Source organism: Ursus maritimus, unplaced genomic scaffold (assembly GCF_017311325.1).
Source record: "Ursus maritimus isolate PB19 unplaced genomic scaffold, ASM1731132v1 scaffold_11, whole genome shotgun sequence".
Classification (NCBI taxonomy): Eukaryota; Metazoa; Chordata; class Mammalia; order Carnivora; family Ursidae; genus Ursus; species Ursus maritimus.
Genome location: NW_024423453.1, coordinates 12,894,417 through 12,955,364, shown reverse-complemented (window position 1 = coordinate 12,955,364; position 60,948 = coordinate 12,894,417). Strand labels below are relative to the sequence as shown.

Sequence of the window (60,948 nt, the reverse complement as noted above, 5' to 3'; positions counted from 1 at the left end):
TTTTGCTTTCCATGGTTTCAGTTACTTGAGGTCAGTCATGGTCCAGAAGCAGATGATCCTCCCCTGACGTACTGTCGGGCCAATAGTAGCCTAACATTACATTACAACGCCTATGTCACTCACCCACTTCATCTCATCACATAGGCATTTTAACATCTCACGTCATCATGAGAAGGGTGAGCGTAGTACAATAAGATATTTTGAGAAAGACCACATTCACTTTTATTAGAGTATACTGTCATAATTGTTCTATTATTATTGTTCATCTCTTAGCATACATAATTTGTAAACTGAACTGTATTCACAGGTATGTATGTATAGGAAAAAACTTAGTATATACAGCATTTGGTACTCTCCCTGGTTTCGGGCATCCACTGAGGTCTTGGGACATATCCCCCATGGATAAGGGGGTACTACTATATGCTTAATGTTTTGTTTTTTTTTTTTCCAGTAAGACACAACAGTAGAAAAGTAAGCTATAATCTCGAGCTCCTATTTACCAGGCATTTAAGCCTAGCTTTTTGGACAAGGCCAAATAATCCATCCACCTCTGTAGTTTATATGAATTATGACCAATATTATTACATTAAAAACCTCTCCTTTACTAAATATTAAAGTATGTATCTACCCAGAAGTTGTCTTGAGAAGCATAAGCCTATAAAATGACAGCAAATTCCGTAAGACATTTAGGCAACTGCCTTAGTAACTCAACCAGTATAAACTACTAATCTGGCTATCTCTGAACAAAACTGATTTTTTGGTCCTCTGCTTTAAGAAGACAAAACAAAACAGAACAGTGTAGTTACTCTTTTATGATACTAACAACTGTAACTGTAAATTAAAAACTCGTATAGGTATGGGATTCTATAAAAGGTGTGTTTTGTGACAACACAGGCCTAGATCTCTACACTTTCTCCCAGTGGACAAATGTTTGCAGTCACGTCACTGTTTGCCACTTTAAAACATTAGTCCACATCTGCGATTTTCTATGAATGTTCCCAAGTACATCAACTGCATCACACGCTTCCAAAGCTGTTGGTTTCCTGTTCCAATTGAGTAACCTTTTCTCCTCCTCTTTTAATAAATTTGGTCACTGGTGGTTACAGACCAAAATAGATATGCAGGCAGGATTTATTTAGCTAGCCAAACTAATTTTAGCAAAAGGAAATGATGTAGCAGAGGACACAAATTTAATTGCCAACATCTGAAAATCAGGGAGATTTCACATGGATAGCTCAAACTTACCGTTCCCTGAGGGGTGATGAGGTAGAGCTGAGTAGTGACGTCCACCTTACCCAGGGTACGAGCTCTCCTGTCCCCCCACCTTTCTCTCTAGTCTCCATGGGCCTGAGATCAAGTCAGTGGCTATTTATTAAAGTGCTCTGTGCTGCCCTGCTTTTCTGAGACAGGACTTGAAAGAACCCATCAAACTGGGAAAACAGATGAGATAAATGAAAGGAAATATTCCCGGGTTTAATATGCAAACAAAATATGTCAAAAAGTAATTATTCCACTATAAAACAAACTCATAGCTTGCTTCACCAATTTGTATTATATGCTTGGTTCCTGTATGCATTTTATATTGTTGACCTCTAGAGTCTCCATTATTGAGAATTATTTTTGGAAAAAACCTACCTTATCCAATTTCACTGTTTATTAGCACCTCCAGTCATAGAAACAGTAAGTGTAACACATATACAAACCGATCATTTTAACATTTTGTCTAATATTGGAAAGAGGGTTTGCTGGAAAAGAATTATCTAGATTAAATGAGGTCGTTTTCTCTGTGCACTATAGCTAGCAGTGTTTGCATCTGAGTAAATGATAGAGGCCTGTGAGCAGGAACAATGTGGCTTTTCCAGAAACGGAGTCTTCCACGGCTGGGAAGTCCTAGATTTATAGCTTTAGAACTGACTGACTACATATACTTGAGACCCAAGCTAAAGTTCAGGCCCTATCACCAAATATCAAAGACAGGATAATGCTAAAAATCCTACGTGGACCCCAAGATTATAGAATTGTTCTAAGAAAGGCCCTTCTTATAAGCAAAAGTTTGTTTTTAATAGCCCACAAAAATTATAAGACACTTTTAGATCAAAAACTACTATTTAGAATGAGTCCCACTGGGCCATAATTCTGTCAAGGCAATAAAGATTAAACAAATCAGAAAAAATCTGGAACTGCACTTCAAAGACCAAATCCTATGTAGTTAAATTCAGGATGAAAGCAGTGCAGGTTTTAAAATAAGCTGCTGAAACTAATCAGAAAGTTGTAATTTAGCAATTACAATGAGTAGGAAGTATTCTGGAAGACATAAAAAGGAATCATTCCTAGTAACAGCCATGACACAGGACCCCAGCTACGGATAACATGCTAACATGCAGGCATCTCGCCATTAAAACTCCATCAACTTAAAATCAAACAATGGCATGACACTTATTTACTCAGATTTAGAACAGAGACAGGCACGTAGTTTAAGTTTCCAGATTTATGGGCTACGGACACACAGGTGGCTCTTTGACTTACCTGAGCATCAGAACAGTATAGTGCTGCTGCAGCGCTGATCCAGTCCGACTTCCGACATGTGACCTGGCTGCCATAACCAGACTCTCCTCCACGCTTGATCCCCACTTCCCAGTTTGCACCTCTCACACTGTGCTGTGTCAGGTGACCATTCTACTCTTGGACTGACACCTCCATAATTCCTTGGTCTAATCTGGTTCAGTAGTGTTTGGGTAGGATATTCCCCGCCACAACATCTGTTCTAGATGACATCAACTCCTCCACAAAGAACTGTAGTACTTTAGGCCTCCTAACCTCCAGCCTTTGAAGGGAAATAGGTACCAGGGAGAGAACTGTTACCAATGAAAATAAACATCAACATCTGGACTGGAATACTTAGGATTGTAATTATGTATAATAGGTATGCTGATCTTAGAACTTTTAAACTGGAAGATGTAAGGTTATTGCACAATTATTAGTTTCTGTCCCCAATAAGGAATCCGTAAGTGAAACAACTATAAATTAACTTATTTTGGGTAATTCCTAGATAATTTTTTGAAAATGTAAGACATGTAAATAAATATAAAGATGATCAAAAGTCAGAAGAGGTCAAATTAGTGAGTTTTCATTGGAAACTCTTCCTCAATGAATAAAGATTCTGTCATAAAAATGATACCTCAACCTTTATTGAAAGTGAAGGGTAGAAAACTAGTGAGTCAATGCCATCCTGTGCTATAAAAATTCCACATTACTTTGTCAGAGAGATAATTCTAGGCCTTGCATTTTCCCCACTACCTCCTCCTTTCTTATTTGCTGTATTCTAAATATGGTGGGCATAATTACCATTCAACCGACAAAGAAGCCATTCCCAACTCTCTGTAAGATGACATTATGATATACATCTCACAGGCACTAAGAATGTTGCCTTCCCTTGGCTAGGCCCAGGGTGTGGACCACATTAGAGAGTCTCATTTATAAGACGGGGTCACTTCCTAGCTGATATTTCTAAAGACCCACACCGGGCAATTAGACCATCTTCTTTATTCTCTTGTCAACTTTGACAACTACAGTTCTATCTCTAGATACTTTATAATTACTGAAGTTGAAAATATGGGATCATTTCAGTAAAAATTCTAGCCAACTGTGATTCATATCTACATAGCTACATCAAGGAAGGCATTAGTCAAATGCTATTTGTACTACAAAGTACCAAAATGTTGAACAAGTTAAATTCATCAGGCTTTTAAGGATCTCAACCCCATTTCTGTAATTCAGCCCTTATCTTTACACTGAATCTTTAGTGCGTGTGATATGACCTTACTTTAGGTACAACACGAGCCTGTGAAGAACTGAAAATGGCTGCTAACATGCATCACAGACCAAAACAAAAGTCTGATCTTAAATCAGTCCTTTTTCATTTGGTAACAAAGGCAATTCCACTTACAGAAAACAGACTCCCACATTTCAAAGGTTTAAAGTTTCATTAGAAAAATCATACACAAAATAAAAAATATATTTTTCAAGAACAACAATGGTATTTCGTTCATCGAATTCATTTAAAACATGAGTTACAGTATAGAAAGAGAAATGACAGCAGAAAGTTTTATACAGCCAACTGATCTGCAAAACCAGGCTCTTCAAAACCACACACCATATGGTTTTAATAAAAGGCAACTGCAGTTCCATTTTCTAAGCTGTCTTACGTTGAGGGTTTCCCATCATTGATTTTTATACTGTTTTCTCCATTACAAGTTTGAAGATGTCATTTCCTCATCACCAAATACTATAGTCTCCCAAACACCTGATAACCAGGGCTCTGTTGTTGCCTCATTTCTTTTACTTTGCTAAGGAATATGAAGCTACTTTGAAGGTCAATCCAAGTTCAAGTCTACACCAAAGTTCTAACACTTGGATATTTGTCCTCCTTTGCTTCGTAAGAGGTGTGATTAACAGTCATCTGTAGCTATGCAACTGAAATGATGATGAGCTTTTTCTCTCTTTTTAAGTCTGCCTACTAAATTCTACCTCTTCCCCTGCCCACCGCTGGGAGCGCCAACCTCCCCTATCAGATTTAGATTTGGGAGGAGGTGATTTTGTTCAAATTCTCTCAATTTCTCTGTAGTAGTCAAATTATATCTGAGTATAAGACTTTTTTGAAAAGAAAAAAAAGTCTCTTTTTATTGTTTCATCAAGAAAATGCTAAAACTTTGAGAGAATTGAACCATCTGTCCCAACTCCATTCTATCAAGGCTCCCCAACAGCTTTCCGTTTGCTATGACAGCAGTGGCAGGATGCCTATTATCAACTGCTCTTGGCACGAGTATGACACTACAGATTGGGTCTTTTTTACCGTTCACTTAAATTATTTCTAAAAAGCAAAAGCCTTTGTAATTAGTTGGAATCTATCAGAACAAATTAGTCTCTGAAAGGAAGGTATTTGTTTCATTGTTAAGTTACATGCACATGCCCAGAGGCAGGATGATCTGTTTTTCCTGGATTAAAACTACACAATATGTGTAACAACTTCGAGGGAGATTGGCTAAGATATTCCTGCAGTTTAGAGAAGTTAAAGCAAAGTGCAAGCCGGAACTGAGTACTAAACAAAGTCTCCCAACTGGAATTCAAACTGCAGTGAAGAAGGTATCGGGGCATTAACAAATCGGTGTCTTAAAAAGTTACCGAGGTGGAAAGCCACCTCTGTGTGCTCCTCCACGGCCCCCCCTAAAACCACCTCTTTCGCCTCGGAAGTTAGATCGATTCCTTTCTCGTCCACGGCCGGCAGAAGTTCCACCTCTTCCTCCACCCCTGGGAGCTCCACCTCCCCGATCAGACTTAGATTTGGGAGGAGGTGATTTTGGTCGAAGTCTCTCAATTTCTTCTGTACATCCAGTCAAGTAGGAATTAGGAGCACTAAAGTAGGATGCGTATGTTTCTGCATTATAGTTGCTATTTGTAAGAGTTGGTCCAACTGTAAGCCAGCCTGAAATAGAGGAAAAGAAAGATTATCTTTTTTTCCCCCCATTTCTCTTACTGATCCTTTAGGAGCTACTGCAAATCTCTAATGCATTTTTAAAGATGCCCCTATCAAAAAAAATAAAAAAATAAAAAATAAAGATGCCCCTATCACTCACCCAATATTTATCTTTTTTACAGAACGCATGGCATTTAATCATGGTTATATAGATTTCATATGTATGTATCTTATTTCACCTGCATGATGTTAACTTTTGTAAATTATCTTCCTCATTGTCTCCATCCATGTTTCACATTCTGTGAGAGTAGCACTTACAAAAAAATTACACACTACATTGAGTTTGGGCTCAGTGAAAATTTAATAAATTTTATTAACCTTCCTACTTGTGGAAATGATACCATTGTTATCTGATTAAAATCCTAGAATCAACTTTTGCCTCTACTCTTCTCAACACTACATTAACCCAGCTGATAGATGCTAGAAATTCAATTACCACGTTGCTCCTATTCATTTCCATTTTTCCACATCTACTGTCACCCTCAAACGTGAGCCTTTATTTTTCTGCTAGGCCAGCCCCCAACACATGTCACAGACACACACATATATACTGTAATGCTCTCCCAGACTCTCCTTCCTCTGAAAGTGGAAAGCCTAAAACAAACTTTAAAATATGTTACTTCTCTGCCTAACCTTCTAGGGCTCTCCACAAAGCACAGATTCGTATATATAGTATCTAATGTCTTTTAAGATGAAACTTGAACTAACTTTCCAATCACATTTTTCATTAATGCTTTTCATGACAACTTCATTTGAATAAAAAAAAATGAATCACTATAATTGTCTGCATACAAATCTCCACCTCTGAAAATAAAAAAAATAAAAACAAATCATAATGTAAAAAAACAAAAATAAAAAACAAACAAAAAAAACCAAACACAAAACTCCACCTCTGTGCCCATTCTATCCTTTCAACTTGTTGAAAATTACAGCCTTCAACATCCAATTCAGATCTATATCTTAAGTGAAATAAAAATAATTTCTCAGGATTTCTATTACATGTTGTGCCTCTATCGGTACAAAGGTAATTTTGTCAGCTACATTGCTAGACAACTTAGCTTATAGTAAGGATGATTTCTGTTTAAATTGTATCTGGAATGGGAAAAACTACAGATTAACTGTAAATCCTAATGAAGACTGATTTTTCAATTATTTACTTTTCTCTTTATTATCTTATATAATTTCATGAAATTTGAGACCCTGAGTTTCTACAACTGAAATATTTTCAAGTTTCTGTGCTCGTCAAAGCACACAGAAACAGCTGATGGGCAGGGAGAGAGATGAGGGATGGATTATGTCATACAGACAAATTAAGGCAACTTTAAGGATTACTTTTTTTAGAATGAAAATCAGAGTTTCTTCTAAATTCTTAGGTACTCTAATGGCCAATTATTCTACTATAAATTCTTTAACTTTTCTTACTTTTTATAAAATCTAGGCTGTTGAAAACAAGATTCTGGCTCTTTTCACTTTTAAACTGGATTTCTAACATGCTAAGGCAAAGAGACTGATTTTATGTATCATGAATAAAGCAATGCTACTTTTACATTTTCTGAGAAAGCAATAAAAGAAACAGAATATACTTATATTTCAATGACACTCTGTACATAAAAGCTGTGCCCTCTAAGAAAAAATCTTTGTCCAAACAGTCTAATTATTTTCTACTCATTTTTTTTCAAAGTATAAATTCACATTGTATTGATTTCATAAAAAGTTAAAATTTTGAAAAGACACCACCACTATAAATGTAAGCAAACAAGCTAGGTATTTTAGTTTCTAATACAGCCAAGAATTGTATTTCACAAATGTATGGTTATTGTCTGCAGGATTATTTAACCATTCACTTCTGCATTTCTTTAACACGTTATTTACTGAATGATCCGAATGCTGGGTAGAAAGAAGTGAATAAGACAACCTCTGCCTTTCATGAGACTCCACGCTGGAGAAACTGACTAGAACGTATGCCCAAATGAACCTGCAATTCATCTAATGATAAGTGTTATGAAGAAAAAGAAAACAGAGTAAGGGGAAAGAGAGTGCTGGAAGGAGGAAGGAGGGCAATGGAATGGGAAGGTGGCCAGTTTAGACAGAGTTGTGAGAAAAGATCTGGCAGGTATTCGAATGAAAGGAGAGGACCATGAAGAGAAAAGAATGAGCTTGGCATATCTGAAGTACAGCAAGAGAAATCAAACATGTCATAAGAATTTTATTTTACACAGCCGTGTATACTATTTCTTGACACCTATATCCCCAGGGGCCATCAAGTTTTTTAAAGATTTCCTGAGGTCCTACCTGGTCGAATTGTACTATCTCTTCCAAACAGATGAAGGCGTCTTCTACCAAGGCAAAAATGTTCAATTATATGAAAAATTTCTACAGGCTTTTCTATATTGCCAATTTCAGGTTCTTCCGTGATAATCAAGTCAATGTCAACATTAGCATGAATGAAGTCCCCATCTGTGCTACGCTTAACAGTTCCTTTGATCCCCATAAGGCAATGTTCCTAAATAACAATAAGAGCAGAGCAATTAGTCTCTTCATCAGTAGTCATATTTCCTAATGTTTTACATTCTGATGTCCCCAATTCCAAAACAAACTCATTTCTCCAAATCTTTGGGAAATAGTTCTATGGGCAAAAATACAATAGGAAAACCTAGATCTCTGGATGTGGGAAGACTGCCAGGGAAGCTAGACAGGACAGTATTAAATCTGGGGCCATGATGTTTTAGAACTGTGTCAATGACCACAGAGTCTTTTCCTCTGCAACACTAGATAATAACTTGTTTTCACCAGTTATGGAAGCATGGCACTTGACCTTGGAATCTTAAAATAATGTTATACTGGGCCTCATATATGATCTAAGATCAAAACGATATACAAGATATAAGCCTCTTTATATGGAGAGAGGACTTTATTCATGTATACAGACTTCTAATTACTCAACATGAGAAAATCAAAGAATTTTCTAGTTTGTTTTTTTGACCTTCTCTATTTAATCCAAATGGCAGGAGTATGGGTTGAATAAATTTAATCTCTCACTTGACTCCATGAACCATGGCAAGGGTAACTTAGGTTCCCTTCAAAAGAATTTTCCAGTCAAAAAACCCTTAAAAAGAAAGACTCTCCCACCAGTTTCTCCCTAAAGAGTGAGAGACTGGAGGACAAACTTTTAAAGCCTGATAGTACCAGGGCAGTTGTATGGAGCAGAGGTTCTCAGGGGTTCTTGTGTAGGTTCTTAGGATTCTTATGTAGGAAAAAGAGAAGGAAATAATATGCCTCTAAGCCAGCCAGCCGTGAGAGTCTTGACGCCATCTCTTTTTTCTGGGCCCAGAGAAAGGGAAAAAATCTGGAGGGGTCAGAGGTACCAAAAGTCCATACTGACTTAGAATTACAGCAGTTTAGGACACACAAGAATACATATTACCTTCTCCAACACAGTGAAGGTTGATCTAAAATGGTGATTAAAATATTTTAAAATTAAACTGGATGTACTACTATAATGTTCAATGCCATTTGTAAGAAAGAACATTTCTACCAAAATTAAACAGTATACAGTCATTTGGAAAAGCTTGAGGGAAAATAATGAAAATAAAACAAAACAGTAAAGGCAACCTTTGTTCTCTGGAACACAGCCTTTGGATCTAAAGTCTTAGTCTTTCCAGGATTGTTTTTATTGGTTTTAATCCAACAAATATCTTCACATCTTCTGTAACCCCACTTGCGTAAACACTAGAAATGAAAGAATTAAAAAAATCCTTAGCTAAAAGAAGTAAACAATACTTAAAATAACAAAGCAGCATTAAAAAATTTCCTAGAGGTTTGAGACACTAAATTCCAAGATCTCATAGTAATTTTTAGTTCAGAAATAGAAAAAAAGAAATACCAGTCTTTAAATATACAGCCATTATACAGAATGCATAGATACATTTTGGATATTAACATCACCTATAATGTTAAATATCGAAACACAGAATTACAGTTATACTCCAATTCTTTAATACTACCTTCCACTGTCATCAACAGAAAGTGGGTTTTAAATCATAAAATACTCAGTTTCTCTTTAATCATAAAATTCAACAGATAATTTGATTCCTAGCACCTCAATTTCCTATTCTCTGACAAAGCTAAAGACTACTGACAGTATTCTAATCGATAGCTTCTTTTCAACTGAGAGTCTTATGTTATTTTTATATATTTAATATTAACAACTTCAAAAAATTCAAAGCCTTAAAATTGTTATGTATATCTCATTACTGGATAAAACTGTACTTTCATCTTTATACAATCTAGAAAATAGAGATCTTACCCTTCGTGTCCCAGAATCTGTTATATAAGAACATGTAATAAATACTTGCTAATATATTGCTTAGAGTGGCATATTGAGGGCCTACTACCCAATGGAGCTGCTGACTAGCTGGTGGGAATAAAAACGTAAGATATGTCCTTCCCCCCAGTACAATATTGTTGGTACTATTCATTTCAGGAATGCTTTTACTGTGTAGAGTGAGAAACACCTCAAAATGAACTTGGATTTTTATTTTAAAATCTCAAAAATCAAGATAAGTATCTGTCCCTGTCACCAGTTATCTGTTTTGCACTGGATATTCATTATACTTCACAAGGGTCTAATATGGAGAGACCCTTGTGCCCCAATCAATTTAACGAAAGCCCATGTGGGAAGACTGCCAGGGAAGCTAGACAGGACAGTATTAAATTTGGGGCCAAAGTTTCACTGCTAGACAGCAGAACTGAGACCAAAACTGAATGAAGCCCTCTAATAGCCACATGCTCCCGTGATTCTTGGCTAAAAAAGCATTTGTTACTCTGTTTCCATTTAGAAATCCAAAATATTGCAATAAAAAATAAAGTTCTGAAATACAGGAAACTTTACAAGATGCTCAAATACAGGTGTTACGTAACTTCTTTCTCACTCTCATTCAATCATTCAAACCATGTGTTCCAGGTGCTGTGTTATTTTTCCAATTTGTTTTGGTTTCTATTTGGAATTCAGCAGTTATTATTCAGAAGAGTACTTTTTATGTCTAAACTGTTCTCCTCCTGAAGTTGCAACATATCATATTTTGACCTATTGAACCCTAGTGCTAGTTAACTAAAGAGTACTGCCTTTCACGCATTCTTTTCTGAACATATTTTTTTCCCTCTATTTTAGCAACTGTTCAGGAAACAAAGGACAAAATAACATCTCTCTTCAAACTTTTTATATTTTTTCTTATGAATTTAAAAATCCAATTTAAAAAAACCATCTTACCACTCTTCCAAGGTCCAATCCCTCCCCGGAACCACACCAGAGAAAGATAAATGATCGAGGTGCTGCAATCTCATCAATTTCTAACTTCATAATCTGTAGGAAAACAAAACAATACTCCATAAAAGTATTTTGTTTCCCAATCATCCTAAATCCAAAAGAACAACCACTGAGATTTATCAGTACTTTCAGTAGATGTGTTCTTTAAATGTACTAATTTTCATTAGAAAATAAATTTTATCCTTACAACTTATTCTGTTTACTTATTCTATATTAAGAAAACAAACACATATGCACACACATACACAGAGACTTGATTTTACACAGAAAAAGGTTATGGGGACCATATTCATAGAATAATGGAATTTTATAAGATGTGGCTGAAAGCAACCCTTTATGATTTACAGAAAAAGAAACTGAAATAGGAAGAGGTTAAATTACCCCAAAATTAGGGGCAAAATTAAAATGAAATATAACAAATGTTTGGGGAAGATTTGGTTTCCAGTATCTACAGAAGTTCTATAGGAAATAAGTCAATATGCACATTTCATTATAATGACCACTTTTAAGTCTGAAATGCCAAAAAAAAAATACAGTCTACTTTTTCCAAGGGACATACAGATGGCCAACAGCCACATGAAGAGATCTCAACATCACTCATCATCAAGGAAATACAAATCAAAACTACAATGAGGTTATCACCTCATACCAGTCAGAATAGCTAAAATTAACAACACAAGAAAAAACAGGAGAGGATGCGGACAAAGGGGAACCTTCATTCACTGTTGGTGGGAATGCAAACTGGTGCAGCCACTCTGGAAAACAGCATGGAGATTCCTCAAAAAGTTAAAAGTAGAACTACCCTACGATCCAGCAATTGCACTACTGAGTATTTACCCAAAGGATACAAAAATGCTGATTTGAAGGGGCACATGCACTCCAATGTTTACAGCAGCATTATCAGCAACAGCCGAACTATGGAAAGAGCCCAAATGTCCACCAACTGATGAATAAAGATGTGATATATATTTAAATCAAATATTAGCCATAAAGAAGAGTGAAATCTTGCCATTTGCAATGATATGGATGGAGCTAGAGAGTATTATGCTAAGCAAAGTAAGTCAGAGAAAGACAACATATGGTTTTACTCATGTGGAATTTAGGAAACAAAACAGATGAAAGAACAAACAGGGCTGATGGCGGGATGTGGGTGGGGGATGAGCTAAAAGGTGATGGGTATTAAGGAGAGCACTTGTGATGAGCACTGGGTGTTGTATGTAAGTGATGAATCACTAAATTCTACACCCGAAACTAATTTTACACTATATGTTAACTAACTGGAATTTAAATAAAAACTTGAAACTAAAAAAAAAAAGTAATCTATAATTTTGTTTCTCTTGAATGTGTTGTTCCCTTGCATGTGTTCCCTTGTATGTGTATGTTTCCCTTGTGTATCACATAAAAAAAAAAAGTTCAATAATTAAATCTGTAAATTTCCAGTTACATAAAAAACTGTAAAACCAACCATTTTATATAATATTTTTTCTTCTAGTTTTCTGCCACAGTTGTTTCAGAGACCATAATTTAAGCAAATATCTATGTTTCATTTATTTAAAAAATATTAACTTTAGTAACCATTTAGTAACTTACTCTAAATAGTAACAATCGAAATAAAAAAACATTTGACAGTAATAATGGAAATAAGTTACAATATCTATAAACCTACTGAGTTTTATACTCTGCCTTTTTTTAAATCTTGAAATCGCTCATTTAATATTCTCATGGGAATATGAATAAGTATATATGTAACACACATTTTCCCACGTTTATACATGAAATCGCTAAAAATAAGTGATGACACGTATTAGTGAAGAACATTAAGCATATTGCTCTCTTGACACTGCAATTCTAAATGCTAACTGTTGGTATTTTAAATAAGTGCTTATGTCCTTTACCAAAATGTATGGACCACTAATGACTCTTTAATGTGAAAAGAGAATACCTGTGAAATCCAAGTACTTTTCTTATTTACATCTTATGTAATGACTACTGGCACTTTCTTGAGGATATCATCACTATAGGTTAAGAACTTAGGGCTCTAGGGTCAGATAAAACATTTCAATATGCCAGCCAGAGCTGTTCAGTGAAATTAAACTGAAATCAAGAATATGCATATAAAATGGAGTTTCTTTATTTCAAAAACTCTGTTAGTCTCACATATAATTGAAGCTCTTGTGCCTTCACTGACCAAACCTTAGAGACTGGCCAGAGAAGAAAGAAGTTCAGCCTAATTACAGTTGATTCATGAACAATGCAGGGGCTAATGGTACCAACCCATACCCCCCAGAGAAAATGTGAGTTTAACTTCTGACTCCCCAAAACTTAACTACTTATACCTACTGTTGACTGGAAGCCTTACTGATAACATAAACAGTCAATTAACACATATTTTGTGTGTTATATGTATTTTATACTCTATACTTAAAGTAAGCTAAAGAAAATGTTACTAAGAAAATCATAAGGAAGAGAAAATACATTTACACTACTGTTCTGTAAAAAATACACATAGAAGTGAAATCGTGCAGTTCAAATCCACATTGTTCAAGGATAAACTATACTAATCAAAGACATGAGATTTATTTTTTCAATATTCTTTTTGTTTTCTACTAAAGTCACAAAGATTGTTTTTATATTATTAATCAATTTTGATGAAGATATGGCTAAACAGATATTTCTTAAACACTACTAGAAGGAACATAAATTTGTGCAACCTATCCAGAAAACTTCCCAGCAATAAATATCAAGAGTATTATACCTTTTGTCTTTAGAATACTATATACTGTTAGCTTTCTGAATTTCAACAATAAGCACAAATTATATTTATCATCAGAGGATGGGAAAACCTTTTTCAAAGTGATAAGATCCATAAAAATGTAAATAAAAAATGTCAGAGGGATTGAAGACAAAAGGAAAAGCTCCAAGGAGGAAAAACTGGAGGTGTATCTTAAAGATTAAATAATATTAATTACAGTAACTATCATTAACTCAGAAGAGGACATGCAAGGATTCAGCACAGTATCCTGTGAAACACCAGTCTTACAGTGTCAGTCCTTTTCTTTCCTGACCTCCCTTCTGTGCTCAACACTCCTGCCTACTCTCTTCTTGACACACCCTATTCCCTTGGCCCCTATGACATTTATATTCTTGGTTTTCCTTATTCATCTCTGACCCATTCTCTTGACCTCTCTTTTATATGTGCCTCTTAAATGTATAAGTTTCCTGAGGCTTTACTGTCAATCCACATGTTACCATAATTAAGACACTATCTCAGGACAAATACAACTATTCTCATAGGCTTGATGTGCTAATCTTCTAAATCTGTATTTTGAAACACAGATCTGTCCTTTGAATGATATATTCCTATTACAACCTCCACATGGATGTCTCACATGCACCTCAAAATCAACATGTTCAATACGATCTAATCCCTCCAATCCAGCTCTTCTTAAGTTCACTCTTCCTCAACTGGTGAAAACTCAACACACTTATGCCAAGACTCACACCTGTGAGTCATCCTTAACTCTCCCTCTCATTCTAATCACTAGATCTCACCACAGTATCTACTAAACATTACTGAATTTATCACCTTTCTGTTCTTACTAACATCACTGCAATACAAGGTCCCTTCATCTCCCAACTAGGCTACTGCAAGTCTTCTAACTGCTCTCCCTTTTCCAGACTTTTCCTCTGGAAAAATTCCTCCGTCCTCCACACACTAATCTGAACATTTAACTAAACTGGTTAAAGCTCTTCAAAGACTCCTTAATGTCTTCAGGATAAAAATGTAAGTTTCTATGAAGACATCATCTCAAAAAAGGCCCAAACTGTGTTCTAACATCAACGTACAAACCAGATATTCTTTGCCTCCAGCCCTTCTGCTCTTACTGTTCTTTCCATTTGGAATCACCATCCCTTTCTTTATCTGCCAATTCCAACTAGTCTGTTTATACTGTTAATGTGTCACCCCCTCTTTGTTCATGTACCCCATCCTCCAAGGCTTGGTCAGTTTTTCTCAGATCATCTTATACAGTCAGTCCTCTATTACAGAACAAAATAATAATGCAATTATCTGTTTAGGTTAATATTTATCCCATTAAACTACGTGCTCCTTAAGTTCAAGTACGAGGTCTTAGTCATCTTTGAATCTTCAGTACCTACCACATTGCCTAGCACAGAGTGGTACTCAGTAAGTATTTGTTATCTTTGTTACTGATCGGTAAAAACAGGTAACTTTATGTAACTAACTGAAGTTATCAGCTTGCCTACCTTTATTTAGGAAAATGTAATTTTATCACAATTATACTGAAATTATGTATTTTTATCCATTTTACTGTAAGTTCCTTGAAAAGAAGAAATCATGTATATATATCTATATCTATATCTATAAATGTATTATACTCTAATGTTTACTAAAACTAAGCAAATGCAGAAAGAGTTATCAATCATTCTGGCTTTAGACTTTTCTAGCTATATATCCAAGGACTCTAAGACTGAAACTATGAGGCTTCTACGGACTATTTATTCACTACCTGCTCAACTTCTGCCCCAAAAAGAAGAATCAGACCAAAGATAGGGTAATATCTGTCAATGTACCCGGGATCTTCCACCACATTATATACTACATATTTATGATTCCTAAAAAGATAGGAATATTTATAATCTTCTCATCAAATATTCATTTGAAAAATAAATAATTACAATGTAGAAAGTTTCATCATACATCATCCCAAGTCCAGCATTTTTCATTAGCAGTGATGCCAGTTTCTCTGTAATATTCTTCTAAAGGGGGTTCCAGAAGAATCACATCAAATTTAGGTGTCAGTTCTCTGATGTCAAAGGCTTCTATATCTGCTTGTAAGTACCTATTTGATTAAGGCATAAAAAATGACTAAGAGATTTTCAAATACCTTACAGATGATAATGAAAGGAATTTCTTAAATATTACTAAATACTGTTTACAAAGTAATCATAAACTAATTACTGAATACTTTTTTATGCAGGAGTATCTTTCTTCAGTATAGACAGTAAACCATCTTCCAACACTCTTCTCTAGAAGATGGATATAATCACGCTACAAACTAAAATCATATTTTCCCCATGTATGTCAAGAATGTACTTCTCTCATTTTAAAATTGAAAATCCATACTAGTACGTAAGTCTCTGAGCCCCATTTCATCATCATCTGAATTTCCTAAAGACTACCACATTATTTTTTTTCTTAATTGTTAAGTTAGAAAAACTATTTGTTAGCTTTAAAATCCTCCCTCTAAAAAACTGTTTCTAAAGATGGATATAATTTTCTTTTATTGATTTGTTAATAAAATTGTTTATATTAGTAGCCTTTTCTGGCTACCTAGTATAAATTACGACTAGCCTTTACTGAAAGGTTTTTTACACATAGTATGAAAGTAATTTAAGTATAAAATACTTCAAGAGTTTTTTTTTAATTGGAATAATACTAGAATCTGATAATATTTTTCTCCACACACTTGGACTTCTTTGTGGTGGTTCTAATGACTAACAGTATACATTTTAGCAAACTGTTAAATGTATAAAATGTTCTAAGTAAGCTAAATGTGAATTAAGTAGATTTTCCAATTTCAAAGACTTTTTACACATTTTTGAGGAAAACATTATTCTGTTTAGCAAAGGTTAATGAATTTTCATAATCCAATATGTTAAGAATAGTATCCCTGAATGTTGAGTTATAATTAATTTTTATTTTCTTCTTTTCCTTCATCTAAGTTTTCTAAACTTCCTTCAATAAATTGCTTTTTGAGAGGAAAAGTCATTTAAAAACATTTTAAGAAACTCAAGAATACAAAAACATGAATGATTTTTCTAAGAAAAAACATTTAAAGACACTTTAAGGAAATTATCTAGAAACTGAAAAAAATATATCTAGAAAACTGAAAAAAATAAAATAAAATGAGAACCTACTAGTGCACTCAGCACTGGAATGTCAAACGAATCTATTTTACCATATAGAAGAAAACAGTCTGTTAACATTGTATAGGTGCTGAATTTTTTTTTCAAACAGAAAGGCAATAGGATAAAAGACTGCTATTTTAAGCCTGAGTTGGAATAAAAAGTGACTGAAAAAACAGACTTACATAGGAGGAGTGTTAGACTTAGCTATTAACTCATCCTTCAGCCTGATGAGCTCCCTCAGTTTAGGGTATTCTTCAAATCTGTCAGCCAAACCTGAGGACAAAAAATACTAAGTTTCAATACAGCTGAAGTTAATACCAGTGCATTCAAAGGTTATGAGCCCTCTCAGGAAAACAAAACAATACACAATCACTACTTTATTCTCATGTCCTTTTAAAAAAGTTAATTTTGAGTATTTTTTAAATATTTCATATATATATTTCACATCTAATGACCTTAATCCCATATGCAGGCAAAAACCCAGATGTTCTAAAGCCCAAATCAATAAACCATTTAATCTCTCATACTTAAGTTAAATCTGCTCACAGCATTAAGTGAAGCCATTCTGTTCATTCAGGGAAGGAAAAGAACAACTGCCTTCTTCTACCATGTTCTTCCCCCTTTCTATTAGCTAAAAGAATTCTTTCTCCTTAAGAATCTAGTGATTATTGAGGTCTGTACTTAACTTCTTAAATAGTTATCAAAAGCAGAGAAAATGAGTATTTCTTTTCTTTCTTATGATTACATATAGAAAGAAACAATACTTAAAGGTGAGAGAAACACTGCTGATGATCTTTAATTAATTAGCTATGGCTCATGAACACAATCCTGGAACAAATCTAGTAAAGAAGATAATGAGTCCCTAATAGTAGACTACCTCTCACCTCCAAGACAAGTTGTTTTCTCCACAAGTATTTCTTATATATCAATATCTATAATTTTAAAGATTTCACATCTCCACATCATTATCAACCAAGTCCTCACATATATTTTCAGGCTTAAGATCTTAAAAAACATGGGGCGCCTGGGTGGCACAGCGGTTAAGCGTCTGCCTTCGGCTCAGGGCGTGATCCCGGCGTTGTGGGATCGAGCCCCACATCAGGCTCCTCCGCTATGAGCCTGCTTCTTCCTCTCCCACTCCCCCTGCTTGTGTTCCCTCTCTCGCCGGCTGCCTCTATCTCTGTCGAATAAATAAAAATAAAATCTTTAAAAAAAAAAAAGATCTTAAAAAACATGGACAAGTCCTACAAGGATTTTTAAAAACAGGAGACTCACTGTTCCCGTGTCCTCAAAAATATTTTGGATCTTTGAGCTCAGAAGAGATTTTAGGTAAAGCAGCATAATGCTTGTTTAAACAGCTATAGGGATAAGTAGGGCTTTGAATATCAAAGATTCCTGAAAGTTTTTATTTGGAAACCCCCCCAAGAAACATATTCCTAACAATATAAATCCTGTAAGCATCTTAATTTAAAAACCAAAAGTACAGATATTAATAACTTTAATATCAAAGAGTAAAAGTGAAAGATTCTGTAAAGCCTCTTCAATCAGTGCTTATAAAACAAACTGCAAATAAAACAAGTTTAAAGATTTTATTATAGTCAGGTTTTAAATCACAGTAGAATTGGTTCTCACTCTTCTATAAAACAGAAAGTTCAAGTTTTTCTCAATCCATAATAGTTTCCTAAGTACTTTATCTCTGCTGTAGGGAAATAAGTATCTTAAAAGCAGAAAGGTGGATACTGAAATTCAGTCATACAACTATCATAAAAAACACCCTTTACTGACAACTATCATAAAAAACACCCTTTACTGAAGTATAACTGATACATAAAAAACACACATATTTAATGTATACAATTTGATGAATTTAGACATATACATACACCTGTGAAATCATCACGACCAAGGCAACGGACATATCCATCACCTCTAAAAGTTTTCTTGTGTTCTTCTGGGTGTGTGTGTGTGAGCGCGCGCGTACGCACGTGCATGTGTGATAATGCTTAAGATGAGATCTACCTTTAACATATTTTTAAAGTTTTATTGACTACAGTCCACAGCATGGCTGACTATAAGCACTATGCTATAGAGATCTCTAGAATGAATTCATCTTGCATGACTGAAACTTTGTATCAATTCAGTAACAACCTCCTATTATCCCCTTCCTCCAGCCCCTGAAAACCACTGTTCTCTGCTTCTAGGAGTTTGACTATTTTAGGTACTTCATAAAAGTGTAAGTATTTATCATATTACAGATACTATTTTAGGTACCCAAGTATTTATGTATTTGTTCTGTGACTGGCTTATTTCACTTAGCATTATCACAACTTTTTATGCTACAGCTAAATTTTGCTCATGAAAACACCAAAATCAGTTTCTACTTCAATAATATGGCTTGCAAGCAACACAGAAAAAATAAATCAGATGACATCAAAATTAAAATTTTTTTGTGTTGCAAATGATACCATCAAGAAACTAAAAAGACAACCCACAGAATGGGAGAAAATACTTCCAAATCATATGTCTGATAAGAGACCTGGACTGAGAATATAAACTCTTATAACGTAATAATAAAAAGGCAAATAACCACTTAAAAAATAGGCAAAGAGTTTGGATACTTCTCCAAAGTAAGTATTTAAACAGCTAACAAACATATGAAAAGATGCCTAATATCATTAATCACTAGGAAAATGCAAGTCAAAACCACAGCGAAATTATCACTTCATACTCACTAGGATGACTGTAATTAAAAAGACAGGTAATAGTAAATGTCAAGCATGGGAAGAAACTGGAACCCTCATACATTGTTGAGAGGAATGTAAAATGGTACAGCTGCTTTGAAAAACAATTGTGCAGTTCCTCCAAAAGTTAAACAGAATTAACACATGACCCAAAAATTCCACTCTTAGATATATGCCTAGGAAAAATGAAAGCATATGTTCACACAAGAACTTTACATGAATATTCATGCAGCATTGTTTATAACAGCCAAAAAGTGGAAACAACCCAAATGAATGGATAAGCAAAATGTGGTATATACATACAATGGAATATTATTTCGCAGTCAAAATAAACGAAGAACTGGCTTGTGCCACAGTATCAACGACCCTTGAAAACATTGTGCCAAGTGAGAGAAGCCAGTCACAAAATACCATACCTTGTACAATTCCATTTACATGAAATGTCTAGAATAGGCAAATTGTTAGAGATAGAAAATCAGTTAATGGTTACTCAAGGCTAGGGGACAGATGAAGAGAAGGCAATGGGAGCTGACTACTAATGAGTACTGAGTTTCTTTAGGGGAGATGAAAATTAATTAGATTGTGGTAATGATTGCACAAACGGGATTTACTAAAAAAAAATATTATATCCTTTAAAGGGGTGAATTATATGGTACATGAATTATCTCAATAAAGCTGTTTTTAAAAATGCAGGGATAATACATTTGAGGGACTTCTTAGTAGACTGGACAGGGGCTGAGGGAAGAACCTCTGAGCTTGAGGATATCTTAATAGCAACCTCAAAAACTGAAAAGCAAAGAGAACAAAATCTGAAAAAACAAAAACCAAAACAAAACAAAAGCTAGACAATTCAAGAACTATGGGACAACCACAAAAGATGTAATGTGTATAATGGAAATACCAGAAGAACGAGAGAGAGGAACAGAAGAAATATTTGAAATAATAAGTACTGAGAATTTCTCCAAATTAATGTCAGACAACAAACCAGATCCCGGAAGCTCAGAGAACATCAAACAGTATAGTGCCAAAAAAACACCAAACCTACGGCCATCATTTTCAAACTACAGAACATTAAAGATAGAGAAAAAATCCTAAAGAAACCAGAGGAAAAAAAACTCCACGTCTACAGAAGAATAAAGATAAGAATTATATCCAATATCCCAGAAACATGCAAGCAAGAAAAGTTTGGAGTGAAATATTTAAACTGTTGAAAGAAATAAAATACCAGCCAAGAATTCTATACTCTGTGAAATTATTCTTCAAAAATAAAAGAGAAATAAAGACTTTCTTAGAAAAATAAAAATTGAGGGCATTTGTTGCCAACAGACCCGCCTTGCAAGAAATGTTAAATTCTTTAGAGAGAAGGAAAAAAGTAATATAGGTGAGAAAATTAGGCCTACAAATAAAAGGAAAAGCATCAAAGAGGGAATGATTAAAGGTAAAATAAAAATGCAAGGACCAAACTGAAGGAAGGAAGGAAGGAAGGACGGAAGAAAGGAAGAAAGGAAGGGGGTAACACTGCTGGAAGGAAAAGGAAGGCATACTGGAAATATGGAAAATGGAAATAGGAAGCCAGGAACAATAATTTCGGAATTAGAAAAGCCAAGCCAGGAAAAATAATCTTGTTAGACATTATCCACAAAATGGATAAAGTACATGTATGTAATCAAGAGTTAGCAACAGCATATTCCCAACAAATCTAACATACCTACATCCCTGATGAAATTTTGAGGTCTATGTCCAGTGTCTACAAAATGTTGGCAGTAATCATTATGGGGATTTAAACTCTGCGTTCCCTAAAGAAAAAGTCAAAATTAAATTAAGAGCATTTACTCTAATGGCAGATATACTAACACTGTATTTTATTTATTCTGAGGCCATACAAAATAAAATTGATATATAGATTTAAAAAATTAATAATATTTGAAAACACAACTAAAATGACACTATTACTTTTTAGTAGCTATAGACATTGATATAGCATTATCTCAGCCTAAATAGCCAAATATCAGAAGACTATTTCAAGAATAATTTTAAAATGATTTTTACTTTATAATAATGATTTCTTAGTAACTGAAAAAATATTGAAAATAATAAGTATTTAAAATTTTTTCATGCATAGAGCTGAAATGTGAAGAGTTATGATATGAAAATTTATTTACCTTAAGAAAAGTACTAGAATCTTTATAAATCTCTTCTTCATAAGGCAAATTCTCTTCTTCCTGTTGCATTTCTAATTCATCCTTGGAAAAGGAAGATTAAATAGACATTTTATGTATAGGAGGAATATTTTATATATTTATGATATCTTGAGTACTAAGATTCAATATAAATATTTCATTTCCCTAAGACATAATTTTTCAAATTATCATTAAAGTCAAATACTGAAGTCTTTGCATTCTTATCATTATCTATTTTTACAATAAATAAAAATTTCCTTTTCATTTTCATTCTCATCAATAAATACCTGTCTATAACTACTGATTTTATTGACTGTATTGTCTAATATTATTTATCTCATACTATAAATATTAGAATTTAGCTCAAATCATGAAAGATATAATCACCAATGGGGCAATTTTATTTCTATTAAAAACCATATGAAACTTCTATTTTTATAGATCAAAAATGTTAAAATACCAGAAAATATACATGGTTAAATATACATATTTATATAATAAGCAAATAAAGTAAAATGATAACAATAATCACTAATATTTAAGTTGCATACTAGCATATACCAAAATGCAATACACAAAAAAGTATTTATGAGATTAGGTCATTGTATCACTGAACTTCCTAGAGACTTACTGAAACTATGCATTCTCTTCTCTATTAAATATAGTTGTGCAACAATTAACTTAAAATAAATGGGAGATAGGTTTTTCATTTATAATACTTTCTTTTCAACTAAATATTGTAACTATAAGTTTAGAAGTTGTGTTTTTTCCTTCGGTCTTTCAGAAACAGTTTTACATTGTTGTCAAGCCCATGGATTCTCAAAATATCTTAACTGTACTACCCTACATAATAAACATGGAATAACATATCTCAAAAAAGACATTACTATAGCCACTCAAAATGTGATCCAATTATCCAAAGTTTCTGATACACCTACCTCCTTAGTCTTACTTAAGAGTATTATTGTCCAATGCTTACTAGGCATTATGCTTTACATCCATCACATCTTACATTAAAATGAGGAAACTGAAAGATCTTAATTGAATTGGTTACAGGACTACTTCATTTTATTGTGCTTTAATTTATTGCACTCTGAAGATATTGCACGTTTTACAAATTGAAGGTTTGTAGCAACTTTGCATTGAGCAAGTCCATCAGCACCATTTTTCTTTTTCTTTTTTTTTTTTTTTTAAAGATTTTATTTATTTATTTGACAGAGAGACAGCCAGAGAGAGAGGGAACACAAGCAGGGGGAGTGGGAGAGGAAGAAGTAGGCTCACAGTGGAAGAGCCTGATGCGGGGCTCGATCCCAGAACGCCGGGAGCACGCCCCGAGCTGAAGGCAAACGCTTAACGACTGAGCCACCCAGCCGCCCCAGCACCATTTTTCTGACAGCATTTGCTCACTTCATGTCTCTATGTCACATTTTGGTAATTCTTGCAAAATTTCTAACTTCTTCATTACCATATTTGTTACGGTGTTCAGTGATCTGTGATCTCGGACGTTACTACTATAATTGTTCTGGGACACGCTGAACCGTGTCCATACAAGATGTGAACTTTATCAATAAGTGTTGTGTTTTGATTGTTCCACCAACTGGTGGTTCTCATCTCTCTTCCTCGCGTTGGGCCTCCCTATTTTCTGAGACACAATATTGAAATTAGGTCAATTAGTAACCCTACAAGTCCTCTAAGTATTGAAGTAAAAGGAAGAATCGCACATTTCTCGCTTTTAATCAAAAGCTAAAAATTATTAAGCTTAATGAGGAAAGCATGTGGAATCTGAGACAGGCCAAAGCTTAGGCCCCTTGTGCCAAACAGCTAAGTTGTTTATGCAAAGAAATGCAAAGGAAAAATTCTTGAAGGAAATTAAAAATGTTACTTCAGTAAACACATGGATGATAAGAAAGTAAAACAGCCTTATTTCTGATATGGAAAAAGCTTATTGGTCTGGAAAGAAGATCAAACCAGCCACAACATTCCCTCCAGCCAAAGTCTAATTCAGCGCAAGGTCCTCACTCTCTTCAGTTCTATGAGGGCTGAGAGAGGTGAGGAGGCTGCAGAAGAAAAGTCTGAAGCTAACAAAGGTCGGTTCCTGAGGTTTAAGGAAGGAAGTCACCTCCATAACATCAGAGTGTAAGGCGAAGTGGCAAGTGCTCACGTGGAAGCTGCAGCAACACTGAGGCAAGACCCTCCACCAGCAGAAAAAGAGTAAAACTTGCTAAAAAGCTCAAATGATGGCTAGCATTTTTTAGCAATAAAGTATTTTTTAAAGATTTCATTTATTTATTTGTCAGAGAGAGACAGCGAGCACAAGCAGAGGAGCTGCAGGCAGAGGGAGAAGCAGACTCCCCACTGAGCATGGAGCAGGATGCGGGACTCGATCCCAGGACCCTGGGATCATGACCTGTGCTGAAAGCAGATGCTTAACCAACTGAGCCACCCAGGCGTCCCAGCAATAAAGTATTTTTAAATTAAGGTATGTATCTTGTTTTATTAGACATTAATGCTATTGCACATTTAACAGACTATAAAATCGTGTAGATATAACTTTTATATGCACTGAGAGACAAAAAATTTCATTTGACTTGCTTTATTGCGATATTCACGTCGTTGTGGTGGTCTGGAGCCAAACCTGCAGTATCTCCACGGTGTGCCTGTATACCTATGCGACTGACAATTATTTTAGAAAGTTTAAAATTGAGCTTTTCATCCAATTTACTTTCCTGGATAAGAATCTATTATTGTGGGGCGCCTGGGTGGCTCAGCGTCTGCCTTCAGCTCGGGTCATGATCCCAGGGTTCTGGGATTAAGCCCCACGTTGGGCTCTCTGCTTAGCGGGGAGTCTACACTCTCCCTCTGTGCACGCTCTCTCTCAAACAAATAAAATCTTTAAAAAAAATAAAAATAAATTTTAGGAAAATAATCTATTATTGTAATAATTTATATTTTTCTTGACCAGAAATTTGTCCTGTTCTCTACTTGCCTTATATTCTTCCATTTTGTCTTCATCTGTCTCTCCTTCATCCTGATACTTACGTTTTGCATTTGGAGCAGACGTATCATAGGAAGCCCTGAAAATTAAAACTGAAGTGTCACACACAGATATAGAAAGATGCATAAATGGCAGCTATTAATAATAATAGTTTACAAAAACAGAACAAGGCACATTTTTTTCTGATTAAATAGTATCTATTCACCCAGTTTATAAATCAAAAAAAAAAAAAAAATCGTACAACCTGACAGGTAATTCTGTATTTTACTTTTATGAGAAAGCAACCGAATAAGCTTTTATAGTGGATGTATGGCAAAAAGAGACTTGTACATTATATAACATTCTAATTTGTCTTAAGCAAAATTGACACTCAAATTAATAACCAGAATACTGAAAAATTCTGCAGTGCTCTATGAACCACCAAATGAATACCACTTTTAGGGCAAAGTGTGTTTTCTTTTATAAGAGTTTGTAAATATAATTATTTATTTATGGTATGTAAGCTAACTCTTAGTTTAACATTCCATTTTCTAACTACTTTATGAACGAGAACTTACTATATTCAGAAAGTATTTCATAATTCATGAATACTAAAAACCAGTATTTCTGAAATCGTTATTTTGACGCTTGTCATAACAACACACTTTATACCTAGGATTATTTGTTTATCAAAAAAATAGCCAGGGACACCTGGGTGGCTCAGTTGGTTAAGCATCTGCTTTCAGCTCAGGTCATGATCTGGGGTCTTGGGATCAAGCCCCATGTCGGGCTCCCTGCTCGGTGGGGAGTTTGCTTGTCCCTTTCCCTCCCCTCTTCCCTCCTCCTCTTGCCCTCTCTCTCTCTCTCTCTCTCCCCCTTTCTCTCAAATAAATAAAATCTTTAAAAAAATAAATAACCCTTTCACAAAATTAACATGTCATTAAAAAAATTATTCAACTGACCTGCAAGTTTCTCTTGTTTCAGCAATTTCTCTCTGCTCATCTTTGCTATTTAACACAGCACCAATGCTGTCGGCACTTTCGGCTCCCAACTGAGGAAAGACAAAAACCAAAAACCAGATCATAATGCATTGGATAGCCTTTCCAGCTTCTGCAGCAATATTTAATATATCAGGTATTAAAAAAAACAAAAAAACCAAAAAACCGAAAACAAAACCCTAACTACCTCAGCAGGCAAATGGATTAATTACTGTGCAGGAAAAACAGGAAATACCTTGGAACAAAACCATGTTAATTAGGAACAAATATGAGAGCTAGCAACCATTTTATACTTTCAGTTATGTTTGAAATTAAGACAATTTTAGCCAACCCTCTACTTTTTAAGTAAATAATAAAACATAATTTAGTAGTAGTAGCAATAACATCAAAAAAAGCAGCTAACATATAGTGTATATAGGGTGGTAGGCTTTAACACTTTGCATCCATCAGCTCATATATTATACCTCATTTATCTCGTGCTGTAATATCTATCCAGTTTTATTCAAGTCTTTATACAATGATTTATAGGCACAATACTGAATTTTAATAATACCTAAAAAATGGTAATGCAAATTTTGTTTGGCAGCTGGGGAAATTCTGCAAAATACAACAAATAACTAGTTGAGGTAAGCTGGCTACACAGAATGGGATCAGTTCACGGAAACCTTTAAAAGTCAAATGAACAAATGCAGAATGCAATTTATAGGCCATGAGGAACTATTGTATATTTTGAAGTATATGAAGGACATGAGGAAATCTGCATTAAATAGTCCCTTTAGGGGCGCCTGGGTGGCTCAGCCGTTAAGCGTCTGCCTTTGGCTCAGGTCATGATCCCAGGGTCCCAGGATCGAGCCCTGCATTGGGCTCCCTGCCCAGCGGGAAGCCTGGTTCTCCCTCTTACACTCCCCTTGCTTGTGCTCCCTCTCTCACTCTCTGTCAAATAAATAAATAAAATCTTCAAAAAAAAAAAAAAATAGTCCCTTTAGCTCAGGAAAGGAAATATACTGAAATATCAGAGGTACAAGTCCCTAGCCTTGATCTTAAACAATTACCACTGCCTTTTTAGTTTGCCTACTTCATGACTCCCCTAAGGTTTCTCCAGTGATAAATCTCTTCCAATATATCAAATGTTCCTGATATTTTAACTCTTCCATAAAATCTTCCTGAACCCTATTCTCATTAGTTAGAAGACACATCTACTTCCCATAGTTAAAATGATTTCTAACCTTTCCATGACTGACTCCTCTCTCTTCAGGTCTGAGATGAGTACAAGTGATTTCTTCAAGGAGTACATAGAATAGGTAGCCTCCTTCTACTTTTCTCCTTTTTATCTCATTTCCTTATTCGGATCATGGCACTTAACACAACTTTCAATTATTTTATGTTTCACTTTTGCTTACTCCCTGTTTCTACTGCTTCATAGTCTTTATCACTACTTCCAATTATTTTATTTTACACTTCAATTATTTTATCTTTACTTTTGTTTACTTCTCCCCGAGTGACATGTAAGCTCCCTAAGGAGATGAACTCTTGTCTTCTTGGTATCTGTATGTTCAACAGTTTGCATAATGCCAGACTCAGAGTAGATGCTCAATATTTGAATGAACCAATTAGATTTCCTACTACATTAGAATACAATGTATTACAATAGAAATGCTTTAAGTCAAAATTCTGCTCATATATATAATTGTCCTCTCATGCTCCAAAACAAAAAAAATTGTGGAATGATGGGATAAGTAAATCACAGATTTTTCATTATGGAAGCACTAAATACATTATTTGAATAATTAGAACAATTTGGCATCATTTGAAAGCATATACGATTTTTCTGGAATAAAGCTACAGCTAAGTAAAAAGCAGGTGTAAATTGCTGATGTTCATATTCTGTATAACAGTAAGTAACGTAAGTAGTGTACTCAACAGTAAGGACAACGAAAGCCAGGTGGAAGAAGACCCTCAGCCAGAGAGATCAAGATAGCGTTCATTACAAAGTTCTGACCTGAGCTGCACTACAGTGGATGGACAGAAATCAGAAAGGAAGAAGGACAATTTTTTAAAAATCATAAAGTATAAATTGCACAAATCACGTTCTGCAGAGTAATAAATCAGTCTGTGTTGTTCATATAGAGAAAAGCAATTGAAAGAAAGGCTGAAATTAGTTGGTAAAGTGGAAGTCTGTCACTGATTATATCAGACATCCTTAAGTGGAATGGCTCCTAAGCAACTAGAAGACTAGGGAGCAGCTGGTGTACCGGAAAGGGCATGGAAAGACCTAAAACTGCAGCTTGTAACCTTACAAACTTTGTGGACTTCAGCATGTAACTTAAATTCTTTGAGCTCTATTTTCTGCATCTATAAGATGCAAAAAGCATCTGACTTGTATGACTAAAGATAATGTATATAAAAAGCTTAGCAGAGTCTTGATTCATTGAAGGTACTTAATAAACAGCACCCATTATTACACTTTATGCACTGTGCAAGCTCTTTTAGGGTAGGGACTACTTTTTATTCACAGTTGAACTGCCAACGGCTACTAGATCCCCTGGTATATAGTAATTATGAATGCATTTTGAGTCTAAGAATTTGAAACCAAAAAATAAGAACCCTACTTAGTGGTAACAAAGCTACTGAATATTTTGAAGACAACATGATAAAAGAAGGTGGGAAAAAGAAGGCTTGGAAAAGATACCTGATTTGGCCCAGATCATAATACCAGAGGGACATAAGAGATCTGATTCCAAATTCCCACATTTTTAACACTATACCATAAACCTTTCCATCAGATCATAAGAGTATAGGTTTCAAATTTTCATTTACTAAAACCGATTCATTACGGAGAAAAATAACAGTAAGATGCCTCATTAAAACCTCTTAGTATTTCCTCCATCGCTTTTCCTGATAGGAATGGTAGGATGGGAAACACAAACTCTGACTTCAAGTAGAAGGGTACATCTGCATTTTCTGCATGTGTACTCTCCTAATCAAGTGTTAACTTACACACCAGAAGCAGTGAAGACAAGCTTTGGAGAAACAAACCTGGGTTCAATTTTCTGGCCTGGCGGTGAGTGACACGGGGCAAAAATTACTTAACCTCTCTAGTCTGTTTCATTATTCGGTAAGTGAAGTTAATGATACTTATTTCAAGGGTTTGCTGTGACTGATAGAGAGTAAGAATTCAAATATTAGCGGTGGGTGATGACGAAGATACCGTACTTGGCACAGCGGACTGCAACACACAAGATGCACAAACTAAAATTTACACTCAGGCTATTTCTAATGCAGTCTTTAGACATAATCCCAAAGAAAACACTAAGAATCTGTCTCACAAGGAAGCCACAATCTCAAGAAGCAGGTGCTAAGAAGAAAGGCAAGACAGAGAAGACCATTTAAATAGTTTAGAGAAACTTAAGGGGTAACAAGTCACTTTTCCTTGCATGAACTACGGTAATTTATTTACAAAGACCAAAGCTTTGCATCCCCATCATTGAGCCACGCGCCAGACACTTGCGCATTCCATAATGGTTGCTGAAGATCAGTCGTGGCGTTCGTTTTAGCAACACAATGACCGCGGCACAGAATGGAGAATATTCGGGGTACTGATGAAGTTAAGAACAAGAAAGGCAGGTAGGCCCTGGGATCAGGGTCGCGGGACCAGGAAAGTATGCACCGCAGTGGGCAGGCAAAGACAGAGAAGAGGGGGAGGGGGAGGACATGGGAACCGCGCACGCGCATTCTCGATTCCTCCCTCGGCCGCGGACCTGCTGCGCAAGGAGCTGTCGCCGTAACTTCTGCCGCTCCCGGATCTCCTGCAAGCGGCTGTCCATGTCCCAACTTCTGTTTCCTACTGCCCCGAGAACCTGACAATTAGAGGAAGAGTAACCTCCCGATTTTTCTTCTGAGTCTGTGGAACACAAGATTCACCGGGATCTTCAAGCACCGGGTATGCCTTAGCCTTTTCTCAATAGGTATTTCCGGCGCGGCCAGTATTGGCTCCACCGAACCCGGAAATCCCTCCTCCTTCTGGACGCCCGCGATTCGACGCTCCCTGGAAGGGACCCAATGAGGGATGTTGTGGCGGCGGAGCGGTCTCTGAGGCTCTTCTGTCGCCAGGATCTGCGTCTGTCAGAGCTGCTCCAGAGCGGGCCCACCTCCTGGCCTCTCGCTTGCCCTTCTTGGGGACATCAGGCTTCTTCGGTGTATCAGCACTGTTTACGAGGTGTGGACAGTTTTGTTGATTCCCTTTTCCGTTAATTCCCCAGTTGCCAGTACTGACGGTTGGAAAAATTGCCGGATAGTTTTTTACTGAAAGCACAAACTCGAACCAGAGTGTTAGGTTTGAACCCTGGACTGTCCTTTACGAGATGAGTAGTCTTGGCTAGTTAATCACCTCCGTGAACCCCGGGTTTCTCATTTGTAAAATGGGAGTTATAAAAGTGCCTACCTCACAGAATTGTGAAAATTAAAATAAACAGAGCCTGGCACATAGTGTCATGGAGGTTGTTTATTAAGATTCTTGTCATTACTTACGTTTCCCTTCAGCCAGGGAACAACCCTTGCATCTGCCTGTGCTCCGCACTTCACTAGACCTTGAGAAGTTTCCTATTTTACCAAAATGCCATATGGATATGGCAAATGGAAAAGTACATGGATTCTTCCAGGGAAGTGAGTGGGTGATAGTAAAATGTGGTCTTGGTTCATGTCCTAGACGTCGTGGGCTAGGGGCATTTTTGTGTTTATACATTTGTGCTTACACATTTGTCTTAGCTGGAAATAACCCTGGGATATGGAAACAGCCTACTGAAATTAGGGAGGGTGCGGATGAGCAGGGCACAGTGGTGATTCTCCTCTCTTCATAGAAAGGCAATAAAGACCTGTCTTAAGTTATTACTATTATTATCCACCACATTTGTCGTCTTATTCCAAATTCAAAGTAGCAGAAGTAGACTAAGACATCATGTTGCCTCAAGTTTAATTGGAAATTGTGGCAAGTACTTACCAACATTAGCAACAAGTCTTTATTCTTTTAGAGTGGATTTAATTTTTGAAACTTAATAAATCCTCCAGATCAAAACCAGTGACTCAGACTAGGCCAAAAGTGGGCAGGGATAGATTCTACTAATTATCATGTATTTCTCAAGAACTAGCTCTGAAAGCCAATTTCAAAGGAGTTCTAAATATACCTTGAGTAATGGCAGCACTATTTGAAGGTATGTTAACTTTGGAGGGGCTAATACTTTAAAAGACAGTACTAACTTGTGCATATGAATTAAAGTGTTTCTTTAAAAATCAGTTGCATCTCCTGCCAATCATGTAAGTTGAGTACTGATTTGAACTATTTATCAGGATAGGAATAGGCATTTGTTCATTCAAATATTTATCGAGCATTTTAAATGACAGTTACTGTGATAGACCCTGGGGTCTATCAAGTCTGTCAAAGACTAGAAACCAAGTAAGTCAGGTTTTTTTGTTTTTGTTTTTGTTTTTTTGTAGTTTACTTGTTTTTTCCCCTGGTAAAGTGCAGTGTAGGTTCTTTGCCTGTAGTCTTTGAGCCCCACACTCACCTAAACTCTGCCCTTTGATGATGATAGTTGGCCTGAGTCTACAGACTACATTTCTGAGCCTTCCTTGTAAAAAGGCTTTCTGTATGATTCTTCCAAGAAGAAACACAGGCAGAAAATCATAAGGTGGAACACAGGTAAGCTGTTGTTCTTTTCTCTCACTCTCTGCATCTGGTATCCAGGGAGGCATCTGTGCCTTTTAAAAGTCCCAGAGCCAATTGCAGCAGCCCCTCCAGTGGTCCTGCCTTCCCTTTTCCCATCCTCATGTGGCATCCCCACCAGTGAGTTTGCTCTCAGACTTTGATAATACCACCCCCATCCTCTGTTCTACTAGCTCCAGGACTGGTAGCCATTTCCAGCAATTAGGAATTTCTAATTTAATCTCACCTTCCCCTTTGGTCTTCTAGCCTTCAACACCTATGTCAACATTTCCTCATAGCAAATCTGTTTAGAATTTTTTCTAATGATTTCTGTTTTCTTGCCTGGCACCCAAACTAATGAAGATGCAAATGCGTTCTACCTAATAGCATTTACAAAACCACTGGAATCCAGTGGAAGGTTGTTACAGTTTTCACAAAGAAAGGGATATAACTCTGAAATCTGTCTCCCAACCAATGAATTATAAAACACCAGACCCCGTCAGCTCACCTGTAGAGTACTGTACATGCCAGTCAGTAACATCTGTTCATCATGGCAACACAAGGGTCACGAGGGAGTGTGTGTTGTGGGGAAAGGAGGAAGAAGATATTTGGAAAGTCTCCACATATAATCCATACTCTTTGAAAAAAACTTCACTTCAAGGTACTGATTTTAAGGAAGTAATGAGAAATCCATGTAACATTTTACGTATTTCCTCCTAAGGTCCTGGAGAATGACTTCAAAATCTATATATCTAACTGCCTATTGTGTATCTTACTACAATGTCCCTCACAATCTCAAACTTAACAGGGATATAACCTAAATTCATCATCTACCCTTGTGATCTCAAATACATATATATATTCCACTCCTCCTGAGTTTCCTATTTCAGAGAATAGGATCAATATCCACCCATTTCCTAAATAAGAGACACTCTGTCTCTCCTTCACCCTCCATATCTACTCTGTGACTGTAGCTCTCTCCCTGACCCCAACCCTAACAGAAACCCACATGCTAGTCTTCATTTCTGCAACCACAGTCTAAGAATGATGTGTATCCTGGTTCATATCCTAATTGCCCTACTATTTTCCAGTTTATCAAATTCTTCCTAGAGATTTTTGGAATATTATAATTTTAGCATTTCCAACTCTGCTCACAATTTTTACATGTTTCCTCATCTATAGGGCAGCACTGTCCAATAGAACTTTCTATAATAATGGAAATGTGCTCCTTCACTAACCAATATAGTTGCCACTAGCCCTATGTATCCACTGAGCATTTGAAACCTGGCTGGTGTACCCAAGAAACTGAATTTTTATTTGATTTTAGTTAATTAAATTTAATTAATCATATTTGGCTAGTGGCTACCATATTGGACAGCACAGGTTTAGGTTCAAGAAGGTAAATATCTACACCACTTAGCATTATATGCTGAGCAATGCTCTGCCACCCTGCCCAGCCTAATTCTGTTCTCCTTTATAAACCCCATCTTCCAGGCATATTAAAGTTTTTGTCTTTTTTCTTCAACCATGCCTTCTTTCTTGTATATTTTATGAAGTTATAATTAAGTAAGAGAAAAAATCTCCTAAAATAAAGAGGCCCCAAAATGACTTTTTAAAAAATACAACATTTGGTTAGTAGAACTTTTTAGGAAAGCACTAAAGGTAAAATGAATGTCAGAATCTGCTGGTAACTTCTGCTTTCTGCCAGTGCCTTGTAAAAAACACACTCAATAGATGTCACCGATAAACATCGGTGAACCTGTTTATTTGAGCTAACTCTCTCTAAGTTAGCTGAGCTTTGTTGGAAAGATTGGTTGTGAGTAGCTGTGTTGGGGAGAAATAGGAGACTGCCAGTTAGTATTCTGCTTCTACATCATTGTTAGAAATTCGTTTATGGTTATTAGGTGCAGAAAGTTTCCAAGTCTGTATTTTTTTTTCCTGCTCATTTGCTAAGATCTGGTGCAGCTGTGGCACAAGAGAATATTTAATAAGGATTGTGTGTCAAATACATGGACTACCTAAGAAACAGGGATGAAGATTGTTTTTCTTATCACTTGTCAATAGATTTTTTAAAGGATATTGTGATTACATTAAAATATATTAAAGCATTGGTTTCCTAGAATATGAAGTAAGAAGAGATATATTTCAGAGACTATATGTCAAATGGAAATGTGTAGAAAATTGAATAAGTTTGATTTATTTGGGGAATTTGCACAAAACATCCCTTTTGTCTTTTCAAAACAACCAAAACTGAGAGGAAAGTGAGAAAAGGCAAGGTGAAAAAAGTAAAACAATACAGACTTCATAATGTCAATACATTTCACTGAATAGGTGAAGAAAGCTATTTAAATGTTGGTTAATGTAATGCTAATTTGCTGTATTATTTACAGAAAATCAGTTCTGTTAGAGAGCACAGAATAGGATGGATGAATCCTGTAGGATGTGGTAAGTATAGATAATGAGAAAACGGGTAGATTGTGAGACATGGGCAGAGTTCATAAGATGTGCTAAAAATAGATACTAAGTAACCTGAGAGATGTAAAGCTAGATAGACTAAGTGAAATATATGATGGAACAAGCAAGAGTGTTGTTTATAGATGGAAAGGGATGGAAAGACCAAACCATGATCATGTCACCTCTAGGCTGACAGCCATGTTGTTGTGGGATCATTGAGCACAAAGGTCCAGAAAGAATTCTTGAGACATCTTACAGTCTCTTGTTTAAGTAGCACTGGGACAGGACCTGTGGGCAGAAAGAGCTGCACTTTTGCTGTATAAAACTGGTGGTTATGTGCTTAGTGTTCAAGGGGGAGGGGATATGCAGGGCATATTAGATCATAAATGTCTTCTTCAAATTTTTACTTGTAAAATTACTTTCCCTAGATTTCTCTAGTGCTTATCATTCAGTTCGATATTAATTATTGGTAAGATTTACAGGCAGTCATGAGACCCTTTAAGAATGTAGCAACCAGCATGTATTTGATCCTTATTGAAATTATGCAGACTGTAGGTCAGCCTTCTGGACCAGAAGTGAACATTTTTCTGCTTCTAAAATTAATCAGTGTCACTGTTACATGGGCCACCCATGGTCATATTCTGGACCCAAATGTACTCTACCTAGAAATTGCTGATAATACCTATAGCTGTTGGCTATTGGCTAACTGACAAACTGAAGCTATGGCCAAGAATATTTGCCACTGCTTCTCTTTAACAGAGTAAGTGTCTATCATTGGCCCCAGGCACCTTCTCTCTGGTGACCTCCCTGCCTAAATGTCAGTCTGTCCCTAGGTCCTCAGTGAGGAAGGCTAATGCAGCAGACACAGAGAGAGAGAGAGAGAGAGCGCACACATATGAACATTGCATAACTTGGGACTTATGGAATGCAGTCCTTCCCACTTGGACCCTATCCTAAGTGTGGTAACTTACCCCATCTCTTTCTTCTTGCTTTAAAGGGATGTATGATTTGAGAATCTCTGTTTGGTCTGTGAGCCTGTGTATTCTGTGACTCCTGGGATAGCTTGGCTTATAGTGTACTTGGAGGCGACCATTGCATCAAGGTAATTTGCCATGACATCTAGAGGAAATTTAGAAAAATAACAACATGGGTTTGTAGAGCATAAGCTAAAGTAGTATAAGAAGGGGAAAGGAAGGCGGTCACAAATTGTATTCATTATATAGTAAAAGAAAAAATAGGCAAGTAAAGGACAAACCAAAAGATAAAATGTGGGAAAGATTTCTTTTTTCTAAATTGATTAGTGGAAAAGAGAAGACAGAAACAGGGTTTTGACAGTGTTGTATATATGCCATTGATAACCAATTATACTTTATTTATCACTGTGACCAAAATCACTGTGTCAGAGGTAAATACAACAAAATCCAAATGAAGGCAAATGAACTTTGAACAAGTGGACTAGTCCCAGAAATTTTTTTTTTTTAAAGTAAGCTCCAAGCCCAATGTGGGACTTGAGCTCATGACCCTGAGATCAAGACCTGGGCTGAGATCGAGTCAGATGCTTAACTGACTGAGCCACCTGGGTGCCCCAGAAACTCTTTTTTATTCATTCTACATAGTATTGCAGTAGTTTGTGGGTTTTTTTAAATGCTTGTTACATTTTAAAGCACTTGAACTATCAAGAAAAGAAAAAAGAGTCTTTAAAAATACTTATAATTAGGAGGAAATGCATATATTGTAGTACTTTCTATAAAAGTTTTTATTATTTCTGTACAATTTCTGAAATAGTTCCTGTAAATCAATTCCTATTTAAAAACACTAAAAGTGCAAGTATTTTAAAGATCTGTGAGATAAAAGACTTGCTAAGTAAAATATCCCTTTGAAATGAAAGTAATTTATTCCTAATTTATTTCTTTTATATTTTCTTTAGCAAGTCTCTGTGTCTGTATGTATTACAGAAAATGTTGCATTAAAAACTTGTCTAAGTGAAATACATACAAGAGCATGTAGGATTTTCTCTAAGAAGATTATCATACAATTACTTACGTAGATGAAATTGGTTCTGAAGCAAACACTTCATGGAGCTTATTTTGTGGTTTTTAAAAGAATATGAAATTTTGGGACGTAGTTTATTTAAACTAATAGCCTCAATGCATTATGCTGTTTTTTGTTTGTTTTTACAACTTAATTCTTACTTTGAAGTTGAATATTCTCTCCCTCCAGAATTTGAAATGGTAAAAACAATTAGAAAAAGAAAGTGCATTCTGTGATGAATCAAAAATAAAACCCATATTTAAAGAGTGTTGGTATAATATCATCATTAAGTGCTGTTTATTTTTTTAATGATCTATTTAGGATTTTAAATGTATCATTTTATAACCAAAAAAATAAAAGGTAGAAGATCTGTTCTCAGAATTTACAAAGTGCTACTGAACTTCATACCATTTAAAAAAATTATTATTATAAAGAAAGGCAATATCGTGGAAATTTGGATAAGAAAAATACTAAAAATTATTTTTGTGACTTTATACCAAACTACCATAAAGATAGATTTAGTTGTATACATTCTTTAAAGCACGTGACATATTTTTGTTGCCATTGGAAATATTGTAATTTTTACAATATTTGGAATTAAATTTCTGAATTCCATTTTTTTTTTTTTTGAGGGAGAGAGAGAGAGAGAGAGAGAAAGCACGCAAGCAGGGGGGAGGAACAGAGAGAGAGGGAGAGGCAGGCTCCCCACTGAGCATGGAGCCCAATGCAGGGCTCCATCCCAGGACCCTGAGATCTGGATCTGAGCCAAAGGCAGACAGACGCTTAATCGACTGAGCCACCCAGGCGCCCCTAAATTTCTGAATTCCAAAGAATTAAGTTTCAAATGAATATGAAAAGGCAATCCTAATAAAGATATTAAAAGCAAATTATGGCTAGCATGCTAAATCTGTTTCATATTATAAATGAGTGCATCCAAATGAAATCACTGGAGTCACACTTTATTCTCCATTCCCGGCATTCTCCTCTGGGCATTTATGTCAGATGACTTAGGAATGTGCAGAATTAGTAGTTCCTGGCCAGTCATTGGTTATTCAGCATTCTCTCTGATTTGAATTAGCTCTATGTTTTTTTTTCTCCCATCCATTTATAGGTCATATGTACAATAAATCGAAGTATGTTGATCCTAATGAAATTTAGCAGAGAAAAACAGCTTTGGCCATTGGCCTCACAAATTTGAAAATCTTTACTCAGGGGGAAAAAATGGACACTTCCTCATTCTGGATAGGAGCTAGATTCTAACATAAATTTCTGAGTGTAATAGTTTTGCTATTCTACTAAAGGCTTGATCTTGCATATGGTAAAACATTTCTCTCAAGCCAAAATGTGCAGTTTCACATTTGTAGTACTATATTCCTGCTCAGTAAGTAAAATAATTCAGAAAAACTGGAAATGATATTATGAAGAAGCAACTGTCTCATATCTGTAGCTAAGTCTAGATTGGTTTTTGCTGAAAACAGATATAGTAGGAGGGAAAAGTACGTAATTCTGTACACGTGTATATACATATATGCACATATGTATATATGCAATAATATAATTTGGAAAAATTTGCTTAATATGTATAGGAAGATTACCTTATATTTAGAATACTGAGGGGCGCCTGGGTGGCACAGCAGTTAAGCGTCTGCCTTCGGCTCAGGGCGTGATCCCGGCGTTATGGGATCGAGCCCCACATCAGGCTCCTCTGCTATGAGCCTGCTTCTTCCTCTCCCACTCCCCCTGCTTGTGTTCCCTCTCTCGCTGGCTGTCTCTATCTCTGTCGAATAAAAAGAAAAAAAAATCTTAGAATACTGAATAAGCAGGACTTGTAGTGTACATTCATCAAACAAATTAATTTTTTCCATTACCCTTTCTGTGAGGCTGCTTCTTCTCTGATCCCCGGATGAAAATTATAGCAGTCTTCATGTTTTTTCTGGTCGTTCTTAGATATTAGAAAGAGTTATGTGATTAAACTTCAGTCTCAGTTTAACCATCACAATATAAGGTGATAATTTAAATCTGGCTTTTGAGTTTAAGGCTTGTCTCCTTGCCCATCTCCAGGCGAGTTGCAGGCCTGAAGCTACCAGTCCAGGAGGTAGAGAAAGGAGAGTACAGTTTTCTGCTTCTCTCTTTCACCGCAAGGATGCTCCAGCTCCATCTTGGTTAGGCCTACCGTCCCTCCCAAGGTTGGAGTGTGGGGACAGAGGGAATTTAATGGAAGTGGCTTACAAGAACATTTACAACTAAACTAGTACTGTCTTCATGATCTAGCATTGGCACTTTCTGGACTTGGTAGATGTTTAAAATGGACTCTTTTTCTCATAAGCATTTTCATGGGTTCTTCCAAGACCCACTCCACTCTCCACATGGGTTCCAGTACAAGAGCTAATACATTTCGTCTTGCTGGTCCTTGGGTTTATTTACGTAGCTTCTTTCTGCAGAGGACTGTTCACCCTTCTGGGTCATGCTTTTGGGTATAACCTAAAAAGACCCCATGCTGGCTTTCTTAAGTGAGTGGTCCATATTTGGTTCATGGGAAAACCATGTTGTTTGCCCCCAGGGGACTCTGGGAGCAGTGTTTTACTACTGGAATTCAGGAAAAGCAGAAACCCTGTTACAGAGTGACCACTCTACACAGCCACATTACCTCTTCTTATCTTTGCCCTCTGAGCAACTAGCCAGTCATTCTCTAACTTTTTGGATTTCCTGAATGAAAAATAAACACTCCCATGTCCCCCAGACCTTAAGTTCTCCCAATGGTTTTCTTAAAGTCTCCTCTTTTGATTTAGGGTGAAGAGGGACTACTACCTACTTCTCTTCCTCAAGGGGAAGGGTGCTATCACAACATAACAATAGTGATTCCCAAAAACTTTCTCCTCCAATCTCTAATTCTCAATCATTTGAGACTATTAAAGTGGGTAAAGTCATTCAGTGTATTATAGCCAACTACCCTCAACTGTTTTGTACAAGTCCTTACAGGGTGGTTATGATCTTCACTGTGGAATGTTGAATTTACTCTTTTGGGGTCCTAACCAAAACTTCACAAGTCCTGTTTTACATTAACTGAAAGATGTCCTTTTATATATGTAAATTAATTTTTTGTATATAGTAAGCATTTTGTTTTGAGATAATTATAGGCTCTCATGCAGTTGTAGGAAATAATACAGAGAGATCCAGTGATCCTTTACCCATTTCCCCCCAGTGGTAACATTTTGCAAAACTATATACAACGTCACAACCAGGATATTGACATTGATAGAACATTTCCATCACCATGGGGTCCCTCTTTATATTTTTATATATTTATATTAATTTATATTAGTAATTGTAATTATTATTAAATTAATAATTTGTATTTATAGCAATTCCACTCCCGCCTCCTCCTCAACTCCTGGAAACCACTAATCTGTTCTCCATTTCTATAATTTTATCATGTTGAGATTTCATTTATCAACATTTATCAAACATTTATCATGTTTGAGATTATCTTTTTACACTCAGCATGATTCTCTGGAGATTCATCCAGATTGTTGTGTGTATCAATAGTTTATTCCTTTTTTATTGCTGAGCGGTGTTCCATGATGTGGATGTACCATAATTTGTTTAATCATCCTTGTGCAGTAGGATGTCTGATGATATGATTGATGAAGGACATGTAGTTTGTTTCCAGTTTCTGTTGCTACGCGTTAAGACTGCTGTAAACATTCATGTGAGGTTTTTGTGTGAATATAAGTCTTCATTCCTTTGGGGTAAATGCCTGGAATACAATTACTGTGTTGTATAACAGTTGCATGTTTAGTTTTTAAAGAAACCGCCAAACTGTTTTCCAGAGCATCTGTATCATTTTATATTCCCACCAGAAGTGTATGAGTAATTCACTTTTCTCCACATCCTTGCTGGCATTTGACAGTGTCACTATTTATTATTTTACCCATTCTGATATATATTGTGTGTGTGGTTTATATAGCATCCTGATGAGGTATAGAACATTGTAGACACATTCTTTATTTTGAAATGAAGAAACTTTCTAATGTTACCAAAACCATATCATTGTGGTTTTTATTTGCATTTCCTTAATGAACATCGTTTCATGTGCTTATTTGCCATCCATGTATCTTTTTTGGTGAAATGTCTCTTCATGTCTCTTGCTCATGTACTAATTGGATTGTTTGTTTTATACTATTGAGTTTTGAGAGTTCTTTATATATTCTAGGTATCAGTCATTTGTTAAATATGTGATTTCAGATATTTTTTCCCAATCTATACCTTGTCTTTTTTTTCCTCTTGCCAGAGTCTTTTACAAAGTGAAGGTTTTAATTTTGGTGAAGTCTAAGTTTTATTTTTATGGATTATACTTTTGTTGTAAGTAGTAGCTAACATTTTCTGTATAGAAATAAATGCATTCTCTCTTTCCTTCACCTCCCATGTCCAAACCATCAGTAGTTCCTGTAAGAAACACTTCCAAAACAGAACCTAAATATGTCACTTTTCTCCATTTGTACAGCTATCTCCCAGGTTTAGATCACCATCATCATGAGAAAGTTCCCCTTTCTACTTCCTCCCCTTAATTTAAAACTGTAAATCGTATTATCTGTCTCTAACTTAAGATCCTCCAGTTTTCCATTAGGCTTAGAACAAAATCCAAACTCTACCATAGCCAGTGAGGACTTGCCACATCTGGCCCGCCTAGCTTCTGTGACCTCACACTGGGGCACTAACCTCTGACCTCCCTTCATCTTATGTTGGTGCGCTAAACTACAACCATGCTCCCTTCTATTTGTCCCTCAAACACAACAAGCTTCTTCACACTTTTGGCCCTTGCATTTGCCCCCCACTGTTTGTAGGCCTAGCTTCTCCTCATTCAGGTCACTCCACAGTTCAGAGGCTAACTGCTACAAGATGCCTTCACTGATGGCCCTATTTAAGGAAGTTTGCTTTTCTCGTGTCATTTTATGTCATGACTGTTGTATTATCTTTTTTGTTGCACTTTACTGGCTGGAGTTATATGTTTAATTTGTCTCCCCCCACTCAAAGGTAATCTACCATGGCAATGCCCTTGCCTGTGCGTCACGCCTCAAACACCTAGCACATGGGGTCACTCAGTTAATACTTATTAAATGTTGAACACTTCCATTTCTTTTTCAAAAAGCACGTTTCCTTTTGAGTTTTCAACTGCTGGTAAATTCAATATGTCCTCAAAAGGGACTATTTATAATATTGCTAATTACTTAAGGAATCAAAGAAGAGTTGAGTTCTGATTTCTGATCAATCCAACTCATACTACTACCATGTCCTTTATTCAGGTTGCATGAAGTGCACAGACATAATGTAGAACAAAACATATCTCAAATGTATCTTGATTCTAACTACAAGAGAGCATACTGTTACTGTGTTTTCACAAGCTCCAAAAACTGGAAATTCCTATCCTTTGACTTTACCAGTAATTCTGTGATTTACCCTAGGCAAGTCTGAACAGGTCTTTACAGCTTAGTTATAATATAACACGAGCTTACCTCATCAAGATACTATGTTGAACAGTTTCTATTTATTACAAGTACTGTGTGATTTTTGTGTCTATATTAGTGTGGAGCACACATTTATTATATGATGGTATCAAAAGACTGCATGCCATGAAGGATGCCACATTCTTGGAGATACTAGAGGGATTATACTGCATGTGACAAATTAATTTTGGGGATTGTGTCAGAGTTAAAATAAAGATAAATTTGGAATTTAGCTAGACTGAAAAAATTGTCTCAAATAATGTTTAATTGTGTTTTTAGAATAAGACTCTTAGATATCTCAGGATAGCCTCAAAACTTTAGTAGAAAATAAATGAACTATACATTATAAACTTATAAAGTTTATGTGTTTATATGAATATATAAGTATAATTTTGCAGACACATTCGTTATTTGAAATGAAAAAACTTTCTGATATTATTAGTACTCATTTACTTGAGATCCTGTGGAACTCAACAAAATAATAGAACTGGGAAAAGAATTGTTAACTTATGTAAGATGTAACTCTGATTCTGAAAGGGTGATACTATTAATCTTTCTCAAAGAAATTGGAACTTGAAATATATAGTTTCATAAGGTGCATTGTATGGAGTTTTTGAAAGGATTTTAAAATATCAAAAGATCTTTATATTTACCTTAAATGTAATTTATTTTATGAAATAGTTATAAAAATAAAAATATAAGATTTAAAAAAAATATTTAAATTTCCCAAACCATGAAAATGACAAGCTCTGTGACTTGGATCAAGTCAGTTAACTATTTTATATCACAGGTTTCTCAATTCCAATTCAAAGGCAAAGAAATAATTAAGTAGTTCTCAAACATTTTAGCCAAGGACCCCTTTACACTCTTAAAACTGGGGACCTTAAAGAGCTCAATGTATGTTTGTGAGGATTGTATCATTATTAACAAGATTAGAAAAATTTAAGACATTTATTCATCAAAAATGAACTATCCCATTTTATTTTAGCATAAATAATATGTTTTATGAAAAAGTAACAATATTTTCCAAAACAAAAAAATTTTTTTGGAAAGAGTGGCATTGTTTACATTTTTAAAAAAATCTGCTTAATGTCTGGCTTAAAGGGTGGCTGGATTCTCATATTTTTTTCTGTATTCATTTTGCTATGGTAATGTTTGTTTTGGTTGAATTATATGAAGAATATCTGACCTCATGCAGATATTTGGAAAGGGATTTAAGCCTTTAAAACATTAATATTCTTTTCAGATAATTATAGGTGTTCTTCTTTATATTACATGGCAACTTGACATGTTGTAATTTCTTAAAGCTTAGCTGCTATGTGAAATCCAAAACCATAATAATGAATTTTTTACATTGAAGAAAATGGAAAGTGGCTTATAAAAACTTAGATGGATTGTGACACTTTCAATATTCCACTGCAGTCTGGTGGGATAAGGATTTTTCCTTAATCTTTATTTAGCTACTTTTTATCAATGAATATTCTTTTATTTTTTAAAAAATATTTACATTTGGGGTGCCTGGGTGGCTCATTTGGTTAAGTGTCCAACTCTTGATTTCGGCTCAGGTCAAGATCTCAGTGTCATGAGATGAAGCCCCAAGTCAAGCTCCATGCTCAGAAGAGAGTCTGCTTGAGATTCTCTCTCTCCCTCTCCCTCTCCCTCTGTCCCTCCCCCAACGTGTAGGCACGCACATGCATTCTCTCTCTCTTTCTCTCAAATAAATAAATCTTACAGTTGAGCTGGGGAACAGCTATCAAAAGTAACTAGGCCTTCTAGTTAATTTTAGAGTTCTTCATGGAAATAGACCCAGCAAGTCCACCTACTTTCATAATAAAGGTAAATGGTGAATGCATAACAGGTACATGCTTTGGACCTTATTCTGGGAAACTTCCCACTCAGATTTTTGGTCTGCCTTGCTCTTTCTCTTGATTTTATTCTTTCTCAGCCTCAGATACTCTTGTGCCTGCTTTCCCTCATTTTCTCTTATCCAATTATTGCCTGCTCAATCATGAGCAAATAAATTTGATCTATGATCCAAAGATTTAAATACTTCTCAGTGTCTCAGAATCATCTGAGGATATTTACAAAAGTTTTATTCTAAGGCTGAATATACCTGTTTTGAAATACAAAAGCTATGTGTGTGTCTAGGAGAGGGGAGAAGGGAGTGAAGGGCAGGAATGACAGGGGATGAAGGAAGGCAGGCAGGGAATGACAGCCTACAGATGAAGAGGGCTGAGCATCAGGAATAGAAGTTTGGTTGGAGGGGGGCGCCTGGGTGGCACAGTCGTTAAGCGTCTGCCTTCGGCTCAGGGCGTGATCCCGGGGTTCTGGCATCGAGCCCCACATCAGGCTTCTCTGCTAGGAGCCTGCTTCTTCCTCTCCCACTCCCCCTCTCGTGTACTCTCTCTCGCTGGCTGTCTCTCTCTGTCAAATAAATAAATAAAATCTTTAAAAAAAGAAAAAAAGAAGTTTGGTTGGAGGAAGAGTTGCCCTTTTCACTCTCCCACATTGTTCTGGCCCATCATTTCCCATCCCATTGCCTCTGCAGGGCAGAAAAACAATGGTATCAGCTCAGTGCCAGCCCGGGTAATGACATGGTAGCATATAACAACAAATGCAGGCAAGACGGCCATGCTCTGAGCATTCATTCTTCCCCTCCATTCCCTTCACTCCAACTCTTTGGCCAGGTAATTAAGGCTGGAGGAAACAGTTGCAGGAAAGAGTATGGCCCAGGACCTTGATGCAAGGAGATAATGGAGTACTAATTTCAAAGGATTTTATTTTATTTTTTTTAAAGATTTTATTTATTTATTAGACAGAGAGAGAGAGCCAGTGAGGGAGGGAACACAAGCAGGGGGAGTGGGAGAGGAAGAAGCAGGCTCCCAGCAGAGCAGGGAGCCTGATGTGGGGCTTGATCCCAGCACCCTGGGATCACGCCCTGAGCCAAAGGCAGATGCTTAACGGCTGAGCCACCCAGGTGCCCCAATTTCAAAGGATTTTAGCAAAATAACCTGTAACCTAGATTTTTACATCTAGATAAACTGCATTCACATGTGAGAGCTTGACAGTATCAGGGTACAAAAAGTTCATCACTCTAAAATCTTTTTTGAAAGTACTCTTGGGAGAAGTACTCAATCAAGAGAGAAATCCTAGAAAAAACAACAAAATATCTTTTAAAAAGGTGAGCATCTAATTAAGCAGTGTCTCAAGGAAAATAACAGGAAAGAAAAGTTAAAAATATATGTATATCAATTCTGAACAAAATGCTAGATGACACCAACATGGCCAGGTGAAGGGCTGAGGCAGAATAGAAAGAAATAGGCAGATGCTAATTAAAGTCCTTATCTTGTTTGGGACAAGACATATTTATTGGTAAGTTTGATTGGTGGAGAAAATTGAGTCTAACCATGTGGGTTTTAGGAAGAGATAAAAAACAAAGATAACATAAAATGTAACTTTCAAATCAGCAGAAGATAATTTGCATTATCCTGTGGGAAAGTAGAAAAGGAAGAAAAGAATATGGCAATTGCAAAACTCTAAATAAGGTGTGTCAGAAAAGATTCCAAATACTACAATAATTTCAATTAATTGTTAGTGGTTAAATTCACAGATTATAAAACAGAAATTTTCAGATTGGATTAAAAAAGACAACAGTTTCCAAATTGTATTTCGTAAAAGAGTTTTGGTTTTTTTTCTCTCGGAGAGATAACATGGGTAAGCTTCGTATCTCCAATGGAGTATATAGCACTGCTCTGAACCTTTACTGAGCATCCAGAATCTACACCCTGATTTCACTGTATCTGTTGTCGAGACCATTGCTAAAGCTTCTAGAAACCTCAGTATTGAGGTTGAGCTCTGTATCAGGAAGGTTCTCTTTAGAAATCCCACCCCTAGTAGCATCTCAGTTGGTATATATATAAGGCCCTCAAACTCTGGGTAACAGTGATTTATATGGGGAAAAGTGCCTCAAAGTCTGTTGAACATATCAGTAAAACTACTGGGACTGCCTGATAAGCAAGAGACAGTGTTATGAAAAAGAGATTAACAAACTGATGACAAATTGGCACTGAGAAGGAATTTAAATAGAGTAATTGTCAAACTAGGTATGCCCCTGCCAAAACTGCTAAAAAGGGAGCTAGCTCCCTCTCCTGTCTCATTACTGACTAATGTGGCTCTTCAGATGTTATCTAACCAGTTCCAGTTTTCAGTATGATCAAGGATCGATCTCATGAGCAACAAGCTCATAATGCAGCGTTTCATAATTCTTCCCTATCAGTGCTGCAGACTTCAAGGAAGCCACACGCACTGGAGCCAAGGTGTAACAGAATTGAAAGAATGTCATCAAGAGAAATAAGGAAAGATGCTTCCAATAAGGGGCATGAGGGATTTTCCTCTGAACATCCTAGGGAATAATGAAGCCCCCGAGCTGCTGAAGAATATCATTAGAAAGACTGTGTACACAGGTAGTATTGCTGACATAGATGAAAGTACCTCTAATTCTTCCCATGTTGGACATATGACCTGGATTTCTAGTCTCCTATTAACTCCAGTTGATATATGACACCTGACTAGCTATCTGACCTGCTTAAGTTTTTCATTAAGGGTGGCTCAGTGGTGTAGTGGTGTTGTCTGTTTAACACCCTTTTGATGAAGGTGACTGAGAAACTTGAAAGAAGTTCCCCAGGATATGGTTTTCCAGGTGGTGGGAGTTGATCTCACAGTGACCAACCCTAGGCAAGTCTCCAAAGCTATGATTAGAAATCATTGCCATTGCCATCTGCTCACAGTGAATCAGATCAGTAACTGAATCATTTTAGGTTTGTTATTTGGTTCAGTGGATTCTAATGGTTTCCCAGTATTCCATTGATACTGAGATATCGTTGTCAACATGGACAAAATGAGAGGCTTTCTGTTCCAATCTTAGGGCTTGGCCAAGTACAACTAGACAACAAAGAAACTAAAAATTCCCTAGACAAAGCTTTACTGAGCTGAGTAAGACCTATGCTCCTGTTCTAAAAGCAGACAGCCCAAGGTACTATTAACTACCTCTCTTGATCCTTTACCTTTTCATATTCTCAATGATCCATTAGAACTGATAAATAAGAAACTGAGCTTGTATCTGAAACATGCTGGACGAGCATAGATTGTATGACTAGCTCAAAATCATTATATAATCCCACCTTTCTCTATGAAGCTGTGTACTTACTGTGTAGACCTTAAGGTGTTTGTGAGTAACACCCCTTGTGGCTTTATGTGGGGGGGTGGGAGGGAATTCAGTAACTTACTTCAAATATGTTTATAAAGGCCATATGTTAAAGGATAGAAAAACATATATCAGGCATATATGAACCAATCCCCTTTTAAAAAAATCCATGATAGAAAGTAGAATTTAAAGTTAAAAATAATTTTTAAATAGTAATATACCAATATACTATAATGATATGAACATATTAGCAACAAACAATATACCTTTGAAGTATATATGGAAGCAGAAAGAACTATGGGAAATATCAATAAGTCAGTTGAAGCTGGAGGTTTTGAGTCATCCTCCTAAAAACTAATAGAATGAGCCAACAAAAAATCAGAATTATATAAAATTATAACATGATTAATAAACTGAAATGAAGATATAGAATCTTACACTCAACAGAGAACTCATATTACCATTGACCCATGAGTAACACAGGTTTGAACTGTGCAGGTCCACTTATAAGTGGATTTTTTTCAAAAAAACTTTTACAATACTGTAAATATATTTTCTTTTCCTTATGATTTTCTTAGTAACATTTTCTTTTCTGAGCTTACTTTTACTGTAAGAATACAATATATAATATACAAAACATGTGTATTGACTATTATTAAGACTTCTGGTCAATACTAGGCTATAGTTAAATTTTTAGGGAGTCAAAATTTATATATAGGTTTTTTTTTTTTTTAAGATTTTATTTATTCGGCACGGAGAGACACAGTGAGAGAGGGACCACAAGCAGGGGGAGTGGGAGAGGGAGAAGTAGGCGTCCTGGGATTATGACCTGAGCTGAAGGCAGACGCTTAATGACTGAGCCACCCAGACGCCCCTGGTTTTTTTTTTTTTTTTTTTTTTTTTAAGTCTACTTATTTTTTGTTTTTAGTAATCTCAATACTCAATGTGAGACTCGAACTCATGACCCTGAGGTCAAGAGTCACATGCTTTTCTGACTGGCGCCCCTATATACAAATTTTTGACTGTATGGATTAATACCTCTAACCCCTACATTCTTCAAGAGTCAGCTGTATTTTCAAACACATATGGAATAGCTGCAAATATTAACCAAGAATTAAGTCATAAGGAAGCCTCCATATATTTCATAAAATCCATGTAATATAAATTATGTTCTTTTATCATTTAACAATTAAGAATAAGCACTAAAAAAAGTGGCTGGAAAAAAAATCCCGTAAGTCTAGAAACTAAAAATAACTAATAACCCTTGGATTAAAAAGAAGAGGAAAAATTTTAAGAGAAATTAAGAAATTCTTTAAGATGAATAACTGACTTAAAATACATATATCAGAATATAAAAGGGGCACCCGGGTGGCGCAGTCAGTTAAGTGGCTGCCTTTGGCTCAGGTCATGATCTCAGGGTCCTGGGATCTGATGGAGCCACATGTCTGGCTCCTTGCTCAGCAGGGAGCCTGCTTCTGCCTCTCCCTCTCCCTCCCCCTTCCCCCCCATCTTCTCTCTCTCTCTTTTTCTCTCTCTCTCTCAAATAAATAAAATCTTTAAAAAAAAAAAGACAACAAGAAAGATTGAGAAAAATACAGCATCATTAAACCCAAAGAGCTAGAAAATGAAACAGTCGAGTAAGCATATGCAAGCCAGAAGGGAGAAGATAATACAAATAAGAATCAATAGGAAAGAAAGAAATTAATAGGGATGATTAACAGTAAACCTTATTTATTTAAAGAGATGAAAGAAGTAAATATTGGAGCACCTGGCTGGCTCAGTCAGTAGAACATGTGACTCTTGATCTTGGGGTCATGAATTCAAGCCCCATGTTAGGGATAGAGTTTACTCAAAAAAAAAAAAAAATTTACAAAAAGAAAAAGTAAAACATCTGACAAAGCTGATCAAATAAAAGAGACTATCAATTAAAATTTAACCCCCCCAAGGTGAATCAACTACAGAAGTAATTGAGATTATAGAAATAACAAAAACTATGAACTATATAGCAATAATATTGAAAATCTAAATGAGGAGTGCCTGACTGGCTCAATCATTGGAGCATGCGACTCTTGATCTCAACGTTGTGAGTTTGAGCCCTATGTTGGGTCTACGTAGAGATTACTTAAAAATAAAATCTTAAAAAAAATTCTAACTGAAAAAAATTAATTTCTAGGAAAAATTTACCTGAGAAGAAATAGAAAACTTGGATCACGCATTAACCATGAAAGAGATTTCCAATCATTCACCAGGCTTCCAGTCTAAGTACAATTTGTTGTAGTTAAGGTTCTTAATTTTGGTTAAGCAAGTCTACTCTAATAATCTAGGAAGGGTTTTTTGAGAAATGTATATAAACCACAGAATTATTGGAAAGACTAAAGTAATAGACTCTGGGTGAACTTGTAAGGATGATCTTGAAAACCCCACAGAACTCAGTAACCAGAACAACTGTGGCCCCATTATGACAGGAATTTGCTGCTGGCACTGCTGGCTTTAGTCTAACACTGCTGCTGCCATGATCTATACCATAAAAATGAATGTACTTTACCCTGTTTTCACATGACTCAATATTGAATCAAAATTTCCCACAAGTGAATCTTACTGACAAAACTTAAAGCACATTCAGAAATCCTAAATGCCAGGGAATCTGAAACATGTAGATTTTACTTTCAGTTTCTGGATGTCACAGAGGGGTTAGAATGAGATTGAAAAATTAATCCGCAGGCTCAGATAGTTTTAAAGTTTGAGTTCTTCAAAACTTTCAAGGTAAAGATAATTCTAGCTGATATAAAGTGTTCCAGAAAAAAGAAAACATGGAAAAGCTGTGCAATTCATTTTAAATCTTGATTAAATTTAATTTATTAATTATAATTTTCAGACCAACACTGCATTAGGACAATACAAGAAATTTATTAGCCCATTTCATTTATGCATAAAATATGAAATCCTGAATAAATATTAGTTGAGTCCAATGATGTTTTAAGAAACGAAACTTGGTAATGTAAATTTTATTCCAGAAATATAAGGAGGGTCATCACCAGAAAAGATATGACTTAGCACATTAATGATGATTTAGCACATTAATTGATGATTTAGCACATTAATTCCCTAAAGGGGAAAAAATTACCTCAACATATGCAGAAAGGACATTCGATAAAGTTTAACATCTATTCATGGCATTTTTAAGGTGTTAGAAAAATTAGGAATAAAAGATAATTTCTTTATAGCAAAAGCCTCCTGGAAATGTACTGGGGAAAAAAATGTGACATATTATCTTTATGATTAGGAACAGGAAAGAGGTTTGTTATCACAGATGCCTATCAGTTTAGTAAGGGGTGCTTAATAAAATAAGAAAAAATAGGTCTAAATGTTGAATGGAATTTGCAGATTATTAGATCTTCTTTGAGAAGACCCCACTGAATCAATAGACAAACTATTACAACTAATAGGGGAGGGGCTCCTGGGTCGCTCAGTCTGTTAAGAGTTCAGCTTTTGGTTTCCACTCTGGTCCTCTGGTTGTGATCTCAGGGTCCCGGGATCCAGCCCTGTGTCTGGCTCCGTGCTCAGCAGGGAGTTTGCTTGAGGATTCTCCCTCTCCCTGTTTCCCCTCCCCGTGCTCATTCTCTCTCTCTCTCTCTAAAAAAAAACCAAAAAACAAAAAAAACTTTATTAAAAAAAAAAGAAGAGGGGAGTTCAGAAATATTGTGGAGGTACAAGATCAATAATAGGCAACAGCAACAATGATTATAGTGAACACTAAGTACTATATGAGAAACTTTATAAATAATTTATAAATATTCATTTAAGTTTCATGTAAGTGTCCAAATGATCTTCAATGTCAGCAGCAACCATCTAGAAACTAGTATGGAAAATGTGATCTCACTCACAATAGCAACAAGAACTGCCAGGTACATAGCATATAACCCAATGCACCTTTGCAAAGAACTTTTGAAATTGTATTAAGTGACATAAAACAAGATCTAGGCAAAAAGAGAAAAGTACTAAGTTCAAGGATGGAAAAAATTAACACTGTAAAAATACCATTTTCCATAAATCTATAAATTCAGTGGAATTTTAGTGAAAATTTCAGAAGTGTTTTTGAGGAACTAGACAAATAGTTTTAAAAATGTGCATGGAAGGCGGTGACTGGGTGGCTCAGTCAGTTGAGTGCATCTGCCTTCGGCTAGGGTCATGATCCGGGCATCCTGGGATCAGGCCCCATGTCGGTTTCCCTACCCAGAGGGGAGCCTGCTTCTCCCTCTCCCTTTGCCCCTCCCCCCGCAGCTTGTGCTCTCTCTCTCTGATGCTCTATCTCAAATAAATAGATAAATAAATAAAATCTAAAAAATAAAAAAAATAAAAATGTGCAGGGAAGAATAATGTACCAAAGAGAGAGAATTTATCTTACTGGATATATTAAGACATTTGATAAAACCACAGCAATAAAAACAGTATGCTACTGGTGTAGGAACAGATAAAAAATTGATGCAACAATAATGAAAGAAAATAATGAGCGAAGCCTGTGTTATATATGAGCATGTAGAATGTAGTAGAAATTAGCATCACAAATCACAGGGGAAAAGAGGGATTATTTAGTGTATGGTTCAGTAGATAGGGAAAGTAAATTTAGATTCTTACCTCCAAATACAAAATAAACCCCAAATGGATTAAAAACCTAACTATAAGAGGCAACATATGAAGTTAATAAAATATATGAGGGTATCTTTGTGAACTTGGGGTGTGAAAGGATGTTTAAACAAGATTTTAAAAGTATAAAACTTAAGAGTAGGTGGTGGAGATCAATGGATGTGATCATATTCAAATTAAGTACCTCTATATAAAAAAGCCATGATAGATAGATAGATTTAACAGACTGGTGGCAGATTAGAAGATGTTTTCAAAATGTAAAACTGAAAAGTAATTAACATATAGAATATACGAGGAGCTATTAAAATCTACAAGGAAACAAACAAAAATTGGACAAGGGAAAAAAATAGACAGTTCATGGAAGAGGAATCCTAAATATCCAATATGTATGTGAAGAGATGCTTAACTTCATTTGAAATTGGAGAAATTCAAATTAAGTCAACATAGAATTAGTAAAAATTAGAAAGTCAGCTAATACCAAGTGATGGCTAGAATAAGCAGAAATGAGAACCCTCATGTACATTGGTAAGAGAATAAACTTTTCATTTTAGTGTAATTAATTATCTATATATTCTAGATATGTGTCATTCCCACATCTGAGTTTGTACTATGTATAAGTAGTTAAGGGGGTATTTATGAGGATAATATCAGAGCATTATTTGTGTTAGCCAGAAGTTACAGGAAGCCTTGCTCTCTGTCCCTAGAGAAATGGATAATCAGGATGTGTTTTGTGTACATGTAATGGAGTATAATGCAGCAATTAAAAGTAATTAACCATTTTTATATATAGCAAAGTGGATAGATCTTAGAAATACAGAATGAATTCTATCATGAAAAACAATTTATGTACATTCAAAGCACACACAGGAAACAATCTATTATTTCTCATGGCTATATTTTCAGATGCCTAAGGAACATATACTGAATATGCTAGTGGGAACATCTTTGATGGGAAGGACAATATAAATGAGAATGGGTGAGACAAAAGGGAAAATAATGAGATAAAATGAGAGGGACATTGCATGGGCTTATAATGATAGTAGAATATGAAATCTGTATTTGAGAGCCATATGACTCATGGATAATTAGCATGTTTGTCCTAATTTGGAGGAAGAATAATTAATGTTCCCAGCAAAAGGATGCACATGTTTTAAAACAGATTCTGGAGGATTTGAATGGCCTTATGTAGAAGACAGATGGATATTTGATTAATATAAGTTCTTGCTTTAAATATATTCCTCCAGCAGAAGTGTTAGAAATTAATCTGGGGGCGCCTGGGTGGCACAGCGGTTGAGCGTCTGCCTTCGGCTCAGGGCGTAATCCCGGCGTTCTGGGATCGGGCCCCACATCAGGCTCCTCCGCTATGAGCCTGCTTCTTCCTCTCCCACTCCCCCTGCCTGTGTTCCCTCTCTCGCTGGCTGTCTCTATCTCTGTCAAATAAATAAATAAAATCTTTAAAAAAAAAAAGAAATTAATCTGAAATTTACCTCCACTAATCAGTCTAGAAAGGAGTAGAAATTTGAAAATGTGGTTATTTAATATTCAAAGAGAATTGCTCTTAGGTCTGGAAAATACAAGGATATTCTGTGAAAATTTTGCCTCTTACTGAGTTTTCATGTAATCTATCAGGCAGTGGTTTAAAACGCATCAGTTTGTTTTGTTCTTACAGTATGACCTCATTGCACATACCCTCTGACTAAACCTTTTATTCATCAATAAAATTTTCCCCACCATTAATTCTTGTGTGAACAATATACTACAAATTATAGCTTGTAGGTGCTGCTCTGTCATGCTTAACATAACTGCATTATTTAATAGCTTTGGAGTTCTTGGTATTAATTTTAGGCTCTTTAATAATCTCTCCTAGGTATTATGTCATTTCTGTCTATCCTGTCCTTAATAAATCAGCAATGTGAACTTTATAATCAAACGAAGATTGAATTCTATGGACTGTAATATTCAAAGGGCATTACTTTTCAATAGCCCATTCTCATTTAGAAGTTTTCATGGAAGTTTCTCTTGGTTTAAAAAGAAAGTGTTCAATATAATCACCTTTTTCTATGACCCATTAATATTTTAGGAATAATATGATTTTCAGTGATTAATATTTTAAACAATATCCTTTAATTATAGTTAAATAGCTCTACTAAAATGTCTTAGAGCTTGTCAAAAATGTTTCTAAAAAAAAATATATATATATATATGTTTCTGAATTTTGTGATTTCTTTATTCAGTGTTCATGTTCTTTTCTATCTCATGGAAAAGTGGGTCAGTATACAAGTGTCGAGAATATTAATGTCCTTCTTTCCAACATTTTTCATATCCTGGCAATGTAAAATGTGGTAATACTTTAAGGCATGCAGGGAAAACACTGTGAAAATGCTGTAGCCGAGGCAGCTACTTGCCCTGTCGGTGCTGGCCCAGCACTCTGCAGCTGAAGGGGGCTACCTCCTACACACTTTTGACGACTAAATGTCCTCCAGCAGCCCAGTTGGGAAGCTCTGAATTAATGCTTGGGAATTTTTTGAAAGACAGAACTTTTCTAGCCTCTAGAGTAAGATTAGTTCTAGAACATGGTGTGATCTCCTCTTTTATAAAGGATAGAGAATGAATAAAATATGGTAAAGTCGGGGGCACCTGGGTGGCTCAGTTGGTTAAGCGATTAACTCTTGATTACAGCTCAGGTCATGATCTCAGGGTCATGAGATCGAGCCCTGAGTCAGGCTCTGTGGTGGGCTTAAAGCCAGCTTGAGATTCTCTCTCTTTCCACCCACCTCCACTTGTGTGTGCTCTCTCTCTCTCTAAAAAAATTTTTTAAAAGAAGTCGTTAAAGTAGTACGGCCCTTCAAAGAGTGGGGACAACTCAGGGCTCTCTGGAGATTTTCTCGTGACTTATAGTAATAGTAGCAGCAGCAGCAGCATGTATGATTTATATTTAGAATCATGAAATTTAGCCCATCTGAGTAACATAAGGTAATCAGTCAGCTGATTAGCAACCTTAATTCTGTCTGCAACCTTAGTTCCCATTTGCCATGTAACATGTACCAGCAGTTCCAGAGATTACAATGTAGATATATTTGAGGGAGGTCTTGTTATGCATAGCCTACTGCCCTTCAGAGCAGTGCCCATTCTGACCAATCAGACCTAGGTAAGAGGCAAGGCCATAGGGTAGCACCAGAGTAATTTAGGTGGAAGAAACCACTTAGAAGGATGTTACAAACACAGCAAGCATGCTGTCTTACTTATCCAGTATACCTAGTAATCGTATTGTGATTTTTAAAAATACCGTTAACCTGAAAGATGCATAAATATATTAATATGATTATCCCTTGTGGTAGGACAATGGATTATTTAAATTTCTTCTTCATGTTGTACTACGCTTACTAAGTTTCCTTGATAAGCAGGTTTTGCCTTGATAATAAAAATAATTTTTCAGAATTTCCAAAGAATCTCCATAGGCTATGAAAGTTACAAACAAACAGAAAAGAAATAAGTGAAATGTCACATATAAAATTGATATAATGTCAAAGGCTAAACATACATAATGACCACAACTCAACAGAAGTTAGCTAATGAATACACTAACAACACTTAACTCTGGATCACGTTTTTAAAAAATGTGGTAAATTAACAAGTCATCCTATTACACTTGGCACAAATTATTAGTAGCATCCTATTTCTTTTTCCGAATTTCTAGTACAGGGAAATGTATCATGAAGAGACCTCAAAATAGGTTTTCAAAAAATAGACCAAGTAAATAAGAATTATTTCTTCCGGTAAGAAGTCGATGAAAAGAATGGCTTAGAATATATTCAGAGGACAGGGATAAGCTAAGCAAACACCAAACTTCCTTGTGCTCAGTCTCTGTACCAGGTTGAGTTGGGAGGTAGCCAGGCAGAGCTTCTCAAGATTCCCCATTCTGATTCTGCCTGTGGGCTAAGGTCACTGAAAACCCCCACTTTCAAGTCCTGAGCCATTCCTAACCAAGCAGGAAATATACCTCACTAACTGGTGAGACTTGGATTAGTTCTTCTGGTGATTGGTCCAGTACGTGGCATGCCTGGCACCTGGACAGTTGGTTTTCTGCCTCAGTTGTTCCTGTTTAGCGCTCCTTTTCCAACTATAATTAGAGTTCTGAGCAGAACCTCAACTGTCATAGATGGCTACATCAACAATGCTATGCCAGCACCAACCTTAGAACACTGATTCGGGTATGTCTTGGACAGCTGAAGCCATGTAATCGAGGGTATGATTTTCTAGAACCACCATGCCTTTCCTTAGTATAGCTATACATTTTTTTCCCATTATGAAAGCCATATAATTACATGATGGAACCTTAGAAAATTTGGGAAATGATGACATTTTATACTCAATACCACTACCCCAATTCAATCTTATTAAGGAGTGTGGTATTATTATTCCTGTAAAGTTTTGTATGTGTAGTTTTTATAAGCATGTAGAGCAAAATTTCCAATTTCAGAGTAAACTGTGTTTACAACAGAACTCAGACATGTCAGAGCACATCTCTAGGTCCTGCAGAAGCTGCCAGGAAGAGAATCATAAAGTGGGACTCTCAGGTAGGATTCCCTCCAGCCCCACTGACCCATAGATGAGTTCTAGGGAGCAAGGACAGTGAATAGATATCAAAAACCCTTCTCACCAACCAACCAACCAACCAACGAACCAACCAACAAGTAAATAAAAACCCAATTTCATTACTGTTTTAGACCTAGGTATCAGAGTTTATTCCTAAAGTGAAAAGACTGATTCTCACAACTTCAGCAGTGAATGCAGTAAGACACCTACATTTGGCTTGGGGACAGCCTCCTAGGGCAGTAACACAGGGAAGAAAGAAGAACAGAAGGCATGAAATGATCAGTGTGATGATAAAGTTTTTTTTTTTTTTTTCATGAAAGAGAAGTATTTTTATTTTTTTATTTAATTTAATTTTATTTACATTCAATCAACATATAGAATATTATTAGTTTTAGAGGTATGTGATGGTTCAGTTCTTGAGCACACACATGATGACCACTGGGAATGTGCAGAAGTGTTTAGGGGCTTCCAAAAGGGAATGGCAGTCCCCACATTCAAGGACAGAGGAATATTGTGAACCTGTCATTCTACCTCCAGACTGGAATGGCTTGAAGAAATCTAGGTCCATTTTGGAGGCTCATGAAGGAGTATAACATCCTAGTGCATTGTTATGTGCTCCAAAAATAACTCCCCCCCCCCCAGAATTGATAAATTTGAGACAGTGGTGGGAATGTGATTAGAAGACTGCACTGCAAGCTTCTGGAAGGCTGGGACTATGCCTGCTTCATTTTCTATCCTCCTCCCAGTGGAGGAGCCTGATGTGGGGCTCGATCCCATAACGCCAGGATCACGCCCTGAGCTGAAGGCAGACGCTTAACGATTGAGCCACCCAGACGCCCCTAAAACTTTTATGTTTAATGTAATTAATTTTTACTATTGTATTGCCTTTTTTTCAGTGTAGAAACATAATAATAAAAAGAATTACAGAGGAAACTCTATTTCTATTTCAATGTTCCCGAACAAAGCAATCTATTGAGTCTTTGACATATTTTAGAAACCACCCATGTGAATTAAAAAAAGAAGTTTGCTGCTTTTTAAGGCTCATTTAAAGAAACTTCAAAAACAAAGAAATATATGACAATCATCTTATGGTTCCTAAAATTTGGGGGGACTCATTTAAGGTGAGAGTGACAGAGAAAATCTTGCTGCCAAACAAACACGAGCTTAGATGAGATGGTCCTGATGACCTATGACACTGGCAGTAGCACATAGGAACAGGCACTGCTTTCTGGAAACTACTGCTCCTATTTTGAATTTTTGGACAATTTTTAAGTGAGGGTTTTCCTTCATAATCTTCTTTCTGAGATAGAGTCAAACCCATTTTGATCCCACTCCAGATTTCACTGGGGTGGCCCAGGGCCACTGGTTGCTGCCTGCAGATAGCTGGTGGCATGTGTGGGAGACACACTGCATGAAGGAGAGTACAGGGTGTGTTTGGGTACATAGGCAGAGAGAGACATACAAATGCTCAATATACAGTTGTGAATGTTTGTACATCTGAGTTTTGTTATTCAGGGAATACTACTTCTTAGAAAAAAAGTACTGCTGTTAAGATCTAGTCAGGAAAATAGGGCCCATACCAGGTAAGTTCACTAGAGGGAATTTAATATAAGAATCTATTGGGGCTCCTGGGTGGCTCAGTCGGTTAAGTGGCTGCCTTTGGCTCAGTCGATTGAGCCCCGGGTCCTGTGGGGCTCTCTGCTCAGCAGGGGAGTCTGCTTCTCCCTCTGCCTCTACCCTCACTTGTGCTCTCTCTCTCTCTGGGCTCTCTCTCTCTCAAATAAAAAAAATAAAAAATAAAAATTATATATATATTATATATATTTATTTGAATCTGTTTCAAAGTCCTGAAATCTGAGGCCACCACAGTTACTGTCCATAGTGTCTTTATCACCAAGCTGTTTCTTTCATTTAAGGAAGAATGGAGTAAACAGATATTTTGCAGTTGCTTCTTTCTTAAGAATATTATTGCCCACCTACATTCTTTAGGATATGTGTCTAACAAAGTTATTCTAAAACCTTTTTTCTTACTTTTCCTGTTATGCAAGACATACTTAAAAAAAAAAAAGCCTTTAAAGTGATAAAATCAATGTATATTTTGAAAATAAAAAACATTTTAGAAAATTAAAAAATATAAACAAAAAACTTTAAAATACCAGTTACTCTATCACCCAGAGATAATACTTACAAATTTTTAGTTGAAAACTTATAGAAAAACCTGTATAGGATCATACAGTCTTGTCAGTAGCTTTTTTTTTTTTTTTGCCTTTGAATGTATCTGTTTTCTTCCTAGTTCATTAAATATTCCTCAGAAACTGTCCCCTTGGTGGCTTCAGTGTATTCCAAGTCTAAATTACTTTTCCATTTACTTACTATTGGACATTGAGTTTATGCCAACTCTGCTATTTCAAATAAAACTATAATGTAAAAGTCTTATAAATAAGCTTTTTTCTGCCTCTTTGATTATTTCCCAGCTTAAGCAAAGAATTACCCCCTTTTTGTCTCTTCTTAATTAGATTGGTGAGGGGGAAAAGGTCAGTTCTAATCATGACTTAATATGAGTTGTGCTAAATGACATAGCTTCTTAAAAATAAAGGAAAATTAGAACTTTAAAATATAGTTATTTGAAATGAATGAAATCTTGCCATTTGCAAGGATGTGGATGGGGCTAGAGAGTAGTATGCTAAGTGCAATAAGTCAGTCAAAGAAAGACAAATACCATAGGATTTCACTCATGTCGAATTTAAGAAACAAACAAATGAATAAACAAAGAAGAAAAGAAAAACAACAACAAAAAACCAGACTCTTAAATACAGAGAACAAACAAGAAGGGAGGTGTGTGGGAATGGGTGAAATAGTTAAAGGGAATTAAGAGTACACTTATCTTGATGAGCACTGAGAAATGAATAGAATTATTGAATCACTATATTGTACATCTGAAACTAATATAACACTGTATGTTAATTATACTTGAATTAAAAAAAATAATAAAATACACACAATATATAATTGAAAAAACTTCACAGACCTATCTTTACCTAAACTACAAGATGTTTTCTTTTGTATTTCATTAAGAAACCCTTTTTATAATGCCCCCAAAATAAAATTATTTTGTAATATTAAAATATAATCAATTTGAGCAACTTCTAAAGACCTTGAAAATGCCCCTTAGACCCCTCAGTATTCTCTTCATTTTCTGTTTTCATCTCAATGAACTGAGTTTTCTTGAATATCATCCTTGAAGAAAAAAAAAATCTGATTCTTTTGTATAGATTTTCCACTTTATTTAATACTGTATCAGAGACAATATTCTATTCTATTCTTCAGTTTTAGTAAATTGCATTTCAGCTAAATAATAAACTTGGATATATATCCTTATATTTAGTTATTTCTCTGGGAAGCTGTTCAAAGATTTAAATGCATATTTACAAATGGACTTTTAGCAACACAATTTGTTTATAAGTAAAGGACTTCCAATATCTAAAAGAGTAAACTCTATTTATTTAACCTCATATTTCATAATTCATGTATGACCAGATAACATTGTGCTTAGATATATAATTCATAATCAGGTCAAACGTCAATACTATCTTTCTAAGAGATTGTGTGTGTGTGTGTGTGTGTGTGTGTGTGTTGTGTACATTAAATATTAGATAGGGCAGATTCTTTGATGGACCTGAGCATTTAACCTGGAATTATTAGCACAACCCTAAAATTATACTGGTCTCCTAAAGGAGGTTATAAATCATAACAGTGGAGATTGTGACCAAACTATATAAAATAACATTGTCACCTCTGTGTTGCTGTCTCTTAATTTTTCATAACATTTATCACCATCTGGCTTATAATATATTTGGATGTTTTCATATTTATTGTATGCCGTCCTTCACTAGACTTTAAACACCATGAGAACGAGACATTTCTTTCATTCTCTTCTTTATTTACTACTTAGTACATAGCAGATGCTCAATAGATGTCTTACTTGAATAAATAAAAATTGAATGAATAAACAGTGAAGATTCTTTGTTTTTGGATTTGATATAATAGAAATAATATATAATAAAATATTGAAAATTCTGTAAATAAATCCAACTTTTAAGAGTTTGCAAGTGTCATATTTTTGATAGCCCTTTGAAATTGAATGTGCCAAATCGTTGGCTAAATCTGTAGAAGAAAGAAATGTGAATCTCAGAGCCTCATATGGCATATCTTTTTTCCTTCTAAGTAAATTAAAGAGTTTTGCCTTAAAAATATGACAGAGAGGGGCTCCTGGCTGGTTCAGTTGGTAGAGCATACGCCTCTTGATGTTGGGGTCATAAGTTTAAGCCCCATGTTGTGCAAAGAGCTTACTTAAAAAAAATATATATGACAGGGACATAATTCTTTAAACCAAGCAGCATTGTAATGGTTTTAGAATGTGGTTTCCCTTGCTTTCATGGAAAGTCAAAAATATGTTTTTCATTTAATACAGACTTCATTTGCTATATTCTTAATAAGTAAGTTCAACCTCCAACAGCATAAAAAATTAACCTTGTAAATGAGTAATATGTAACTTAAATCTTCTGAAAGTGAGAGTTCCCAACAATTCAAAGATAAACTCTTTCGTGGTTTGTTGGAGAGGCAAAGCTACAAAGAAATAATTAAGATAGCCAGGGTAAACCTAGTTTGGCTTTATTTCCCCACAACTGTTAGGCATAGGAATGCATTGGTCACAATGTTTAACAGAAGTTCCCAAAGTTAAATGAGGGAATGGAATTAGAATAGATTTTAAACAATTGTTTATTAAAATCCGTAATTGTATTCATTGTTGGTAACTGGAACCTGCAAAGCAGAGTAATGAGTTTAAATACACAGCAACAGGAATAACTTTAATTCATAAAAGGAACTACAAATTAGGTTGGAAATAATAAAAAGAGAAGCATCAACATCGGTCAGTCTATAACCAAAAAGCCTTTGCTTTTATGCATCCTTGAAGGGCGAACCAGTTAATATACCAGTCTCCTGCACATTTCTATTACATCTCTTTTCTCTTTCTCTTTTCCACTCTAGCCTTCTCTCTCTAGATCCCTTCTTACCTCTCCCAACACAGTTACATCACATACTCATGCACACGCACAGGTGTGTCTCTGGTATAA

The 60,948-nt window shown here is 35.8% G+C and overlaps 1 protein-coding gene across 1 annotated transcript; it reads right to left on the bottom strand.

Annotated features, from left to right (window-relative positions):
- Positions 1-3,969: 3,969 nt before the first annotated feature.
- METTL14 (methyltransferase like 14) lies at positions 3,970-30,196 on the bottom strand. Its single transcript, XM_008689463.2, has 11 exons — positions 29,442-30,196; positions 25,648-25,736; positions 24,698-24,785; positions 21,694-21,774; positions 21,240-21,327; positions 16,973-17,063; positions 15,580-15,721; positions 10,803-10,895; positions 9,146-9,262; positions 7,826-8,036; positions 3,970-5,482 (listed from the first exon to the last, which is right to left on the bottom strand). The coding sequence occupies exons 1-11, from the start codon at positions 29,505-29,507 to the stop codon at positions 5,178-5,180; spliced, it is 1,371 nt and encodes a 456-aa protein (XP_008687685.1). The 5' UTR covers positions 29,508-30,196; the 3' UTR covers positions 3,970-5,177.
- Between the last annotated feature and the right edge of the window lie 30,752 nt (positions 30,197-60,948).

Bases quoted from the DNA above. Each gene is read 5' to 3' on its own strand.
- METTL14 (XM_008689463.2), bottom strand. From the start codon at position 29,507: ATGGACAGCCGCTTGCAGGAGATCCGGGAGCGGCAGAAGTTACGGCGA. The intron at 21,328-21,693 runs GTAAATAAATTT...CTTTTTCTTTAG, and splicing joins ATTCTAGTACTTTTCTTAAG to GGAACGCAGAGTTTAAATCC. The intron at 5,483-7,825 runs GTAGGACCTCAG...CCTCTATTTCAG, and splicing joins AGATAGTACAATTCGACCAG to GCTGGCTTACAGTTGGACCA.